The sequence below is a fragment of the Dreissena polymorpha genome, chromosome 3 (genome assembly GCF_020536995.1).
Source record: "Dreissena polymorpha isolate Duluth1 chromosome 3, UMN_Dpol_1.0, whole genome shotgun sequence".
In the NCBI taxonomy this organism is placed as follows: Eukaryota; Metazoa; Mollusca; class Bivalvia; order Myida; family Dreissenidae; genus Dreissena; species Dreissena polymorpha.
In genome coordinates, this window is record NC_068357.1 from 37,229,351 (window position 1) to 37,289,350 (window position 60,000).

Sequence of the window (60,000 nt, forward strand, 5' to 3'; positions counted from 1 at the left end):
TATATAAACTCTGACTTTCACACACTGGCCGCGAATTGACCCGAAACCTCGCGGGTTGAAATGCAATGCAAGTAAGTACTAAATATGAGAATATAGCCTTTAGTATAAACGCTTTTGCGCTGGTAATTCTCTGAAAATAAAAGGTGAACGCACAAACTGTATTTATGTCGAAAATTGATTGTAAAACTGTTCTATCTATTGAGCCTTTTCATTAGAGATAAAATTGTTTCATGCAGTAAAACAGTGTTACAAAGACGCGGATATGTTTCCAATGTTCCGGTGTTAAACTCAAATCAGCCAATGGAATAAATGAAGTGTATTCATGCGTACCTAGCCGCGGGAAATTTTATTTGAATATTATTGGACACTTACAAAGGTCAAGTCAGGGTGAAAAGCTGGCTTAATACAGCTTACGCCGAAAAATTCGCGAAAGTTGCCAGATCTAAAAATAGATGCACTTCAGAGCCTTTAACGTGAATACCTAACGTGGTGTTCTACGCGTGGTCTGTAGGTATGTTATTTATTTGATGTTGTCCTTCATATTGTTAATTGATTTGCTTAAAAAAAATAAGAGTTTAAACAATTCTAAAATAACTAATTTCCCAGAGTGTCTGAGGCACTTTATAAAACCTTGTAAGACCTTAATTATTTAACATGAAGTGTTAAAAGTGTTAGTACGGTCTTTTGTGAGTGTTTTTGTTTTTTTTCTTTTCAGAGTATTACCTATCCTAGAATTCCAACATGCCGGATTTGCAGAGAAAGATATTGCGATACCTTTTTTAGACTGTGGACACATACTGTGCTACGTTTGCAGCTGCGAATTGGAAGAAAGGGGTTCGGTATGCCCCATTTGCAGGTGTCAGTTCAAAATGTCAAAAAAAAACAAAATGTTTTACTACATAAAACTATGTTTCTTGGACTGATTTATGGCGAGGGAGTAGTTGGGTACGATTGATTAACCAATGAAAACACAGATGGGTTTTTTATACAACCGTAACCAAGCTCATACTATGTAGTTTCAATCAATATTTAACGAAAAGTATTAAGAAATACCCAAGGAGGGTGACACTCATGATGTTATGATGTTTTTTCATTATTTTGGAAATGAGGTTTTACTCACTTGAGCACAAAGTATTTCTTCTTTTGATTTCCTTGTTGTCCTGTTGGTAAATAGTTTTACAAAGACTTATTTAGCGCCATATTGGCCTTGTTTATTTGACTTGAGGGTTTTAAACATGAGATGCCAGCATATATGTTCATGTTTACTTGTGTACTGTTGAATTGTGTTTTATAATTGCTATGTTTTTACAATTCTTAAAGAGCACTTATTAAACCAGGGTATCTTAAGTGTGGATATTAATTTGTTCAAATTTGGATATTGATTTCAAATATCTTAATGTCAGATTGACATTACATGTGTAAATATTTGGATATTTTTTATATATAACAAAGTTTGTTTAAATTTTTCCAGATTTCATTTCTTACACAATGAAAGTTTATATTTTAGCAATAGTGTCAAATGAACAAATTTAAGACAATGGAAGTCATTTTTGCTAAGGCTGAAAATAATTAATATTGTAAAATTAACTATAAAATAAATTTTTAATTTACCCCAGACATTGCTTGATAGCTGGTAAAAATATTCCTGCTAATGAAAGGGAAACTGTGTCCCTTTATTTAAAACGGTATTTTTTAAGATTTTATTTTTGAGAACAATGTTAAAACTTAAGTTTTCTGATAAAAAAATGTATACTTTTAGTAACATTTAATAAAATATTAATGTATACTTTTAGTAACATTTTAATAAAAAATAGCAAATACCAATGAACATAAATGTTATACATTGTCATCTTTGAGATTATTATTAAATAAAGCTTACTCAGTTTAAAAGGCCTGTCTGTGAAGAGTTTGAAATAGTTTTGTATTACACAAATTTTCAAGTTTTTTTCGCATTTTATATCCTTCAGTTTAAGTTGTTGCCCCCTCTCCCCCCCCACCCTGATAGGTCGGAGGGGGATATGGGAATCGCGATCGTCCGTCCGTCTGTGTGTTCTTCCCGTTTTTGTCCGGATCATAACTTTGCCATTTATCACTAATCAAATTTCACTCATATTGCTACAAAGGCTCCCTACTATTAGACGATGTGTCTCGCCGTAAATTAAGATTGCTACCCCCAAGATCAATGTCACTCTTATATGTCAAATGTCCATATATGACAATATGACAGTGTTTCGTGTCCGGAGCATAACGTCGTCATTTATCAAGCGAATTTCATTTAGCTTGGCACAAAAGTCACCCATAATTAAACGATGTGTCACGCTCAACATCCAGGTCATTACCTCCAAGATCAAGGTCACACTTATAGGTCAAATGTCTATATATGACAATATGATACAATTTTTTGTGTCCAAAGCATAACTTCGTCATTTATTAAGCGCATTTCATTTAACTTGGTTCTAATGTTCCGCATCATTAGACTATGTGTCGCTCTTAACACCCAGGTCCCTACCTCCAAGATCAAGGTCACTCTTATAGGTCAAATGTCCATATATGATTATGTTATACAAAGTTTCGTGTCCGGAGCATCACTTTGTCATTTATTAAGCGCATTTCATTTAACTTGGTACTAATGTTCCCCATCATTAGAAGATGTGTCGCGTTAAACACCCAGGTACCTACCTATAATGTCAAGGTCACACTTATAGGTCAAATCTCCATATATGATACAGTTTCATGTCTCATTCGTGAATGGAGCATAACTTCATCTTTCAAGTGAATTTCATTTAACTCGGCACAAATGTTCATCATCATTGTCCAATGTGTCATGCTGAACAGCCAGGTCCCTACCCCCAAGGTCAAGGTCACACTAATACTTATAGGTTAAATCTCTATTAATGGTACAGTGTTTCATGTCCTGCCTGCGTCCGTAGCACAATTTCGTCCGCGGTGTTCTTGTTTTTTTGTTGTTTTTTCTTATTTTCTTAACTTTTTGATAACATTGATTTCACATTGATTGCTATGCTGTGATATGACAAAAAGTCTGTCTAATTTTAAATAAATAATTTCTAAAATAAACAGTGTCATTATTAATTTTATTTGCCTTTGCTTGACTTAATCATGTTAATGTGTTTTAGCTCTACTTTTCGACGCATGTTGAGTTATTGTTGTCAGACCATTGTAGTTGAGGACATCAGTCTTGTTTAAGTGTGTGACTGGTGTCCATTTTTCAACAACTATCAAAGGTTTTCACTTCTAACTTTGAACACTTGCAGCCAGTTGTGTAAACTTTGATAAAAGTTATCATTGGTTATCTTTTTCAATATCTCTGGTTTTTGGATAATTAAATTTGGATTTAAATTGTATAAAAAGATTAACGAGACCATCACATGCTTTGGATATTGTTTTTTTTTTGGGTTAAAGTTAACCAAGGTCTTAACCAATTTGGACAAATTTAAGCAGTGGACAAAGATAACCGGCGGATAAGATATCCAAGTTTTATACAATGGGCTGTTGTTAACTATCAAAAGGAGAACACAAACTTGCAAGACAGATAATCCAAAAAATATTTTGGCAGAATTATGCCCCATGTTCCACGTATATTTTTTCACTTAGATTTTCGTTTTATAATAATAATCTAGCACTGCCCTGAGAAAAGTCGAGTGTGTGGATGTCGAACGGTTCTTGTTTAAATATCATCTTGATTACCATCAAACAAATTCAACTAAAACAGCCACCTCTGACTTACCTTTGCACTTTCACATACTCGGTGTTGTTGCACCTTAACAAATAGTTAGTTGTACATAACTCTTGATGTATTTATCCATATATACTGGTGTGTTTGAGGTATGCTTCTCAAAGGTCAAGGTCACATGTAGACTATTGCATAATGAAAATTAGTTTGGATATGAAACACTCTTATTGTATGGCATAAAACTGCTATTCTCACTCCACATTGGCGGAACAAGGCAAGACGAGAAGTGCCTTATGACAACCCCTGCATTCAAGGTAACCCGAGAAAATGACACCTGACAGCCCTCTGACACGACTGCAAGACACAATGATATCAAATTTTTACAGTCGTAATGAGTCAGTTTCTCTCGTTTATCTTTAGTCTTTTCAGAACCATCTCAAGGCGCACCTTGTGTTGCTTTGTTCATACCGTATGCCCAAACAATTTATAACTATTTGACAGTATAAAGGCGATTGCCACACATGGGCAGAACAGAAGCATTCCACCGTTCATATGAAATTTGGAAGTGTTACGCAAAAAGTGCAGTGATCCAGAAATTATATTTCCAGACACTCTACCCTTCGTGTAACACTACTTCCCCCGTGACGGTATTAATTTCAAATACACCGTGTTTTTTTTTATTTCAGGGTTTTCATAACAAATAAAGCTAGCATTTTGGCCACATATTTACTTGATATGTTAAAGCGAAACTGACAAAATATGTATTGCTTTATTGATACACAATCATACATGGCAATGACAGCGCATGCAAAGCCAACAGCTTGTTTAAAACTAGTTCTTGCTCTGCTTTCAGACACAACTATATCTATTAATTGACATTTTGTCAACCAATGCACAAGTTAGCCAGCTTGTAAGGAAGTATCATTTAGTTCATTTTTGTTTCATTTCCGTGTTAAACGAGGCGTTCAATGTACGTGGTTATTGCAGCAAAAAGCTTTGTTCCTTCTTCTCTGTTTCTATGTGGGTATTGAAGATTCAAATCTCCGACAGCTGCTCTTGCAATTGTCAGGCACTCTTGTGATACACCAAGTTCTGGAGGGCGTTGAGAATACTGCCAGTCCACATCATTTAATTCCCTATTGTCAACCAGTGGTATGTTACAATATCTTGCACCATATACTTCTGGCTGAAAGAACAACACCTCAGGTTTTCCTGCAGGACATGAAATTCGGTTATTTCGACGAACATGACGAGTATTCCAAATATTGCAAACTTCATTCAGGTCTTTACTAATGACAGGAAGAAAACAGTATCTAATGCATTCTAAGTGCACACTATCAGATGTGTCCAGTAATCCGAAATCACTAATATCTTTAAAATGGTTCATCCAGACATTTCCACACATTTCTCTAAGACTTCGCCAAAACCTCTCAATTCTGACATTTCTGTTAGATGAAACATAGACGAAGCTTAGGATCCCCTGGTACTGATCTGCGTCTGTCCACCGTAATACCATTTGCACATCACGGACAAGGGAATTTTCTATACCGCGGTCACCGTGAACCCGAACTGGAATGCCATTAATTTCCCTAATGTAGTCTAAATAAAAGCTAGATATGTACATCGGCTTTTTGTTAGAATCACAACATTTCAGCCACAACACTCTTCGGGAAAATCCATCCACAGCCCCATGGATTGACAAACCGTATGGCTTCAATTTGTCCCAGCAATGTAAATGGATTGCAAAATTGGGACCATTGTTTATATGAATTCTCCGTCTTAACCTTTCCGCCTGCCTTAATGCAACACCTTATGGATCAATGAGTCCTAAAATTAGACGCACCATCTCAAATGTAGCTGCAAGTCCATGATTAATCAGGAGTCTTTGACGCATTTGCCGGTAACCAGCATTTTCACCGGAAGCTGATAACTCAAGCAATATTCCTTGAATAATTTCTTCGAGACTTTGGCCTCTAGTCAGGCGGTAACGTCTCAAGACTCGGAAAATTGATCGTTCGCTTGTTATTTTTCCATGTCGTATGGCCATAACTCCAAGAATTTCACGTATAGAATAACCTCTCTGACTATACAAAACAATAAGCTGTGATGATGACATACCCTGAAGATCGGCGTCCTGAATATCGTATGCGGGCATGATCTGGAATTACCATAAAGAAAATTAGAGATCTATTATTCAAATAAAAAATCCAAAGGTCTAACAAGTGGTTTTCCAAAGGAGGGCATTGGTACTGTACCGTTTTCGACCTTTGAACTCTAAATGTGACATTGACACTGTATAGACTGTTGCATTAATGAATACAAAAAAAATCGCACATCCATTTCTCACCCAGTAATTTCCATTTTTGTGTCTGAAAATAAATATGTAAAAACGGCTACATGTATTTTCGTCAACAAAGATGCATTTACATTTAAATAAAACAATAAAAGGAAACTTACTACTTGCTATAGTATGCACGTACACTCCAGTTCTTGGTCTGTAGGACAAAGACAATGTTCATCGATTGAAGAGCATCTATTTTTATATAACTGGCATCTTTCGCGAATTTATATTCATAATTTCATGAAGTTATCTGATTTCGAGAAAAGTTGTTTGTTTTCGCGAAATCTTCCATTATTTTCATGAAAATTTTATCTGTATGTGTTGGCAGTTTAGAGCACTAACATTCATAAATTTGTGTTAACATAATATATTTATTTCCGTGAAAATGTATCTGTTTTCGCGAAAAGAATTTCTTTTTCGCGAAATCCTCCATTATTTTCATGTTATTTTAAGTTGTTAAGTGGTGGCACAAATATGCTTCCACAGTGTATAGAAAGATGTGTGTTTTGCGCATCAAGTATCAACATCCATTTTTTTCACAATTGTAGAGGCTACATGTTTCAAAGGGTCCAAAATAAAATTACACAAACGCAAATGAGCCTCCGGGAAAATTATACTTTCTTTATAATGATTTATTATGTGTAAATTATTATCCAAGATAAGCCTGTGCAGTCCACAAAGGCTGATCAGGGACGAAACTTCTCGCTTATTTGAATTTCGTTCAAAGTAAGTCTCTTTAAGGAGAAATTTCGTTTTAGGTGGAAAGTATCATACTAATTGGCATGTGCGGACTAAACTTTCTGACCTGTGATGACGCTTCACGCACTTGCATTAATCCCAGTTTCCTTCTAAAAAGTTGTAAAATGCTGTGAATCAACTCTCGGGTGCTGCAACTTATCGGTCCATATTATATTTTGAGGCACCCTTTCCATCATTCGCAGACAAACGTTTGCTGAAGTTTGGGCACTACGGACACGTAAACAAATGTGTGCCAAGCTATCCAAAGACCTTAATTGCGTTATGCTCGCTTTGTTTTGGTAGCATTGAGCCCTCGACGTATGTACGAACAACATGTTCAGTAAGGCATGTACATTTTTTACCAGTAAGTCTTTCACATAAAGTGTCTAACAACCGATCGCATAAGCTGTATATACGTTCGGTAGTTGGAGGGTTGGCAAAACGTCGGTCACAGTACTGTCGGGTAATAGAGCCGTTGTTGGTCCACGCGCTTCTCACCATGGCAATCAAATTTCGCTTGCTAGTCCAAACGTATGCACTTTTGGTTAGTAAGTAAATATGGTTTGAGTACTCGAACAAACACTAGGTCATGACATGATACAGCAAAACATACAGTGCTAATTCATTAAATTGTTTCGTTTCAAATAACACGCTTTATACCGAGAGCGTAGGTTCCTAATAGCTTAAGATTGTTGTCACAGGCAGCAGTATCATAAATTTGCCCCCCCCCCCCCCGAGCTGGCATACTTTTTCGGCGTAAGCTGCATAAGCCAGCTTTTCACCTTAGCCTGACCTTTGTAAGTGTCCAATAAAATTCCAATAAAATTTCCCGCGGCTAGGTACGAATGAATACACTTCATTTATTCCATTGGCTGATTTGAGTATACCACCAGAACATTGGAAACATATCCGCGTCTTTGTAACACTGTTTTACTGTATGAAACAATTTTATCTCGAATGAAAAGGCTTAATAGATAGAACAGTTTTACACTCAATTCTCGACATCAATACAGTTTGTGCGTACACCTTTTATTTTCAGAGTATTACCAGCGCAAGAGCGTTTATACTTAAAAGGCTATGTTCTCATATTTAGTACTTACTTCCTTATTCCTGTCAACATGTTAACATGTAAAAGTATAAAGAGCAATGGAAGCGAGGCCTCACTTTAAAGCATTGCATTTCAACCCGCGAGGTATATCGGGTCAATTCGCGGACATTCAGAGTTTATATACAGGTCATCACCGGAGTTGGCGGCCAGTAAAATAATCGTTATATAATAAAGACGCTATCCGTGAACTAGGTTACCTGGAATTTTCTTTAGACCAGAAATATGTTAAATGAAGATATTTAGCAATATAATTATGGTATGTAAATAATAGATTCTTAATGTGTTTTCAACAATACAATGATAAATATTATTGTTGATAAATTTAACAATAATTATTCGTCCATATTGCTTAATGTACTAAAGTGATATTATGAGCATGTAACAGTTTATAGGTGTCTATCGCAACCGTTGATTATTTTTGATGTTTCTACTTCATATACACTTATATTAATTAATGCAGCATCATCATACTAAAACAATATACCAGAAAGAGAAAAATAATGCATTTGAATATCAACCGTACTTTCGTTTGACAACTGATCATGCGTTTACGAGTTGAACCTAAATTTAGTTTTAGTGCAGATTTGTTCATACGACACAAAGACACGAAATTGTTTTACGGATCATTTCAGCTTACAGGACTGGGTGGGTCACGTAAGAATATCGAATATAAAATATATTTTTTATAAACAACTGGTAGCAAGGTGAGTTGCAGATAATTAATCAGTAACCACATTTTAACTAACTATTTTGACCTGTTAATTCTTTTCAGCTCAATTCAACAGTGCAAAATGCCCATAATATCACTTTAAGCATTAGCACGATGATAATTGATACTGTTAATAATCGAATCAAATAGCAATGCCCGACAAACCACTAAAACAGGTTTGTTCGAAGAACGCGCCTATAAATACGGATACTTCTCGTGTGGCCGGTTGACTCATATGTTTAAATTTCACTTCCATTCTTCTTTTGGTTTTCTGTTTTGTATCTATAGGTTTATGACCAGCAATATGTTATAATGTAAAATAAGCCGCGAAAACTCCCCGTAACATCCCGTACTGCGTGTGATGCAGCTAAGAACTGCACAGAAAAAGACATTCGCTATCCTTGATCTCATTCATTAAACTATTTACGCCGTATATCTTTTTTAAAGATATTTCTTGTTATTATATATCTCATAATTTTCAATAACCTTGGTTAGCTATGAATCTACACCACAGCTTTCAATTTCCAAAACGTATAATGGCAGTAAGAACACCAAACCGAAATCGTTCCAGTTAAGATTTGACTTAAACTTTAGTTAAAGTGATATTATGGACATTTTACACGGTTACTGACCAATTATCTGCAACTCATCTTGCTACCAGTTGTTTATAGAAATATATTTTATATTCGATATTTTACATGACTCACCCAGTCCTGTAAGCCGAAATGATCCGTAAAACAAAGTTGTGTCTTTGTGTCGTATGAACGAACCTGCACTATTTAAACTAAATTTAGGTTCACATCGTACATGCATGATCAGTTGTTAAACGAAAGTACGGTTGATATTCAAATGCATTATTTTTTTCTTTCCAGGATATTGTTTTAGTATAATGATGCTGCATTAACAAATATAAGTGTATATGAAGTGAAAATACCAAAACTAAACAACGGTTGCGATAGACACCTATAAACTGTTAGATGCCCATAATATCACTTTAAAATCACAAATTGTGACAAGGTGAAATCCGCTGCCCAAATTACTGGCAGATTAAGAGACCCTTGTGGTATATAACATGAACAAATAATGTATTCACACGTTTACGAATGATTTACGTGAAATCGCCAACATAACCCATCTTCTACATGTTAATTAGACAATAACACATGGCAGAGCTGGACCGGACGTCCATAATCGGCCCACTACCGACAGGGCCGTACCCAGGAAATGTTGACTGGGGGGGCCCAAACGGGGAGTGCGGGAGGGGTTGCCCCTCCCGAATAGATTTTTTTTAATTAGGCACTGTTCAAGGTGAATTTTAATGCATATAGAAACATATGTTGTGTTATAAATTTATGGATATATAACAAGTAAATCAGCACCTTTCTGAAGTCTAAAGCTTTAACCATTACGGGCCGTCCATAAAGTATGTCACGCTCCAGGTGGGGGGAGGGGGAGTAAGAAAGTGACAGTTTGTGACATGGGGGAGGGGGGTCAGGCCATGTGTGATGTCACACATTTATTAAAAAAAAAAATATTTATTTATTATTTCTTAAGTAGAATTTAAAAATAATTTTGAAAAATTTGTGAAACATTTAAATTAGTTTTATGTCAAAATAAGACGAATTGCGTATCTCCTGATTCTGTTGTTCGAATGTTTAATAGGCAACTTGGCTGGGCCGGTTTATTCAAAAGGCACAACCTCCACACAGATTTCAATGACGAAATAATTGGACTGTTCCATTTTTAGTAAGTAAAGGGTTGAAAGAAAATCTAAATTAGAATTTCGTTTTTATTAGAGGTTAACGCGTGGATAAATCATCGTAACAACCCTACAGTTATAAAAGCCTGTAACGAGAAAGTTCTTTTACTGGTAAGTGAAATTTTAATACGGTTTAATAGTGAATTGAGTTTTAGATTAAATTTAAATTAAGTATTAATTTAAAAAAAATGTTCGAAAGTGTGAGTTTGTGACGTACTTTAGGGGAGGGTCGTCCAAGATTTTGTAACAGTTTGTGACATGCCGGGGTAAAAATGGTTAAAAAAAGCGTGACATGCTTTATCAACAACCTCTTGGTGTGAAATTCACACACATGTTTAAAGCTTTAGATTTCAGAAATGTATTACACTTTATAAAGAAGTAAAAGCAACCTTTGAAACTAAAAAACCTTTATTATGAAATGTAACATAAAGTATGACTGTAGAGGTTTGATTTCAAAGAGAAAATACTACTATGGTTATATGTCAGCAACTGACATATAAGATAACCTTCTAGTATTTTCTCTTTGAAATCAAACCTCCTCTATATAAAATTTCAAAGTAAATTCATTGTAAAATGTTTATCATCTACAACACAGTTTTCACAGAAATGTTTAATAAGCTATGACTCTAGAGGAGGTTTGAATTCAAAAGAGAAAACCCTATTATCGTTCAGACCTACGACCTTCTGTATCAGTTCCATCCATTTGCTGTTTCTCTTTCCTTGTCCAATCAAAAGACGTGTTACACCCACCATCAAAAGATGAAGCATTGGGCACAATGGGTAATTGACAGATCGGGGATGTGTGTACAAGGTGATAAGAAAACAATGCCTAAGGGCTTATCTCCACTGGCGAGTAAATTAGCGCTTATCCCCTTGTGTATCAGGGGCAATAAAACACATCTTCACACTTGTATTGCAGGGAAGTGTACTGTGGGCCCTTTCATGTGAGAAAATTTGCAGTAGGCCCATTATTAAAATATCATAACTCGACAGCCAGCTGGGGGGCCCGGGCCCCTGGGCCCAGTGCCTGGGTACGGGCCTGACCGACATAACGGCTCGAGGTCTATTATGTCAATCTCCAAACAGTAAATATAGTCACGATATGTACAAATCATTCCATGAAGAGCCCAATTATAAGACGATATGAACAATAGACAAAAACAGATGTACAAGACAAAGATATTTACATTCACTGCCGTAAACTGTCAACACGATATGCGCCCTTCCCGAACAAAAGTTCGACATTTGACGCGTGCAAATAATAACTCGTATAAAACCACACCTCACAGTAAAGGCTATTAAAAAGGTTACAATCAACAATTTAAAAACAAACGTCACATACAAACCAGTGTCCATCTTCAACTTCAATCATGTTTTTATAAAAGTTAGTGAACTGGACATCTTCGAAGTAATTATTTAAAAACATGGTCACCATTACCAAAATAATACAATCGTGATTTCATTTAAATACTCATATGATATAATATAAATGCAATATTATTGGGTGTCAATGAATAAACAAATGACAATAAAAATATCAGGTTTATCTTTTATCAAGCAAATAACAAGAACAAGGCAGTCAAAAGCTCTCCGTGACTCTGGCAGCAATCCTCCGCATGGTTCCATACACCTTGGAGGGAGGGCTTCCTGTAAATGTACAGAGCTCAATATTGCAGGCAGCTTACGTTTTAGTTTAAAAGTAGTTATGAGCTGTGTAGAATGCTTTATCATAAAAATGTTTCGTTTTTTTAGTTTTCATTAGCCAATAAACAAAGGTTTGCCATCTATGACCATTGAACCTCAATGGTGTTAACCAGCCTATGTCAGCATTACTGGTAGCTAAAATAGCCCATTGCTCATGTTGTCATCATGGGCAAATAAACTTATCTGTATTGATTACTTACCTAGTATGTTAGCATCCCAGCATTTACTACATACTTTCTAAATTTATGTTGGAAATACAAAAGGCTAAAATTACAGCTAAGTCCACTTATTTAACGATGCACACTTATGATAGGATAAATGTAAAACCTTACATTATTTTATACATATTGAATAACAATCTACAGGTAAAACTGACTGACATAATACTGTTATTTATTTTAGCCTTATTCTGGGAAATTGGGGCTTAATGCATGTGCAAAAAGTGTCATCCCAGATTTGCCAGTGAAGTCTGCACAGGTTTATCAGGGATGACGCTTTCGACATAGACTGGATTTTCGTTTAAGAAGTGAATTCCTTTAAACCAAAATTCCATAAAAGAAGAAAGTGTCATCCCTGATAAGCATCTTTGGACTACAATGGCTAATAAAGGATAACACTTATTAAAAGCACATGCATTAAGCTCTATTTCCAAGAGCATGGCTATTTTAAGGGCACTACATATCCCTCACCAAGAATAAGATTGCACAAGGCTGTTCTTGCTACTCGTATGTTCTGGAAAGAGCCCAGGATGTGGAGGGAACTGAAACATGCACAATCATTTTGAAAATAGTATATGAAGGCCCATATCATACATAACCTTATTGTGAAGTTATCTTGTAAACGAGAAAAAAATGAAAGCGTTACATAATAAAATAGACTAGTTAACAGTAATATAAATAGTTTTACAACTGATATGATTTAAAAGTATAAAAGTATACTGTATATTTATGTACATGTACATATTTACTCTATTCCACAAGTCACAAATATCACTGACGTAAGTTGAAAGCTGTGCATAATTTTTAATCAATCAACTTGGTAAAATACTATTTTAAAACAAGGGACAAAATTGTCACAAAACCAGGTTTTCATTGTGAAAAAAAAATCTGATAAAGGGAGAAAACTCAAACTGAACTTTTGAAATGACCAAAAAAAATTAACCCCCTTTGTATTTTTTTTTTTTTTTTGTAAATCTATTTTTAGTCGTGGCGACCTTGACATTGGAGATATTGACGTGATTCTTTCGTGGGACACACCGTCCCATGATGGTGAACAAATGTGCCAAATGATTTTAAAATCTCACAATGAATGACATAGTTATGCCCAGGACAAGCTCATTTATGGCCATTTTTGACCTTTGAACTCAAAGTGTGACCTTGACCTTGGAGATATCGACGTAATTATTTTGCGCGACACACCGTCCAATGATGGTGAACAAATGTGCCAAATGATTTTAAAATCTGACGATGAACGACATAGTTATGGCTCGGACAAGCTCATTTATGGCCATTTTTGACCTTTGAACTCAAAGTGTGACCTTGACCTTGGAGATATCGACGTAATTATTTCGCGCGACACACCGTCCAATGATGGTGAACAAATGTGCCAAATGATTTTAAAATCTGACAATGAACGACATAGTTATGGCCCGGACAAGCTTATTCCGCCAGCCCGCCCGCCAGCCCGCCCGCATTCGCCAATCTAATAACCAGTTTTTTCCTTCGGAAAACCTGGTTAATAAGCTCAATAATTTGCCCATATGAATATAATATTCACTATGTGATAGGTGGCATATTGCAAACTCATTTGTTTTCTTCATGAGTCAATGTTATTTTTCAAACACACACTGCTTATTAGGCAATCACATAAACGCTTACTTGTTGGCGGTTGTTATTACTTAATCTTAAATTTACGGTCACATTTTACCAGTCAGCCAGGACTATGCGTGTTTTGGTGACATTTTCTATAGTGAACTTTGTTTTTCCATTGTGACCAGCAACTCGTCCTATTGCCCTAGACAAGTGGTCTCCTTTCAAAGGCTTCACTGTAACAAACATGCACACTTGTAAACATCACTTCTAAAGTAAAACAAATAAGTGCACACATAGTGATATTGTTGTAAGATATACTGAAGTGCCAATTACTTGCTTGAAAGATGTCTTAAGATATTTGTGAAATAAAGAATAGTAGTTTTAATACAAAACAAGCAAATAAATTGTGTTTATGGAGGGGTGCATATCCATATATATATATATATATATATATATATATATATATATATATATATATATATATATATATATATATATATATATATATATATATACACAGTATTATCCTAAAAAAAATAATTAAGTGTGGGGTTATTGTTTTTATCATTGCAATTTTCCTCATTGATACACCCATGCAATTAAATGCTGAAATCTTGTATCTTGTCTGAGCCCTGAAAAAATATATTATGTGAAAAACAAAAAGAAAATTTGTTGAATTGATATCCCCCGGCAATTATTTTTTTCTGGATGGGTGCATATCCCGCCATATACAGTATAATCATAAAGAACTCAAAAGAATTTGGTTATTGTTGTTTGAAATGCAATCCTCTTCATTGATTACTACACATCCATTAAGTTTCATGTTCAAATCTTTAAGGGTATCTGAGATATAGCTTTGTAAAGTTACATCATACAACAAGAGGGCCATGATGGCCTTGAATTGCTCACCTGACTAACCAAATACAATCCCAACCCAGATTTCATCAAGATAAACATTCTGACCAAATTTCATAAAGATTGGATGAAAACTGTGACCTCTATTCTTTGACCTAGTGACCTAGTTTTTTTACCCGAAGTGACCCAAATACAATCCCAACCCAGATTTCATCAAGATAAACATTCCGATCAAATTTTATGAAGATTGGATGAAAACTGTGACCTCTATTGTCTACACAAGGTATTTCTATTATTTGACCAAGTGACCAAGTTTTTGACCCCAAGTGACCCAAATACAACCCCAACCCAGATTTCATCAAGATAAACATTCTGATCAAATTTTATGAAGATTGGATGAAAACTGTGACCTCTATTGTCTACACAAGGTTTTTATATTATTTGACCTAGTGACCTAGTTTTTGACCACAAGTGACCCAAATACAATCTCCCAACCCAGATTTCATCAAGATAAACATTCTGACCACTTTTCATAAAGATTTGATAAAAACTGTGACCCCTATTGTCTATACAAGGTTTTTCTATTATATGACCTAGTGACCAAGTTTTTGACCCAGTGACCTAGTTTTTTACCTATTGACCTATTTTTTTTACTCCAGATGACCCAAATACAACCCAACCCAGATTTCATCAAAATAAACATTCTGACCAAATTTCATAAAGATTTGATGAAAACTGTGACCTCTACTGTCTACACAAACAAATTGTTGACGGTTTTTCTATTATTTGACCTAGTGACCTAGTTCTTGACCTCAGATGACCCAAATACAATCCCAACCCGGATTTCATCAAGATAAACATTCTGACCAATTTTCATAAAGATTGGATGAAAACTGCGACCTCTTTTGTCTACACCAGGTATTTCTATTATTTGACCTAGTTTTTTACCTAGTGACCTAGTTTTTGACCCCAGATGACCCAAATACAATCCCAACCCAGATATCATCTAGATAAACATTCTGACCAAATTTCATAAATATTGGATGAAAACTGTGACCTCAACTGTCTTCACAAGGTTTTTCTATTATTTGACCTAGTTTCTGACCTAGTGACCTAGTTTTTGACCCCAGATGACTCAAATACAATCCCAAACCAGATTTCATCAAGATAAAAATTCTGACCAAATTATATAAAGATTGGATGAAAACTGTGACCTCTACTGTCTACACAATGTTTTTATATTATTTGACCTAGTTTTTGACCTAGTTTTTGACCCTAGATGACCCAAATACAATCCCAACTCAGATTTCATCAAAATAAACATTCTGACCAAATTTCATAAAGATTGGATGAAAACTGCGACCTCTATTGCCTACACAAGGTTTTTCTATAACTTGACCTAGTTTTTTACCTAGTGACCTAGTTTTTGACCCCAGATGACCCAAATACAAACCCAACCCAGATTTCATCAATATAAACATTCTGACCAAATTTCATAAAGATTGGATGAAAACTGTGACCTCTACTGTCTACACAAACAAATTGTTGATGGACACACGCACATACGGACGCGGGACATCACACAGTCACATAAGCTCACCATGTCACTTTGTGACAGGTGAGCTAAAAACAACAAAGGGCAATAACTCTTAATTAAGAAAGTGAAGGTTTTTGGTTCTTGTGCATGGCACTACTTCCTTTAAATTTCTCAAAACCAATACAGATTCATGTCAATATATTGTATCGTGTCTGAAATATAGCCCTGAAAAGTTTCATCATACAAATACAACATAGGGAAATGACTCTTATATAAGAAAGTGAAGGATTATGGTTCTTCAGCATAGCACTTCTCCTAACTGATATCTATTTACATATGAAGTTTCATGTTGATATCTTATAAAGTTTATGAGATAAAGCCCTTAATAGTTTTTAACAGACGGACGGAGGCTGGGGATAACAAAGGGCAATAACTCTTAGTTAAGAAAGTGTTGGGTTACGGTTCTTGTACATGGCACTCCTTCTTATTGATCTCTACACACCCATTTTATTTTGGATCTCTACACACCCATTTTATTTTGAAATCTTGTATCGTATCGGAGATGTAGCCCTGGTAAGTTACATCATACACAAAACAATAATGGGCAATAACTCTTATTTAAGAAAGCGTAGGGTTATGGTTCTTGAGCATGGCACTTTTACTCATAGATATCAATACAAAGAAGTTTCCTGATGAAATCTCCATTGATATTTGAGATCAAGTCATAATAATTAACATTATACCAAAAAACAACAATGGACACTAAGTTTTATTTAAGGACATGTAGGATTAAGAATAATGTGCATGAGAAATCCTCTTTGATATATACAATTGTATACACTCATGAAGTTTCATGTGGATATCTTATAAAGTTTCTGAGATATAGCCCTGACAAGTTGGCAAGTTGTGACAGATGGACACACAGACTGTTGGACAATGCAAATTCTATACTTACCATCTGTGACCTTGAAAGACTCCAGGTAGAGGTCATCTAGTCTGACTAAGGCAAGGGCATCCTGAAAGTCAGAGAATGATAGGAAAGAATGATCAATATCTGGTTAGACAGACTGGTAAATACTTGGTAAGACAGAATGATCAATACCTTGTTAGACAGAAATGTCAATACCTGCTAAGACAGAATGGTCAACATCTGGTAAGACAGAAAGGTAAATACCTGGTTAAACAGCATGGTCAATACATGTTAAGAAAGAATGCTCAATATATTTTTTTTAAGACGGTACAACCAATACCTGGTAGGACAAAAATGTAAATTCCTTGTAAGGAAGAATGGTTTATACCAAGTAAGACAGAATGGTAAATACATGGTAAGACAGAATGGTCAAAACCTGGTAATACTGAATGGCCAATACCTTTTAAGACAGAATGGTAAATACCTGTAAAGACAGAATGGTCAATACCTGGTAAGACAGAATGGTAAGTTCTTGGTGAGACAGAATGGTCAATGCCTGGTGAAATTAAATGGCCAATACCTGGTTAGACAGTATTGCCAATGCCTAGAAAGACAGAACAGCCAATAGCTGATCAGAAATCAAGGACACACAAAATGAAAACAACACCAACATGCAGGGACCGAAACTTAGCTCGCATACTCGCAAAATGCAAGCGAGATTTATGTATAGCAAGTTGAAAAATATAAAGCTTGCAATTTTCTGTGAGTAGAAATTTCAGATTTCTGTTGTTTTTCCATAAATCCTTTAAGTATTGAGAGATATTTACTTTCTATAATCACGACTCCTATTTTCAAGATCAAAATCTTGTTTAAATTAAACAATTAAAGTGTAACAGGAATTGCAAAAACACATTCGGCCGCCATTGTTGTTGTTGTTTTAAGTTTCAATGGAAGCTACTCTGGTACAAGCTATTGTTCGCTAGGCGCTTGCGGTTAATAACCCTCTCGTTGATCGCGACTTTCTTAAAATCTTTCCGTCTGTACAGCACGATCAAAAACGTTCATCAATCATGGACACATTTTTTAAGAGGCCAGCTTCCGAGGACGCTGAGACAGCAAAGAAACTGAAAGCTCCAAAAACGACAGAGAAAGCCACGCCAACAGCAGCTTTCAAAACAGTTAAAACATAGAAGACTGAATTTAACAGCAATCTATATTATGTTGTTGACAGCGACAACGTAGTCAGACAAATATCATGCAAGACGTGCATGCGAGAGGGCTTTCTCAACCATTAAGCAGATCAAGAGTAATTGGAGGTGCAACCTCAGTGCACAGACACTCGACATCATATGATGAGGATAAGAGTTGCAAATGTTGCTTTAAGAGACTTTGATCCAAAGCCTGCCGTCAGGAGGTGGTGGTTCAGTGGAGACTGGCAAAAGCGGCCAAATGCACTGTCAACTGGGCCAAGGAATTAAAAGATAAAATTAAAAGAAACACTGTTTTAAGAATTGAAAATGAGGTTTCATGACTGAACATTTTAAAAGATTGCATTAAGCCTTTTTTTTTTGTAAATGGCAACTGGAGTTCAAGCTTGTTTTAAACAATTTTGAGTTTCAAGTCACAATTGCTGAATATTGAATGTGTGTCCATGCCTATAATTATTGAGATAACTGTTTTGTTCCAATGATTATGCTTTTTTATGTAGCCAACATATAATGCACACTTTTAAGCAATATGGTACAAGAAATGTATTGTTTTAAATAATAAATATATAAAATCACCAATTGTGAGTAAGTTTTTCGTTTTGCAAGTAAAAAAAATCAACTTGCATAAAAATGCAAGTGCCTTAATAGGTTAAAGGGATCTTTTCACGCTTTGGTAAATTGACAAAATTGAAAAAAGTTGTTTCAGATTCGTAAGTTTTCGTTTTAGTTATGATATTTGTGAGGAAACAGTAATACTGAACATTAACTTTGCTCTAATATAGCCATTATATGCATCTTTTGACGATTTTAAAACCTAAAAATTATAAAGCGTTGCAACACGAAACGATTGAATAATTTGGAGAGTTCTGTTTTTGTCGTTAAATTTTGTGAAACTACGAAGATTGCTTATATAATGTATAAAATACGTCAAGAATGTGTACTCGGCAGAATAGCTCAGTAGGCTAAAGCGTTTTTACTTCAGGACTCTGGCAGGACTCCAGGGGTCACTGGTTCCAAACCTGCTCCGTGCAATGTTCTTTTCCTTTTTTTAATTTTTTTCTTGATTTTTTTTACTGGAGCTTTTATGATCCAACGTTTACATTTATCAATATAAAGCATTTAATGAATAAGTTAAAAAAATGCCAAAATCTGTGAAAAGGCCCCTTTAAATTCGGTTCCTGGCTACATGTAGTACAATCAGATCATAATAGCTAATGTATGCAATGTTTGAGACTAGAGATTCAAAGTTCATGTCTTCCAGGCCAATGTGCCACTATGTTGTCCTTTCAATTCAATAATACTACCTATTTCATGTTTAAGTATTGTTTATGTCATTTCGGTGAATGTCTAATACGAAAATGACTTAACTGTTAGTGTAACTATAAAGACAAGATGTGTTTTGTAGAGCATTTACGGTATACCACTGAAACATAGATGATTTTTTATGTTGCCCCTTCTCTACATTAAAGCCTCGCTATGGGGAAATGGGGCTTAATGCATGTGCGAAAAAGTATTGCCACAGATTAGCCTGTGCAGTCTGCGCAGCCTATTTTGTGACAACATTTTCTGCTTAGCGTGGATTTTTGTTTGGAAGAGAAAAAGAAAAAATTCCATTAACGCAAAAATTGTCTTCCCTGGTAAGCCTATGGTAATGTTGGAGAATACTACACAATCATATGCATTAAGCCCCATTTTCCCAGAGCAAAGCTTATATATAAATCAGCCAGCAGACAATCAAAATATCCTGACTGGAACAGTGTTTTTTTAAACAAACTCTCTTTGAGGAATACAAATTAATGCTTAAATGAATACAATGATGGACACACTGCAAAATATCCATACAGTGGCAAATAGTTTTTATCAAACTTTAAAGTCTGCTTTTTGTGTATTGATGATACAAATAATAAAATACAATGTCATGTTTTAAGGTCCTGTGACCTCGCCCTGTGACCTCCATATTAATAGGCCTCGTCCTCTCCTCTTAAGTAGCCATCGAATCATCTTGCAGGGTTTTATGTCAACAGATTATCTACATGTACATATCACTCAGACAGAAATGATCTACGGACTGAATGAACTCCTAACTGACATGTTCAAAGCTTTATACACCTAATTCCTTGAAAGGGGTTCATAATTAAAAGCAATCCTGTTCTTATAAAAGGCAGACTTACTGAGATGAAAAGATACAAATTTAAAAAATACTTTGGGAAAATGGGGTTTAATGCATGTGTGTCAAGTGTCTTCCCAGTGGGCACATGCTAATCAGGGATAACACGTTCTGTCTTGTCTTCCCAGTGGGCACATGCTAATCAGGGATAACACGTTCTGTCTTGTCTCAAGTGTCTTCCCAGTGGGCACATGCTAATCAGGGATAACACGTTCTGTCTTGTCTCAGGGCACATGCTAATCAGGGATAACACGTTCTGTCTTGTCTCAGGGCACATGCTAATCAGGGATAACACGTTCTGTCTTGTCTCAGGGCACATGCTAATCAGGGATAACACGTTCTGTCTTGTCTCAGGGCACATGCTAATCAGGGATAACACGTTCTGTCTTGTCTCAATTTTCATTTAGAAAAGACATCCTTTAGATGAAACATTGCAAAAAAGAGCAAAATTGGTGGCCTCTGCAGACTGCACAGGCTAATCTGGATCAAAACTTAAAAAGTGCAGACTGCACAGGCTAATCTGGAACAAAACTTAAAAAGTGCAGACTTCACAGGCTAATCTGGGACCAAACTTAACCCACATGGATTCATTCCTATATTCCCAAAGCAGGTCACAATTTTTTTCCTTAATTCTCCAATATGTACACTAGACTGCTCACCTCAACTTCAAACCCCAGAGTGAAAGCCCTAACGAAGTCTGCTGCCTTTTGTAACGCTCCTATATCCTTGGTGTCTTTGCAGGTCTGCCAACAAACAAACATTTACTAGGTTCATTAGATATATCATGTAAGGATAAAATGGTAAAACATCCTAGGGTTTGTTTTTTGTTTCACATATAAAAATGTCAATTCCAATAATTTCTGGCGTGAATCTTATGCTTTATCCAAATAATATATGTTGTAAAGTGAATTAATTAAATATATAAAAAATATCAAAAACATATAAAAGAAAAAAAGCAAAATATTTTTTTGTGAAACATATAAATAAAGGATTCAGTTCCTTCAACTTCAAAAGCCAGTCCTGTTGTCAGTACTGACCCAAACAATAAGCAAGTTTGTTATCAATCAAAATATTGGTGCATATTACCTTTATTTCCACATTTTTTGTCTTCAAATTAAACCTTATTTGCAAGTGTAGATGTTCTACAACTGGTGTGAATATTTTCATCCAGTTTTCTTTCAAGGGCCCGTATCTGTTTTGTGGAACTGGAACTTTCCGAAACTCTGTTTTACCACCCTGCAATGTTCGTGCATGCATATTTAACTGAGTCGTGCTCAAGAAAGAAAAGACATAATGCATGTGTGAAAGGTTGTCTGAGATAAGCCTGTGCAGTCCGCACAATTGAAGAGTCTTAAAAACAACAGTTGCTTGATAAAATAATTGTTAATAGGACAAAGGCTTAAGGATAATATTAACAAGAAATGGCGCGGCAGAGGCCGACGCGTATCCCCACACCGCATGTTTGACCCAGGGGCGCCCCAGGGTTGGTAATGGGGCCATGCATAGTTGAGATTGACTGTATTGTCATAAGAGAAGTTCATTATCAATTAGAAGTGAATCAGTGTAGAAATGAAGAAACAAGAGGGCCTGAAAGGCCCAAGGTATCCCCCGCAACATATGCTTTGTTTGAGGATGGGTGCAAATTGGACGGATGAACATAATAATAGATGGACGGACGGAGGACAATAACACAAAACTAAGACAAAGGAAGGTTCTTAAGCCTTCACAATTTATTTCATACCAAGTTTCAAAGAAATCCGCCAAAGCGCTTCCAAGATATGGCTCCAGACACAAAAATGCCTATAGTAAAAAGCATTTTTTCAAGATACAAAGGGCCATAAGTCTGTTTTTAACAGATGGTGTACAATGCCGTTTGGCGTGCATCATCCTCTTATGCATATATATACTCATACAAAGTTTAAATGAAATCCGCCAAAGCACTTCCAAGATATGGCTCCGGACACAAAAGTGCCTTTAGTAAAAAGCATTTTTTCAAGATACAAAGGGCCATAAGTCTGTTTTTAACAGATGGTGTACAATGCCATTTGGCGTGCATCATCCTCTTATGCATATATATACTCATACCAAGTTTCAATGAAATCCGCCAAAGAACTTCCAAGATATGGCTCCGGACACTAAAAAGCATTTTTTCAAGATACAAAGGGCCATAAGTCTGTTTTTAACAGATGCTAGATGGTGTACAATGCCATTTGGCGTGCATCAACCTCTTATGCATATATATACTCATACCAAGTTAAAATGAAATCCACCAAAGAACTTCCAAGATATGGCTCCGGACACAAAAGTGCCTGACGGACGGACAGCCGGACGGACGGACGGACAACGCCAAAACAATATCCCTCTGCCTCTGGCGGGGGATAATTATAGTAAAAGACAATTTTGGGTGGGTGTGGTATATTATGGGCGCGGCGCCCCAGGGTTGGTTATGGGGCCATACATAGTTAACATTGACCATATTGTCAGAAGAGATGTTTAGTATCAATTTGAAGTAAATCAGTGTAGAAATGAAGAAATTATAGTAAAAGGCAATTTTGGGTGGGCGTGGCCTATGTGGGCGGGGCGCCTCAGGGTTGATAATGGCGCCATGCATAGTTGAGATTGACTCTATTGTCATAAAAGAGGTTCAGTATCAATTTGAATTGATTTGGTGTAGAAATAAAGAAATTATAGCAAAAGGCAATTTTGGGTGGGCGTGGCCAATGTGGGCGGGGCACCCCAGGGTTGGTTTTGGCGCCATGCATAGTTGAGATTAACTGTATTGTCATAAGAGGGGCTCAGTATCAATTTGAAGTGAATCGGTGTAGAAATGAAGAAATTATAGTAAAAGGCAATTTGGGGTGGGCGTGGCCTATGTTACCAGGGCGCCCCAGGGTTGGTAATGGGGCCATGCATAGTTGAGATTGACCGTATTGTCATAAGAGAGGCTCAGTATCAATTTGAAGTAAATAGGTGCAGAAATGAAGAAGTTAATGTAAAATAACATAAAAAAATGAGTGAAAATCACTGACCTGGCCCCGCCCCGCCCCCATAACTTTTGACCCAGGGGTCCGTCACTGTCGCACATATGCTCATAGCTACCATGTATGTAAGTTTCAATGTTCGAGTGCTCATAGTGTTGGAGGAGCAGGTGGCCAGGACGGACGGACAGACGCACATCACCACAATATCCCCACCTTTTCTCCAAAAAACGTGGGGATAATAATTTTAATTTAATATGGCAACCTGAACACCACCTCATATAATTGTTTTACATGTATATAATTTCATTGGGTATAATTTCTGAGCAGAATTGGAACACAACGAATGAAATGTCTCATGAAATATTAATGAGTATGAAATTGAAACTTTCCCAGCCTAAAACCCCATACATGTAGTTGATCAAGACGTGTAACATATTTGAATGCATAATGGTTCCAACTATCCAACATTCTAGCCCATGTACACTTTGACCCTATACTCTTGAGTACCGGTATGGATGTTTCGAATTTTTGTTTTACTCCATGTTGACGCACATAATTGACTTTCATTACTTGTGAAGTATCGTAATTAAATGACTTAAATGCACTTAAATCAATATTTGCATATTGTGTTGATTTCCGCTGACAGTGAATTCCCTTTGATTCCCGCAGCCCGAGATTTAAGTCACATGATTATCCCCACGCTTTTTTAAACGTGTAGGGATATTGTGGTTATCTCCGCTGTCTGTCCTGGCCAATATCTCTTCCTACACTATTAGCACTTGAACCTTGAAACTTACACACATGGTAGCTATGAGCAAATGTGTGACAGTGCACTATTTGGAATTTTGATCTGACTCCTGGCCTTGGTCAAAAGTTATGGGGGGTTGGAGTGGGGCCCAGCCAGAGATTTTCACTCATTTTTTCATGTTATTTTACATGAACTTTTTCATTTCTACACCGATTTACTTCAAATTGATTCTGAACCAGGGGCGGATCCAGGATTTCTGGTTAGGGCGGGGGGGATATTGAAATATTTGCTGGGGGTTCAAGGGGCTTCCAGGACCCCTGGTGGATGCAGGGCAAAGCCCAACTAGGGGGTCCAGGGAGGTGAAGCCCCCCCCTACTTTTTTTTAAACTTCTCGAGGGGATTTTTCTACAAATTTGGGGGAAAATATATACTCTTTCTTGAGGGGAATGGGGCAAAATATCGGCCCCGAAATCACCATAAAAAACACCGACTGTAAAACCTGTACGAAATCGAATCAGACTACAGTTATTACTCTAAGTTTTCTGACACTTAAAAATAATTATTTTTTTTCGTGTCCGAAAATTTAGATACGAGAAATATTCAAAAATTACGAGTGTCCGAAAATTTAGAGACATACATGTTATGGTTGTTTGTCAATTATTATAATGAAATAAAACCAATTATAATTGTGCAATAATTTTATTGAGTAGTACTCTCCTTTCCCTGCTTTAAATAAAGTACAACTTCACTTATTTGCATCTCTTACTTAAAATGGTATATAAACACGTCATAAAAACAACAATACTGCTTCCTGAATACAATATCATGTCAAATGCTGTTGTGTGAAACCATTGTTTATTTCACAGGTATACATTGTAATCTACCCAATAACGCAATTGTAATGGTCAATTGCCTTCAGGGCATTTTATGCCAAGTTTTAGTTCGTTAATCTGGTTGTAAAACTTCATGATCGAAGGGTCCCAGATAGCGAAAACAGGGCAGAAATCTAGTAAACTTAACTAGCATTGTAAAATATACTGTCTGAAAATTTGGAGTCATTAATTATGGACAAAAATCCGTATGTCCGAAAATCTAGTCACAAAAAATAATTATTTAGGCGAATAAAGAGGGTGTCCAAAAACTTAGAGTGTCCAAAAACTTAGAGTAATACGGTACGCTTTGTTAAAAAGCGAAACAGCCAATTTCATTAGCGTTTTTTTCCCAAATTGGGAATTTTTTTAGCAAATTTTGGGGAAAAAGTGGTTTTTGCTATTAGGGATACAGCCGAATTTTGGCAAAAAAATCGGACAAAAAACCTGCAATTTCATGCTTAATCTCACTTATTTTGCTAATTCAGGGCCCTCGATTTGCACTTTTTACCGCCGAATATCAGCAGCTTCCCCCATGAAAAAAGTATAGTTTTTTCCCTTCTTTCAGCTTAAACCCCCCCCTCAAAAACCTACTAACCTTTGATTAAATGTTTATTTATGTAAATTACATTAAAATATAGCAATTTTAAGTATTGAATGGATGGTGAAAAGGTCTTCTAAAATTCCCCTTTTCGCCCAAAACGACACGAAATTCTCCCCTTTAAGGGCCCCAGCCCCAATCCCCTAAAGTGTAGCAAAGGCCTTGTAATTCAAGAGGCACAAGCAAATAAAAACAATAAAAATCACTGTGGATAGATAATTATTATGTTTAAGTCCATGCAAGGTTTGAGATTGAAAATTATTACATTAGTTTATTAAAGGGGCCTTTTCACAGATTTTGGCATTTTTTAACTTATTCATTAAATGCTTTATATCGATAAATGTAAACATTGGATCGTGAAAGCTCCAGTAAAAAATCAAGAATAAAATTTAAAAAAGGAAAAGAACATTGCCCGGACCAGGTTTCGAACTAGTGACCCCTGAAGTCCTGCCAGAGTCCTGAAGTAAAAACGCTTCGGCCTACTGAGCTATTCCGCCGAGTACACATGCCGGGCGTATTTTATACCTTATATAAGCAATCTTCGTAATTTCACAAAATTTAACGACAAAAACAGAACTCTCCAAATTATTCAATCGTTTCGCGTTGCAACGCTTTATAATTTTTAGGTTTTAAAATCGTCAAAAGGTGCATATAATAGCTCTATTAGACCATGGTAAATGTTCAGTATTACTGTTTCCTCACAAATATCATAACTAAAACGAAAATTTGCGAATCTGAAACAACTTTTTTCAATTTTATCAATTTACCAAAGCGTGAAAAGATCCCTTTAATGTAAGTTACGAGACAGTCAAATAACATATTTTTTTATGACATGGGGTTATGGACACAACACTTTTAATACATTTGACAATTAAAATATGAAGCTCAAGTCAAGTGGCATGACACAGTCTTGGGATATGATTATGAATCCCAGCGGAAGCCCTCACACTTATTAAGGACATATCACTTTCTGAAACCGTAAGAAGTGGGTGGGGTTATGTAAAAAAATTATTCCTTATTTTAACATTCTGTATTAGGTTTGGAACAATATGCACAATTAAAATAGAATATACTTCAGTGATAATTGAACAAGTTCTAATGAAGTCTTTAAAAAAGTAAATAATCACTTTTTTCATCTTATAAACCACTTTTTTCTTGAGGGTTTAAAGTCCTTATTTTCTTCATAAATCCACTGATACCAGCTGGAACATACACCACTGTAGAACATAGTGTTAGAGTATTATTAAATATAACACACTAGAAACACTGAAAAAAGCATCCTTTTTTGTAAGAAAAAAATGTAAACAACTTCAGTCTAAAAATAGTACGAAAAAGTATGGTTGACCAGAAGTGACAAATATAAATTAGATTGAGACTTTTTTTAATGTGTAAAACATAACTTTAACAAACACATTTATTTATCATTATGCATATATCATTAATATATGCTATAAAATTGAAGGGATTTTATTAAAATGTTTTCGATAGTTCTGTATCTTCCATATTTTTTATTATAAATTATCATTTTTGGCCCACCATACTTGTTCAAGTGTACTATTTTTTGACTCTAGTTGTTTACATTTTTTCTTACAAAAAAAGGATGCTTTTTTCAGTGCTTCTAGTGTGTTATATTTAATAATACTCTAACACTATGTTCTACAGTGGTGTATGTTCCAGCTGGTATCAGCGGATTTATGAAGAATATGAGAAAATTAGGACTTTGAACGCTCAAGAAAAAAGTGGTTTATAAGGTAAAAAAATTGTGATAATTTACTCTTTTTGAAAGTTTTCATTAGAACTGGTTCATGTTTCACTGAATAATATGTTATTTTAGTTGTGCATACAGGGCTCGAAATTAACACTCGCACACTCGCAAAATGCGAGTGAAAAATACGGATTGCGAGTTAAGTATTAAGTCACTAGTAATTTTTTGCGAGTAAAGAAATAGTGAAAAAAAAGTAATATTGCTAATGTGCTCAACGTTCTGAACGCTAAACCGTAGGTCATAGAACGTCCACATACCCGTATGCGGAAGCCCACACCTTGTATGTAGACTGGTATACTTATAGTACAGATACGCGGATTGTATTGGTACAGAGAAAGTTAAACAGTCTACTAATTCACACGTGTTCATTGAACTTGAACAGACATGGAGTCAAAGCAAAAAATAACTAGTTTCTTTTTGCCCACAGGCGTAAATAACAATATGAAAGATAAAGCAAAGTTAACCGTTGAGTAAAAAAAAAAACGAAGTTAAATTATGTTTCCAGCAAAATTTTCGAGAATGTTTTTGATTTTGCGAGTTGGTATTAAAGCTGCTCGCAATGTTTTGCAAGTAGAAAAAAAAGTTGAATTCAAACCCTGGCATATTGTTCCAAACTATATATAGAATGCTTATATAAGGAATTATTATTTTACATTACCCCACCCACTTCTGACCATTTCAGAAAGTGATATGTCCTTAATGAAATCAATTATTTTACAAACTTTTAACAAGTTCCCACTAATCGGTGGGAAGTTAGGTCTTTTCACTGCTGTAGGTTGGCTGTCAGTGGTGTCCATCTCTGCCCCTTCACTGGGGTGACTGCTTGCAGCAGGGGAGTCGGTGTCAGCAGTGTCAGTGGTCATTGCTTGCATCTTCCGCTTTCTGGACTTAGATTTCACAGAGACAAATTCGCCGTCCTTCGAATCGTTCATGATGGAATTTGGTTCCGATGAAATTTATAAATAGTTGTGAAATATTTGTGTGTGATCACAGATCAAAGAAACACCGTAAAACAGGTTCACTTATTTCACAACGTGCATTTGTTTGTTCCGGAAGTAGAAAGGAAACATCCACTTTATTGTATTGGTTTCCCTTTATTGATTGTGAATACAATTTATCTAAAAACGATTAAAATATATCATATTAATAAGTAATATTAATATACATACATATTAAATGAGATTGTTTATTAAATGAAGATTTTGTTTTTAATTTGAGATTGGCAATACCATTCATTTCATTTGAACTAACCTCAACAAATAATGGATCAAACCAAACGGAAGTTTCAGACTATGCGACTACTGAGACGCTTGTCGTATTGGTCATATTAGCATTAAAAGCTTTTACTGACTGAGACTTTCAAAACCAAAATTCCAATATGGAAGACAGCGTTGAAACCATAGCCGAAAACCAGTAAGTATCTGAATTGGTGAGGCTCTCTGGTGAAATCAAAGCGTGTTTTTTTTAAATAATTTGCTTCACCTCTGTTATATTGATTATTTTGTACACATAATGATTTGCTTAACGTTTATCCTAGACTTTTTCACCCAGATGTAAAAATGTTTCCATGGGAATTATGTCAACAATGATATTTTTCCCGAATTACAACTACAATGCGACAGTTTTGTTGTCCTATATGATAACAGGTATGTGTATAAGACGTCTTGCAACTCCATGCATGAATCCAATAACAGCGAAAAATATGCTGTCGTGGCTGATAATCCAGTCAGAAAAATTATTGATTTTATGGATAACGCGTAATAGCTTAACGGTGTTAACCGAGATGATATTTGACCTTGGAAATTGAAATTCCTATTGTCACGTCATTTATTATTCAATATTTAAAATGTTACCCATTTTAAAAAGCTGAAGTGATAATCTTTCTAAATATCTAATTTATCCCAGTGTGACCCAAATTCGACCATGTAACAGTTACATGAAGCAATATTTAGCAAATAATGAAAAAAATAATGAAATGTTTAAAAGCACAAAAAATAATTTTAAACTCGGCTGTATTACTTTGAAATGATTCCAAGACAACAATCATCCATTTAATCAATACAAATAGAACATCGTCGAATTTAGGTGTAGTCGAATTTGGGTTGCAGTAGGATATATGTCAATGCATAACTTATTAAAAAAGATATGACGAGTTAAACACAAAGTAATTATTTTTGGTCTTCCAACTGCGGCTGAGTTTCGGGTAAAAATATCGTCACCTTCATTGTAAAATAAATTATTGCTTTGTCATTTTAAATCAGAAATTTAACAAATAACGTTCATTAGAAAGCTTATAGATTGACGTTTTTTTCTGTGTTATTTTCAATTGTTTATTTGAACTTTTTGAGTTATTGCGCTTAGTTAAAACCCAAACTTACTAGCAGCTGTGGTCGAATTAAGCGGCTGCGAGACGCGATCTTCAATTTAAGATCATCAAATTATTACCATTTCATATAAAATATTGAAGAGTAACCATCGTTTGAAAGCTTAGAAATTGATTGTTTATATTAAATAATTTAATTAGAAAACAGATACAAAATTATACGGAAATCGCGATACAGATTTTTTGTGTTCTCGACCCGTCAGATATTGCATCTGTGATTTTCCATCAGTTGCTAATAATATTCACAAATCGACATTTATTTACAGGGATCATATATTTTTCGGTTTTGTCCGTCCTAGACCGACTGGGGTCATGAAAGACCGATTGAAAATCCCAAACAGTCGGTCCGATTCTGTTTGCCAGAATTCCCATGTCATGAAATCGATTACACAGTGCACATGCTAACACACGTACACCCTAATTACATTCGTATCACGATTAGGTGTGATAAAACAATCGCTGCAGTCTTTGAACCGGTCAGGACCAGTTTATTGCACCACGTCAGCCGACTAGTATCAGAGTATGACCCCAAGCAGCGAAGATTCGCGCGGCTGTGTATTAGTCATGCGTGAATAGCCCCATGTCAATATCAATCGATAATTTCACTGGCTAATACCTAGCACACCAATGGGTCCATAATGTGTACACGTCCACGATAAAATCGTGGATAGTTACTTCGGAGATGAAAACCTCGATATTATCCGTATGGAAATTGTGCATTTCATGCATGATACAGTAAACTTTCATAGAAACAAAGCAGAAAATCTGATATTCTGCAAAAAATGTGGACGGACCTTATACACTGAAAGCACGCGCTGTAACTAAACAAAACATTCCGATACATTTTCCACCAGCGTAATAATCCGGCAATAAATGAATGAAAGTCGTGGATCTGATGGACAGAACAGCCGAAAGTTATTTTTTATGGGCGGAACTTCACATAAAATAGTACCCAAGAATAATTATATACATTGTATAAATCTTTAGTAAAAATCGTTTTAGAATCGAAATTATTCGTGTACTTAATTGTTTGTTGTTGAATAACCCACGACCGGAAGTTTAGATGCGTGGTTTCAAATCACTCGTGCTTCGCTCTCGTGATTTAATCCCTACGCATCTTAACTATCGGCCGTGGGTTATTCGACAACAAACTATAACGTACACAAATTATTTCTTAACTATTTGGTTTTATTATTGTCAGTAGCCAACCTACGCACAGACATTTGTTTGGTTCAGTGCTAATTTGTGAGCTATTATGGAATCGACAACGATTTAAAACATCAGTATAGACTTACACAGATTAATAATATCGACAACGATGAAAAAAGTAAGATAAAACAGCACACGATAATGAAATAGCAAATGATAAAACCAATTGAGAAAACTCGTATGTTCCATTTTTTTAAAAATGCCGTAGGCAATTTAACTTGTACATAAATTATACCACCTTCATGAATGGCAAAATCAATGGTATATATTTTAACGTAATTTGTCATGATTTTGGATATACATTTTTGGACACTTTTTCCCCATTTAAATCCAGACCGATTGATGTTGCGGGAAAATATGATCCCTGTGTATATATATATATATATATATATATATATATATATATATATATATATATATATATATATATATATATATGTACAATTATCATATGACATATCACCTATATTTTGCTTATTTGTCATGGGTTGTAGATTATGATTGTACTTTTAGTCCAGTCGATTTGTGTGAAAATTGTTCACAAAATGATAAAAGCACGAAACTTTGCAGAAATGGAGTAAAGGTTATAACAATTAATTTCGGATATGGACCCATCTTAAAAAATCAAAATGGCGGACTTTGGCAGCCATTTTAAAATGGCGGCCATAATTTGTGCATAAAAAAATCTTCAAAAAATCATTACAATTATATTTTTTCATCCATTTCAATAAAATTTGGTATACAAATCTCAAATAATATCCCCAATCAATGAACTTCTTCAACTGGCCAAAATACGATTGGCCATCTTGAAAAGCGGCCATTTTGAAAATTACATTTTTCAAAATTGCCAAAAAAATGAATTTTTAATTTTTTTAATAGTAAGTGATATTTTTTCATTAAACGCTTACATATTACATGTACTTTAAATGTATATCCTAACACATTATCTATGTCAATTATTTTTCAACTCAATACATGCACATCCCTATTCTGGATGCCAGACTAAAATGTCCTGCAATAATTCACGCGACGCGCTAAGCAATTACTTTCGCAACCTCTGTCATTCCAGCACATGCTTGTGTTTATAACTGGGAGACTTAAAACAGAGCAATACTGGTCTATTTAAATGACGTAAGCCACGTCAATAGAGAATTACAACACTACAAGCTGATAGACTTGCAAAAACTATACCGAGCGTCTTGAACAATTGGGCGTATTTGTTGAAGGTCGTGTCAATGCAACATGTTTGAAAAATAGGATATTGGCTGCGTTACCAGATTTACAAGCCCATAAGCAAGGGAGAGATGTTCTTTTAGTCTTTAAAGAAGATGTTGGCGAGGTTCTCAAGCAGGCAACATCTTGTAATTACGATGATGAGGGTATAATCTTAGCAAACGCAGCAAAGATAGTGAGAAGACATAATGCTGAATACCAAGTATCGATTTACAGGAACATTAAATGAACGCTGCCAACAAGAATCAGTTTCACAAACTTTACTTTCATTAGTTAGAATGATCCAAGGAGGACCCAGCATTGAGACTCATGCTAGTAATGTTGTCGAATTGCAATAATTTCTCAGCTATTACAGTTCATCGAAAAGATGCAGATGCAATTTACCATTTTTCAGATAGAGAGCCTCCATTGCCAATATACTTAGGAATGGTTATCCACGCAGAAACAAGAACAAAGAATCTTGTTGGTAAACTTTTCAGTTAAGGACTCACATATCATATGACAGGTTGATGAATATATCAACAGCTATGGGAAATTCTATTTGTGACAGATTTCAAAATTATGATGTTGTGTGTTCAGCAAAACTTCGCGGCAATAATTTTACAACCGGAGCCGTTAATAATATTGACCACAATCCAAGCTCCACTACAGCTAAAGGATCATTGCATGGAACAGCGATTTCTCTATTTCAACACCCATAAGTTGATAACCTTAGCTAGGTATTGACAGAGAAGGGATCTTTATCAATGAAAACCTGAAAAGAGACAGTATAAAACCATTACCAGAAAGATACTCATTAGTACCACCTGTCATTCTCCGGAAGGAGCCAGCTGCTGTACCACTTTTGGAAGGACCATTGATGATCTATTCAGACCATTTCAGTGATGCACAAGACTTAGAGTATAGGTATATCTTATGAGTAGAGCTTATGATTTATATAAAAGCATATTGTATAAAAAAAACACTAGCGCATATAACTTCACATATTTGCTTAATAGCCATTTCGCACAGAAATACAAACATACATTTATATCTATGTAGCACTTACCATTGCTTTGATAATGCAATTCTGGATATAGCATCAAACTTAAGATTTTCTTTCTGAACATATTCATGCTTATATGTATGCTTAATTGTGCTTAATTTTGCTAATCTACAGGTGACGTAATCATGTATGCCAGGAGATCGAAAAAAGTGATGATAGAGACAAGGATACAATGACATGGTCTGCCTTCCATGCAAATTTATCTCAGAGTCATTTAGTTAAAGCCATTCCTTCAGGCATAAGTTCCGTATTACCTTTGTTTCAGGAAGAGGCAAAGTCTGCTGCAATGATTCGGCACTCAATGGCCATTATCAAAAAGTGTGTCAATTTTCTTGATCCAGGACACATACATGTTATGGCATGTGATCAGACACTTTATGTCCTTGCCAAAAACATTCAATGGATTTGGCCTGAGAGATACAAAGAGAATCTTATTGTAGTGATGTTTGGTGGCCTTCACATAGAGATTGCTGCTTTGAGAACGATTGGAGATTGGCTACAGGATAGTGGCTGGGTGAATGCGTAAAGTCAGTCTAATGTTGCATCTGCCAGTACAGCAGACTCATTCCTTAAGTCATCACATGTAACTAGAACCCGACATGCGCACCAGATAACTGCTTGCTCATTACATATCTTGATGCATAAAGCCTATACTCAATTCTTAAACAGTGTCGATGAAATAGGGGTCAATAGTCTCAGTTATGAGGAGTGGAAAGAAAGAAGAGAAATGGAAAGTCCACTTTTCAAATTCTGGTCACTTACATTGAAGTTTGAACTGATAATTCTTATCTTTGTCAGGTCTCTACGAGAAATTTTGAGCTGTATAAAGAATCTTTAACCATGTTAATTCCCTTGTTCCTCGCTTTGGACCATCCAAATTACGCTCGTTGGCTCCTTATTCATGTGAGAGATATGATAGCATTGGATAGTGTAGCACCAAGTATAGCGACAGAATTCAAGAAGGGACATTTTGTTGTACAAATAACTCACCACGCATTGTCTGCAATAGCTATCGACCATGCTCATGAGCAAAACAACAATTTAGTGAAGGGAGAAGGTGGAGTTATTGGGCTTACAGAGATTGCATCTCAACTTCAACGATGGATGGTATGTGGTCCAAAAATGGCTCGTGTGGTCAATGAGTTTGAGATTTCACAAGAACGTATCAAGCAAGAACAAACTAAAGGGCCGGACATAAAACACCAAGAGCAAGTAGAAAGTAAACAGAATTCATTTGTTAAACAAGTCCAAGCGATGGCAAATACTCTTGAGGAAATAGGTAATCCATTCTTGGAAGAATGTGAGGATATTTTAGTCCTAGGCATGCGTGACATTGCTGATCCGAAGGTTGCAAATACAATACGAAATATTGAACAGATTGGGAAGAATCAATACCAGGAATATATACGGGACAGATTGGACAATCGAACTAAACCACTTTCTGATCCCACAAAACAAAACAAATTACATCTCTGCAGTCTTCAAGAATCCAAGGTTGTCCCAAAGGATAAACAGCAAATAAGTTAACTGAAACACAAATGTACGTTATTTTTTCAGTTGTATGTCTCTTGTCAGGTTCGTGACGGTAATCTTGACGAATTCTTTCGTCATGAGAATCAAGCGTATCCACCTTTTCTTTCACAATGCGGACAGTTGAGACTCTGTTCAAAGTCAGATTTGTTAGTGCCTATAGAGAAGATCATCACATCACAAACTGAATGTCCTGAGATAGAAGCTTTGATCTTAGACGGAGCTGTAATTGTCAATATGTTGAAGCCAATATTCTGCAAGACGTTTGAAGATTATGCCAAAGACGTGTTTCTACCTTATATTGACAACCAATTGAAGACGTGTAGCAGAGTTGATGTTGTATGGGATGAATATCGCGAAGACAGTATGAAAGCTTCAACTTGTGGCAAGCATGGAAAAGGAATAAGAAGACGTGTTCAGGCAGATTCAGCCATTCCAGGAAACTGGGAATCTTTTCTTTGCATTGATGACAATAAGACGGAGTTATTTACCCATCTATCAGAACAGTAAATGACATTTAAAGCAACCGATGACAAGATAGTGGTCTCGACACTCAGAATGGAAGTTGTATGCAATTGCCCAAGCAAGGATACAAGTCAAATATCACCGTGTAACCATGAAGAGGCAGACACGCGCATTATGTTACTCGTTAAGGATGCAGTACAAACTGGTATGCGTCAAGTAATGATCAGAACCATAGATACTGATGTTGTTGTCATTGCAATATCGATTGTGCATAAACTGAACAAACTTACCTTGTGGATAGCATTTGGAGTTTGTAAAAATCTAAGACACATACCAGTTCATGAAATCGCTGCCAACTTGGGACCTTCCAAGTCCAGTGCACTTCTTTTCTTCCATACCTTTAGCGGCTGTGACCAAGTGTCATCCTTTTCTAATCGTGGAAAGAATACTGCATGGGAAACATAGTCTGTCTTTGATGAAGTAACTAAAGATTTCGAAACATTGAGGTTGGAAGCGCAACAAAGATGGAATGTGGGAACCTTTCTGGACAACCTTACAGCAAGCTTGTGCTGAACTCATCAGATGTGGATGCAAAAGTGAAAATGGCTGCCGAGGACATTGCAAGTGTGTTAAAGCAGTTTTGAGCTGCACAGCCGTATGTAAATGTGGAGGGCAATGTGAAAGGGAATGAATACATTTACTTGTACTTTGGACTTGACAATACATGTTTATTTGATCATGCACATGTGATCTGTGTTGTTTACGGATAGTGAACTCTTAATTAACCTAAATTTGTTTAAAAAACTATTCAAATTATACCAATCACTTTCTATTGTTATTATGTTTGCAGTGTATGTTTCAAATGGATCGTAAAAATGTTCAAGACAGTTAAATAAAATATTTTTCATTGATTTTGACCAATGTGGCTAAAATTTCATTTTTCAAGATGGCTGCATTTTAATTTGATCATATTTATTTTTAATTTGGCTTTTTGATAACATTGATAAGGTCATTAGCATGGTAAATACAAGATTTCAGGTCAGTTGGTACACTAAAAAAATTTTGATGAACTTTTAAATGTATTTTTTTTTAATTTGACGGCCGCCATTTTAAAATGGCCGCCATACCCCTTTATGAAAATTTTTGAGAGTGGGTCCATATCTGATATTGTTTAGTATGCTCTTAGGTAGTATTCTGCAAAGGTTCATGCTTTTATCACAACTTGAACAATTCTGGTGAAAATCTGCACAAATCGACTGGACTATTTTAACATTTTGATTTGTTTATACATGTACAGGTGTATTGACTTCTACAAATTGTTATTAAACCAGTAATGTTCAGTCTCCTTTTACTTCCTTGTAAATTTTAAGCAATTAAATATTAAATCAAATAAATATTTTGTTATAAATATTTGTTTTTATTTAAAATCTCATTTAACAGCAGATATTCCAGATCTGACATGCAAACGAGCTTAATATTTATTGCCAGAGCAAGGAAAATCTTAGGGAGGTTACCTTGTTCCATTTTCTCATTCTTGTGTGTTGTTTTAACAGGCCTTTTAACTGTGGAAGCATAGTTAAATGGCACAAGGCAATTATTCAAGGCATCATCTATGAACTATTTAAAGAAGTCTTATGGCTCCCTACTGTCCATTTTAATCCTCAACTTTAGCACCACCTGTATTGACCAGCCTTTCTCCAAAGCTAACTGATTTTAATGGACACTTGTTTTGCAAATTGAGAGATTTTATCGCCAGATTTCTAAAACTTTCGCAACAATTGTGAATGGTAGCAGGAGCCCTGACTGTTTAAATTGTTGGATAAAATAATGTTATTATTTTTAAATGTCCAAAACTTAGAGTGATTTCAGTACAGAATTTATTCCTTTAATAACATATAAGTGAATTATGAGATTTGTTGTATAAGATATTACTGTATTTGTACAGTTTTATTTTTACCATTTCCAGTATTTGAGTCAAAATGTCAAGCAAGAAGAAGCGAGATCTTGTGAATGTCAGTAGCATTCGTTCCACACCCACAAGTGCAGCAAGCCAGAGTCGCAATGCAAGCAGTGCCTCTAGTCAGAAACATGGCAGAAAGAGTAACCAGTCTGCGAATGAGAGTCTTCATTCTAGCACTGACGAAATCCTGAGTCTGGAGGGAGGTGACAATGTACTGGAACTGGTGCGGGTATGAAGGCATTGAAATGGTCACCTTTTACATGCTATAAGATGCTAACCATTAAATTTTAAGTATTAGACATGAGTTATTTTCAGTGGAGTATGATTTCATGCGGCAAAACTAATTGAACCCAATCTGGAATACACAAACAAAGTTTAGAATTGGCAAATACCTGTGTGTTTGCAAACAATAAGTGTTTTATTTATTCCTAAAATAGGTAAAGTTATGTCACAGTCCAAGAATACCTGGCTTTTTGGGTGTGTGATGTAATGTCATGTACACATAATCGTTGCATGCATTTAGGACTTACTATACTGTAAAATGAAACATGAGCGTGAAGATCTTGTTAATATAGGCTAATAGATGGTAGATACCTTAAAAACTCAAAAAATGTTGATACTTACAAATAATATTTATTATGTCCAAAAATTAAGATACAAAACAAAAAAAAACAAAAGTTTATAGGGAAAAAGAATCATTTTTACAAAATTAGAGACCATCTAAAATATTGCATTGAGGATCGGATACTGGTATGAAATGTGTCTGGCGTCAATTGTTTCAACTAATAATAGCATGTGCTTGTAAAATACCACGCTGTATAGAATTCATAATATACTTTTATACATGTCACTTTAAGCTGTTGAAAACAATTGTCAATTATTGGAAACATCATTATTTACCCAATAACACAAATGTGATGGTCAATTGCCTTAAGGCATTGGTCTGCCAGGTTTTATAATTTTAATCTGGTTGTAAAAATGAATGATGAAAGTAACACCAGATCAGCTCAACATAACGGAATTCTTGTACATTAGAATTGTAAACTGAACTGTCAGAAAATGTAGAGTCATCAATTATGGCCAAAAATCCGTATGTACGAAAAAGTAAAGTAATGAAGAATAAATATTTAAAAAAACTGGGGTGTCCAAAAAAAGTCTGACTGTAAGTCTGACTACTGTAAAGTAAAAAGTATGACACTCTGTGTGCACTCCAAGTTTTTGTTTCAGGGCTACGATTTACGAGCTCATCTTCAGCAGCTCATGATGTTCACAGGAGATGATGATGAGGAAGTGGATGAGGATCATGTGGATGAGAGTGATGACTACAGCCTGGAGAGCCTGAGTGATGCTGATGATCGCGATGCAGAGCTACAGCAGTTGGCACTGCAAGGGCCGGACACTGCCCACCCTCACACCCCTCTGCCAACCAGCAGCAACAATGCACCACCACTTGTTCCCATTGATGGTAAGTTAGTTCAGGCTTTTTCTGGCAATATTGGGAAAAAATGGAATTTTCGGATTCAGAGTTTTTTTGCGCAAACAATCCATTCATTTTAGAAAAACAATTTTAATATAACTCTTTATAATAATTCTAATTATAAGAACAAAATCATATACATTATATTTATCTTCTGTGTTAGATGTAATTGAAATACATTGATATTATTTAAATCATCGAACACTGTTGACAGAGAGAAAATTATGCCAAACACAGATCTGTAAAACAGCATTTAAGAACTAACATTTTGAAAGGCTGTGTATATTGTGAATGACAAATTGTAGTAGATTATGATACAACTACAGTATTGGTTTCATACCACTGTGACTTTAGAAATAGTTTATTTATGTAACATTTATGTAAACATGTTCTTGGAAGCTGCTGGATACATCTCTGTTACCAGCACTACAAGAAGTAAAAATATTTTTTTATGAAGATGTATAGTTTGTTTGCAATATTTTGATATTATGATGCTTTGATTGCATGAACCCTCTAAAAATTAGTGTTTACTTGTCATGCGAAAACACAGATTGTGAACCCATGTTGAAACATGATCAGTGTATGAAGAGCATTCACGAAAAATCTGGGCTTATTGCATGTCATACCAGATTAGCCTGTGCCGTCCACACAGGCTAATAAGGGATGATAGTTTCTACTTTTATGATTTTTTGTGTTTAAAGAAACAAAAATCAAGTTGAGACAGACTGCTCAAGCTGATATAGGACTCCATTTTACACACAATGAATTAGGCCCAGTTTTACACACAATGAATTAGGCCCAGTTTTACATACAATGAATTAGGCCCAGTTTTACGCACAATGAATTAGGCCCAGTTTTACACACAATGAATTAGGCCCAGTTTTACACACAATGAATTAGGCCCAGTTTTACACACAATGAATTAGGCCCAGTTTTACACAATGAATTAGGCCCAGTTTTACACACAATGAATTAGGCCCAGTTTTACACACAATGAATTAGGCCCAGTTTTGCCAGAAAGTGTGGCATCATATGTTTGCCAGTGTCTATTGAGTCTGTGATTTGTAAAACAGAAGAGGAGGACCCGATAGAGTTGGGAAGTGACGAGGAGAACGAGATTATGCGTGAGATACGCAACGAGATCACAAACAACGTGCGGCAGGAAATGAAGTCAGAGCTTGAGCTGTATCAACACAAGATGAACAAGCTCGAGAACTCAGGTCAACTTGCTGTGTTTTATTGTTGATGGCTTCATTCATGTAAAATTTGTTGCAAAGAAATTCAAAGAAGTAACAGTAAGCTAAATTCTTCATGTTTTTCATACAGTTAAAGTTTTAAACACAATTTATAGAAACATCCCATGTACACACATGTTGAATGATTTAAAAATAACTATTTGGTGACTGTTTGCAAATAATGTATCTAGTAATGATAACAATGATTACATACATGTTCAGCTATATTGACCTAATCTCCGTGACCTCTTCACATTTGTTCATGCAGATGGCACTCCTGGGAAGGGTTCTGCAGGTGAGGGATCAGGGGTCGGAAATGTGACCTCTGACCTTGATGCACTTGACCCTGCCCTGAAGGCCGCCATTATCAAAATGAGGAAACTAGATAAGATCCTTGCCAAGCGGGTGAAAAAGGAACGGGAAGTGAAACGCGACAGGATTTTGTTAGAACGCAGGTAAGACTGGGTGGGGTTTAATCTAAGGGATTTTATCAATTCAACAGAAGGCAGGTAAGACTGGGTGGGGTTTAAGCTAGGGGATATCAATTCAACAGAATGCAGGTAAGACTGGGTGGGGTTTAATCTAGGGGATTCTATCAATTCAATAGAATGCAGGTAAGACTGGGTGGGGTTTAATCTAGGGGATTCTATCAATTCAACAGAACGCAGGTAAGACTGGGTGGGGTTTAATCTAGGGGATTCTATCAATTCAACAGAATGCAGGTAAGACTGGGTGGGGTTTAATCTAGGGGATTCTATCAATTCAACAGAACGCAGGTAAGACTGGGTGGGGTTTAATCTAGGGGATTCTATCAATTCAACAGAATGCAGGTAAGACTGGGTGGGGTTTAATCTAGGGGATTCTATCAATTCAATAGAATACAGGTAAGACTGGCTTAGTTTAAATCAAGGTATTCTATCATTCCAGCTGCAAATAATTCTTTACTATGTGGAGGCCCGTATCTCCTTTTTGCATGGTTTTCTAGTCTTAGTTAGCTCTAGTCGTCAAGTCTTTCACATGTATCAAAGTCGGTATTTCAAGATGTTGATCATTTCAGAAAATGGAAGTGCATAGATTTGCCTTTTAATTATGCTTTATATAATGTAAAGTTAAATTCATAAAACAGTTGTATGACATCTTACAATATTTATTGTTTACATGCTTGTCAATTATGAAATTAAATTGCTTGCAATACATTGTTCAATAGCGTGTTTTGAGGTTTATTGTTCCAATGTTTTAATATTTTAAGGATTCGCCGGGAGATTGAAGAACTCCACAAAACAAAAAAGGACGAGTACAAAGAGGTCATGAACAATGAACAGAAGTTCCTGGCCCTTGAGCTTCCACAGAGACACAATGAGGGTATGTTCATACCTTATAACTAGACACAACGAGGTTTTTTTCATACCTCATAACTAGAAACAAGGAGGGTATGTTCATACCTCATAAATAGACACAATGAGGGTATGTTCACACCTCATAGCTAGACACAACGAGGGTCTGTTCATGCCTCATTACTAGACATAAGGAGGGTATGTTCATACCTCATACTTAGACCCAATGAGGGTATGTTCATACCTCATTACTAGACATGAGGGTATGTTTATACCTCATAACTAGACACAACTAGGGTATGTTTAAACGTCATAACTAGACACAACGAGAGTAAGTTCACACCTTATAACTAGACACATCAAGGGTATGTTCATACCTCATAGCACTGGAAATTTCATGAGAGATAGGATATTTGCATATATATGTTATTGCTTTCTGACTGGAAATGGGACGTGTTCTGTGAAAAAGGGGTTAAATGCATGTGCGTAAAGTGTCGTCCTAGATTAGCCGTCAGCGCAGGCTTATCAGGTAGGACACTTTCCGCTTGTCTGATATTTTTTGTTTAAAGAAAGTCTCTTTAGCAAAAATCCATTCAAGGCAGAAAGTGTCATCTTTGAATAGCCTTTGCCGACTGCACAGGCTAATCTGGGACGAAACTTTACGCATGCATTAAACCCCCTATTCACAGAGCACGGCACAAATATATTTAGGTTATGATGCTAACAAGTCGCTTTACTTCTTTATGAAAGATTTTCAAGACCCTAAATAAAGTGTTTCTTGGATTGAACCATTTGTTTTTAGAATAATTTCTTAATAATTTCAAATGTTGTTTTCTTTAGAGTGCAAAAGGAGGTGAAGTCTGTCTTATTCTTACTAATATTCTTTATAAAAGTTTTCAAGACCTTAAATACAGTGTTTCTTTGAAAAACTATTTGCTTCTAGAATAATTTCTGAAAAATTTCAAGTAGCAATTGATAAATGTAGTGTATGATCAAAATAAATTTAAGAATAGAAAGTAGGTAAAGTCTGGCTTTTATTTTTACTTATATTCAGATGTATTTGACCTTGAAAGATGTCAAAGTGAGAGGTCATTTGAAGGTCAAGGTGAATATATGTGTTGTAGCACGGCTCACTCTGTGTTACATGTGTTGAAGAATTCAGGTTTCAGTTTTGGATGCATCACAGCTGCGAGCTGTGGCAAAGTTGGTGCAATATACCACATAGCATGCACATTTTTCAGATTAACTGATGATTTTACAATTAATGAAAGTACCTTCCATCCTGGTGTTAAATGTTATTATTTTGAACTCCCGTAAGCTTCATTTGAGTGGTTTTGCACAAATTGTTTGAGTGTAAATTAATAAACAGAAGAACTACATGTACATGCATGTGTTTAATCTAGGGTTGTTGTAATTGTGTATTTTGTGTTTGGGAAGATTCTTATAATTTTAATGATGTATGTTACAATATGTAAAGAAAGGAAAACCTGTCTGCATTGAAAGCAACGCAAACAGGAAAAAACAAAAAATAACTCTCTGTGCTCTCCAAAGCCTTTATATCATGCTTGTTTCTCCATGAAATGCAAACATCAAATTAAGCACATACTTATTTAAATCTAGTTTAATTTAAATTGAAAGCCCAATTTAAGATCTTTCTAAATAGCTTGTAACAGTCCCTGTCTGAAATATCACAAGTTAAGATCTCTCATGAGCTGTTTAACAGTCACTGTCTGAAATATCACAAGTTAAGATCTCTCTTATGAGCTGTTTAACAGTCACTGTCTGAAATATCACAAGTTAAGATCTCACTTATGAGCTGTTTAACAGTCCCTGTCTGAAATATCACAAGTTAAGATCTCTCTTATGAGCTGTTTAACAGTCATTGTCTGAAATATCTTATTAAGTTAAGATCTCTCTTCTGAGCTTTTTAACCGTCATTGTCTGAAATATCACAAGTTAAGACCTCTATTATGAACTTTGTAACCATCATTGTCTAAAATATCACAAGTTTAGACCTCCCTTATGAGCTTTTTAACCGTCATTGTCTGAAATATTACAAGTTAAGACCTCTTACATGCTTTTTAACCGTCATTGTCAGAAAGATCACAAGTTAAGATCTCTCTTCTGAGCTGTTTAACATTCCCTGTCTGAAATATCACAAGTAAAGATCTCTCATTTGAGCTGTTTAACATTCTCTGTCTGACATATCACAAGTTAAGATCTTTCTTATGAGCTGTTTAACATTCCCTGTCTGCTGCAGGAGTGCGAGTACCAGATGAGTTCACAGGGGAGGAAGTGTTTGCCACACAACTAAACGAGGATGACTACCCATGCCTAGGGGGCAGAGCACCTAGACAGAATAGAGGTTGGTGAGGTAGTATGGTTGCTAGGGGGTTGGGGCAGCTAGACAGAATAGAGGTTGGTGAGGGAGTATGGCTGTTGGGGGGATTGGGGGCAGCTAGACAGAATAGAGGATGGTGAGGGAGTATGGCTGTTGGGGGGGGGGGGGGTTGGGGGCAGCTAGACAGAATAGCGGATGGTGAGGTAGTATGGTTGCTAGGGGGTTGGGGGCAGCTAGACAGAATAGAGGTTGGTGAGGGAGTATGGCTGTTGGGGGGGGGGGGGGGGGGGCAGCTAGACAGGATAGAGGATGGTGAGGTAGTATGGTTGCTAGGGGGTGGTGGGGGTTTGGGTCAGCTAGACAGTATAGAGGATGGTGAGGTAGTATGGTTGCTTAGGGGTTGGGGGCAGCTAGGCAGAATAGAGGTTGGTGAGGGAGTATGGCTGTTGGGGGGGTTGGGGGCAGCTAGACAGAATAGAGGTTGGTGAGGGAGTATGGCTGTTTGTGGGGGGGGGGGGGGCTAGTGGCAGCTAGACAGAAAAGAGGATGGGGAGGTAGAATGGTTGCTAGGGATGGGGGCAGCTAGACAGAATAGAGGATGATGAGGTAGTATGGTTGCTAGGGGGTTGGGGGCAGCTAGACAGAATAGGGGTTGGTGAGGGAGTATGGCTGTTGGGGGGGGGGGGGTGAGGGCAGCTAGACAAAAAAGAGGTTGGTGTGGGAGTATGGCTGTTGAGTGGTTGGGGGCAGCTAGACAGAATAGAGGTTGGTGAGGTAGTATGGTTGCTAGAGGGTTGGGGGCAGCTAGACAGAATAGAGGTTGGAGAGGTATTATGGCTGTTGGGGGGGCTGGGGGCAGCTAGACAGAATAGAGGATGGTGAGGTAGTATGGTTGCTAGGGGGTTAGGGGCAGCTAGACAGAATAGAGGATGGTGAGGTAGTTTGGTTTATGGGGGGTTGGGGCAGCTAGACAAAATAAGGATGGTGAGGTAGTATGGTTGCTAGGGGGTTGGGGTCAGCTAGACAGAACAGAGGATGGTGAGGTAGTATGGTTGCGAGGGGGTTGGGGGCAGCTAGACAGAATAGAGGTTGGTGAGGGAGTATGGCTGTTGGGGGTGGGGAGTTGGGGGAGCTAGACAGAATAGAGGTTGGTGAGAGAATATGGCTGTTGGGGGGTGTGGGGGCAGCTAGACAGAATAGAGGATGGCGAGGAAGTATGGTTGCTAGGGGGTTGGGGGCAGCTAGACAGAATAGAGGATGGTGAGGTAGTATGGTTGCTAGGGGGTTGGGGGCAGCTAGACAGAATAGAGGTTGGTGAGGGAGTATGGCTGTTGGGGGGGGGGGCAGCTAGACAGAATAGAGGTTTGTGAGAGAGTATGGCTGTTGGGGGGGGGCAGCTAGACAGAATAGAGGATGGTGAGGTAGTTTGGTTGCCTTGGGGCTTGGGGCAGCTAGACAGAATAGAGGATGGTGAGGTAGTATGGTTGCTAGGGGGTTGGGGCAGCTAGAATAGAGCTCCAGATAAGGATTTGTGAAATTAGTAACGGTACTGCCACTGACAGAAAGAAAAGGAGTAACGCTGAAAATCAATAAGTACCTGTACTACCATATCCAAAAATACAGGTAATACTGTACTACCCATGTTCTTGTATATTGAAGGGTGTGTAAATGACTTTACAGAAACATATGCAGCAATTATAATCAATATATTTAGCTCCTTAAACAGTTACTTTATTAGGTTTTCCATTCTGAATTATGATACAAATAAAACTACACATTAAAACGCGTGACTAAATACTATTTCTTCATTTTTCTTGACAAGAAAACACAAGCCAACTAGTAAGCTAAGTAAATGAACACTAATGTCACTGTCTCATTTCAAAAGAATCATTGCTTTATCAGTTAACTGTCAAAGTTGCAAAGTAGCCACCGTTGCAATCAAATCATTTAATATCTGGGCAACAATGTCTTTTTCTGGGTTTACAGATTGAATATCAGGATAGTTAGACAACCGTATGTAGCCATATATGACAACAAAGTGTTTTTTTGAAAGCAAAAGTTAGCCGGCCTTCCCTTGCGCGCAGACATTGTTTTTGACAAGTTTACAAGTTACTGGAAATCACACGACAGAAAAGACAATAATATCGGAATCCAGTCTACAACTTTTCTGTAATTTATATTAACGAAAAGCGCCATTAGGTTAGAGACCAACAAATCACGCTGAGCTGACGCGGACATATCAGTACGGCCAGATTTTTTTCATAAATGCGTAAAAGGGAAATTAAAGTCGTAATTGTACGTCCAGTTTATAAAAATAAATGCGTAAACCTTCATGAAAAAGCCGTATTCACGGCTGTACGACCCTTATCTGGAGCTCTGGCTAGACAGAATAGAGGATGGTAAGTTAGTATGGTTGCTGGGGTTGGGGGCAGCTAGACAGAATAGAGAATGGTGAGATAGTATGGTTGCTAGGGGGTTGGGGGTAGCTAGACAGAATAGAGGATGGTGAGGTAGTATGGTTGCTGGGGGTTGGGGACAGCTAGACAGAATAGAGGATGGTGAGGTAGTATGGTTGCTGGGGGTTGGGGGCAGCTAGACAGAATAGAGGATGGTGAGATAGTAAGGTTGCTGGGGGTTGGGGGCAGCTAGACAGAATAGAGGTTGATGAGGTAGTATGGTTGCTAGGGGGCTGGGGGGAGCTAGACAGAATAGAGGATGGTGAGGTAGTATGGTTGCTAGGGGCTTGGGGGCAGCTAGAGAGAATAGAGGATGGTGAAGTAGTATGGTTGCTAGAGGGTTGGGGGCAGCTAGACAGAATAGAGGATGGTGAGGTAGTATGGTTGCTAGGGGGCTGGGACAGCTAGACAGAATAGAGGTTGGTGAGGTAGTATGGTTGCTAGGGGGTTGGGGGCAGCTAGACAGAATAGAGGTTGGTGAGGGGTATGGCTGTTGGGGGGGGGGGGGGAAGCTAGACATAATAGAGGTTGGTGAGGGAGTATGGCTATTGGGGGTGGGATAGCAGCTAGACAGAATAGAGGTGGCTGGAAAAAACATGAAATTGCACGCTGACAAACATAAATTATATTGCAGTACATGAAATTAACAGGCTTATTGCTAATTCAATTCTTACAGTTTTGAGCTGCTAGGCTATGATTGATGAGCCATGATTGCACAGACTTTGTTTTATGGTCTCAATATCAATCTTAATAGCAGTTCAGTGCAGAAATAAAAGTTCAACCAAACTTTAGACTGACATATTATCTTCGTTAACTGTAAGGGTGCGTCTCATGTGTCCCCCTATAGGTGCAGGCAGGTCACAGAAGCGTGGTGGGGAGGGCTCTGGGAGTGAGGACGGTTCTGGGTCCCGGGCAGGGGCCAGCTCTGTCACCACTGATAGCACAGAAAGACAAAGGGGCCGGAAGGGCAAGGACTTTATCAAGAGGAACAAAGAGGTCTGGAGGAATCACATTGAATTTTGAATTGCAATCATGTTATATTCATGAACAATTAGTTTATAGACCCTTACAGTAAGTTATCTGTTTTATGAAGAATATTAAAGGAAATAACCTAAAAACTAACCAATTAGTCTCTATGTCAGTTGCAAATGCATGGTACAAAGATTACTTCAGGAATGTTGTGTGATGTACTCGTTTAAGTCACAATAAGTTGATTGCTTTATAGTTGTAAATTCCCTATCATCTTTCATTCCCAGTTGGCAGCTGATGCCAACAACCTGATTGCTATGACAGAAGAAGAGAAGCGGAGACTGGATGATCTACTGGCAGACATGGACACCTTGCCTGATATAGCAGACAACATGCATCTGGTAAGTGGGTTTGTGATAGGATTGCAGAAATTCAATATGAACTGCGCTCTGTTTAAACGGTGCTTAATGCATATGAGTAAAGTGTTGTACCTGATTAGCCTGTGCAGTCTGCACACCTTCACTCAAATAAGAACTTTTATCATTTTTATGTCCCCACCACTATAGTGGGGGACATAATGTTTTTGCTTTGTCTGTTGGTTTGTTGCTTTGTTTGTTTGCACCAACATTAACATTTGCCATAACGTTTGCAATATTGAAGATAGCAACTTAATATTTGGCATGCATGTGTAGCTCATGGAGTTGCACATTTTGAGTGGTGAAAGGTCAAGGTCAATGTCATCCTTCAAGGTCAAAGGTCAAATATATGGGTCAAAATTGCTCATTTAATGTACACTTTTGCAATATTGAAGATAGCAACTTGATATTTGGCATGAACATTTTGAGTGGTGAAAGGTCAAGGACATCCTTCAAGGTCAAAGGTCAAATATATGATGACATAGTGTTTCGCAAACACATCACTACTTGCATAATGTTAATGCATGTGTGAAAGTATTGTCTCAGATAAGCCTGTGCAGTCAACTCATGCTTTTTAATGCAAGACTTTTTCAATCCAGACTGAAATTTGGTTTACAAGACTGACTTCACTTACATGACAAATTCCATAAAAGTGGTGCAAATTTGCTGATAAGCCTGAGTGGACTGCAAGGGCTAGTCTTCACTGACACATTTTGCACATGCATTAAGCCCAGTTTTCTCGGAGCATGACTCATACAGTTCTGCTTTAGCTCCGTTCTCACGTAGCATAGATCATCTATTTCCTATTTCAACAATCCTTATTCAGGATGAGAACAACCCATTCCAAATCGCAGTTAAGCCTGGCGACGGGTTCATACCAGATGAGGACGAGTTGCGGTCCCTGACCTCGATAGATTCACGCCTCAAGGAGCTCTTACCGCCAGAGGATTATGCTTCGATTGCGTCCTCCTCTCTCAGTCACGTGCCAAAGGTAGAGTCTTACCTCGTGCGGCGCTTTAGACGGAAATGAACTTTGTCATGTGCATGGTTAGCTGCTGGATTTGAATGCATGTTTGGTAGGGTGTTACCTCGTTTGGTGCTTTAGACGGAAATGAACTTTGTCATGTGCATGGTTAGCTGATACATTTTAATGGATGTTTTTTTATCTTTTTTAATGGATGTATCACAGGGATGTTGTGTTGCTGCATGTTTCACTTTATGCTGTTTTAAATCTCACCAGAGCATGAAGTTTTCAAAGTGAGTTATTATGGTATGTCCTATGTCCGGCTTCCAGTTTTGTGTGTCAATGTCAACTTTTAGCTAGTTACCATTCTATAGGCCACGTTGTTCATCAAATCTTAATAAGACTTGTTCATAATGTTTATCTGGACTAATTCAGTCAAAGTGAAAATCTTAATCATGTGTGTCCATAAACTAGGTCGTAAGGTCCAGCCTTAAAAAATCATTGTTACAACTCTAGCAAACACATTTCTTACTCAATCTTGATGAAACTTGGACAAACATTTTATCATGACAATATTTTGCCATAGTTTAAATCCGTCTCTAATTTTTCCGTAGACAAGGTCACCATGTCATACCTTAGAAAAGTACATTACCACTCTAGAAGCCACATTTATGACTCAATCTTGATGAAATATGGTCATAATGTTTATCCCAACATTGTCAATACAATGTTTGAGTATGGGTCAAGGCGGGGGGGAGGGGACAATGTGTTTAACTAAGATAGAATAGTTTCAGTGTCATACAGATGGAAACCGCCATTTATTTTAGTCTATCTGCTATTGGTGTTTGTATGATTTTAACCAAAGCAGATGTGATTACAAATGTCATAGCAGAATGTTTATAATTTATCATCATTTGATGATTTTGTTTTTCTGTAAATAGCTAATTTATCTCAGTGCTTTGATCAATAATTGCTTACTGTATTCCTTAAAATAAACAATTTCTAGACAAAGCTTGATCACATATATGTATACAATAATGAATTCAAGAAATGTTGTAAACATTGTTTTATGAGAATGGTTTTATGTTGTTAAAACGATATCAAATTGCACGACTGGTAATTAAATCAAAAGAATAATGTGTAATAGTTTGTTGTCTATCATCCGTGTTCACAACTCACATGTCTGTCTGTTGTTTTCACTGCCAGAACTCATTATTCACACGCACTGGGGTGAAACATGAGGTAGACTGGAAAAGCCGCGGAGAGAGGGCGCTTTTCCAGAATGCAGAACAGCGAGAAATGAACGAACGACTGCAGGCTATAGAAATGGAGCTCGCAAAATTAAAAAACCCTGATGAATTAGAGGTATTCAGTTCAAACAAGCTGTTAATATCGTAACTGTGCTGTCACAAGTTTAATTATATCATTGATAAGTCTTTAAAAGCATCATGGTTTGAAATGTGATCAGTTTATGCAACAATTGTGGAAGACCAACTTGTGTTGATGCCACTGAATGTGTATTTAACTTAAACTTGCAAGCCGATGCTATATTTTGTGTTCCTTGAGTGTTGAAGTCTTATCTCTTGAATAGTTTTAGCTAAGTTATTTACTTGAAACTTAATATTTCTTTCAATGTACCTACCCACCTTTATTTCCTGTATAAACACTGATATTGTATAAGTGTAGTGATACGATTAACCCAGGTGAATTTTTACTTGTTTCTGGTAGGGTTACTTATTTTGGATAGTGGATATGATGTTCACATTTCGACTGGGAGTTCACGATTTGATCCTAACTGCATTCTTTATATCTCTATTAAAGACATCAAGTATTGGTTCTCCGGATGAAACAGACTCGAGTGGGCTTCAATAGCCCTTAGGCTTTAAATGCAAGCAAGCTAAAATAAATAGCTTTAAACTAGGGATGCAAGAGGGAAAATATAACCGGTTAACTGGTCGTTTCGGTAGGTTAACCGGTTATATTTTCGAGAGAAGGTTAACCTGGAAAAAATATTTGATTATGTTTTTTTCATGGAATAAATCGTACGATTTTACTTTTGTGTGAGACATACTGCCAACTTGCGCTGGCTACTAGTTAAAACAACATGCCACACCATCGACAGTAATAAATAACGTGTCAACAATCAAAGTAATAAAAACAATAAATCAATATCTTTGTGATAACAAATAGGGGGTACGTTTTGATAACTGACACTAATGTTTTGTTTAACTCGCGAAAATTTAACAAGCAAATTGCGGGGAGTTGGAGCAAGTAGCGAATACGTAATTGGCAAGTTTATTGAACTCGCGATAAAAAAAACAGTTGAAACATTGGATGGTGTTTTGTTCACCAATATCCAACACTGATAGCTCGCGAAAATTTTGTGTTAATAAGTAATAATTTTATCAAGAATTGCATACATAGTTAATTTTTTGTCGAGTTAACGTCGTTTTTGTTTATCAGAAATTATGATTATTATTATAATTTACGTCCAACGATAAGTGTTATTTATCAAAGCAAATTATTAAGTAATTAAATAATGAACATCAATTAAAAATATTTAAACAAAATAAAGCCTGAAAATTGTGTATTTGTGTAATTGATTAAAATTCGCGCGCTATGGTATGTTAACAAACATACATAACTATCAATATTTGAGATCATAATACTTAGCTACTTTATTATTAAATAAATGTACTGATTAATTGAAAGGACAAAGCACATTTCTATATTGAGAAAATTTGAGTTTCAAAAATTGAAACAGAATGAACAAAGGAACACACCATTTTTATGAGCGATACGACGCGAATGTAATATAAGCGGCCCAACCAAAAACAGTTAATAACGCGAGAAAATGAACATTGTGTAGTTATTTAATTTGTTACTCCTTTGCATTTACGCAGAAAAATTAAATCAAATATAAAGCATACATTTACAAAATTGTTAAAATAAATTGTATAATACATTTTATTACAAAACTGGCATGTTATCAACGCAAGTGATTGAAAATTACTTTTGTATCTACCGAGCGGTACGAGCGGTATGACATTTTTGACATACTCTTTAATCATTTTAACTACGCATAAAGCGTTACGGTTAACCGGTTAATAACTGGTTATGGATAAAGGTTAACCGGTTAATGATTTTTTTAACCTCTTGCATCCTTACTTTAAACTAAAGAAATAAACTGGAAACTTATAGTTATTTTAGTTACTGTTAACAAATATAGGAACATTGTAAATACACAACTCTTAATGAATTAAGATATTATAATGACATAATGCACAAGTGCACACCACATAATATTATTTTGGATACTTGATGCAAAGCCCACTTCACTTTATATGCAATCTTGACATAACATGCAATTTTTGTATGTCAGTCTCAGCATGTTTGTATTTAAAGCCAGATTAGACCTGGAAGACCAGAGTGATTGCCCCCTTTTCTTGAGGGAAAAACAAATTTAAAGACCTTTCTATAACCTAAAAACCTTATTGTTCATCCAAACTTTATCAAACCAGCACAGCATGGATGTGAGTGCTTTCTAGCCATCATTTGATGATAACCCACTTCTTTTTGTTGATTTACAATTGTTTGTATGCTCTAATGTTAGTGATGGATATATATGAGCTGTAAGAAAACGGGGCTTTATGCATGTGCCCTAAGTATTGTCCCAGATAAGCCTGTACAGTCCACACCAGGTAATCAGGGACGATGATTTCTACCTGGACTTGATTTTTGTTTAGAAGAGACTTTTTAATGGAGAAATCGCATACTAGCGGAAAGTGTTGTCTTTGATTAGCTTGTGCTGCCTGCACAGGCTTATCTGGGTCCGCAACTACTCACATGCATTAAGAAGCCCTGTTTTCCCCACAGTTTTGCTCATATACATGTTGTAGCTGGAGACTCCCAGGTTGAATCCAGACCAGCTCCATGACCTGATTGACCAGTGTGTGACCTCCCTGTCCATGTCCAGAATGACCTTCACCTCCGAGTCCAGGTCGTCATTCACTGACACTGAGTCGCTGATCAGTCACAACTTGGACGGGTCAGAGTCCACGGTGGACAACACTCCAAGGTCGGGGATCCTTCCAGGCAACTCGTGCCATAATTTTTATGCTCCCATTAAAAGGCCATATAGCAATCGTAGTGTCCGTCTGTCTGTACATCAGGCATTCCATGTCTTGAGATGTTTGTTTTTTTAACTCTCAGATATTTACCTTATTTTTGGTGTGTGAGTTAACCTACAAGACTTTATGTTTTGGTCCATTGATTTTTGACAAAGTTACGGGGCTTGGACTTGGGAATTTTATTTTAAATAAACATGGTTTGGAAAAAAATATTCTGAAACGCTTTCAGATACTGATGTTTTTTTGGTGTGTTAGTCTACCTACATGACTTGCAGATCGAGTTTGAATTTCTTTCAGGTTCATAGATTTTTTTACAAAGTTCACATGCGGACTGTCCACCTAGGTCTCCGTTATGTATGTAGTTGGAAATTGATGGCATCTGTGTACAATAGACACATATTGTGTGGTTTTTACATTTAATATTTTAGTTTCCTATAATGCAGTGGAATTTGGAAAGGCTACCTATTGTGTAAATTTATTAAGTTTTGTTAAACTCCTATATGTTAGTTTTCGATAGCTTAGCCTTTTTAAACCTTAGTTGTAAGTGATATGAAATAAATGGTTCAATTAGAATCATTTTATTGTTTTGTATTGTGATGTTGTATGTGCTGGGATCATCCTTGCTAACAATTAGTCACTTGCCTTAAATAAAAGATTTTTGGAATTGAACAAAAGCTTTCTTTCCTGGGTGAAAGAAGTATTTCAATTCAATACCTCTTGAATTTTACTTTTCCAATATTAACATATTGTGATCTCACAGAAGTAATTCTTCCATTCGATTTCAAAGAAGATCACGTGTGTTGTTCGTGTTTGCAGGTCCCCCCGGTCTGCCAGGCAGGATTTGCTGGACAACCCTCCTCACCTGGCTCCGGAGGTACTGCAGAAACTGTTGTGTGAGGCGTACCACCCCCTCTCAAAACAGCTGTCCACCCTCAAAGAGGAGGAGGAAGGTATGTAACACCCCCTTTTTATACAGCTGTCCACCCTCAACGAGGAGGAGGAATGTATGTACCAATCCCCTTTCTATGCAGCTGTCAACCCTCAAAAGGAGGAGGGAAGTATGTATTCCCTCTCTCCAAACAACTGTCCGCCCTTAAAGAGAAGGAGGGAGGTATGTACAACAACCTCTTTATACAGCTCTCCACCTTCAAATAGAAGGAGAAAGGTATGTACCAACCCCCTCTCTATACAGCTGTCCTACCTCAAAGAGGAGGAGGGAAGTATGTACAACCCCCTCTCTATACAGCTGTCGACCCTCAAAAAGGTGGAGGAAGGTATGTACTGCCCCCTGTCCAAACAGTTGTCAACCCTCAAGAGGAGGAAGAAGGTATGTACCACCCCCTCTCCAAACAGCTGTCAACCCTCAGTGAGAAGGAAGAAGGTATGTACCACCCTCTCCAAACAACTGTTAACCCTCAAAGAGGAGCAGGAGGTTTTTTTCCACCATCTGTCCAAGTAGCTGTCAAGAGAAAGAAGGTATGTACAGTCATTCTCCAAATAGCTGTCCACCCTTGAGGAGGAGGAGGATGGTATAAACAACCCCCTCTCCAAACAGCGGTCCACCCTCTAAAGAGAAGGAGAAAGGTATGAACCATCCCCTCTCCAAACAGCTGTCTACCCTAAAAAAGGATGAGGAAGGTATGTTCCACCCCCTGTCTAAACAGCTGTCAACCCTGAATAAGAGGATGAAGGTATGTACCACCCCCTCTGTCCAAATAGCTGTCCTCCCTCAAAGAGGAGGCGGAAGGTATGAAACAGCCACTTCAAACAGCTGTCAACCTTCAAAAGGGAAGAGGAAGGTATGTTCCATTCCCTGCCCAAACAGCTGTCAACCCTAAAAGAGGAGGAGGAAGGTATATACCACCCCCTGTCCAAACAGCTATCAACCCTCAAGATGAGGAGGAAGGTATATACCACCCCCTCTCCAAACAGCTGTCAACCCTAAAGGTGGAGGAGGAAGGTACATACCACCCACTGTCCAAACAGCTGTCAACCCTCAACATGCATAAGAAGGTATGTACCACCCCTTTCACAAAACAGCATTCCACCCTCAAGAAGATGAGGAAGGTATGTACCACCCCCTGTCAAAACAGCTGTCAACCTTCTAGAGGAAGAGGAAAGTATGTACCACCCCCTGTCCAAACAGCTGTCCACCCTCAAGATGAGGAATAAGGTATCTACCACCCCTCTCCAAACAGTTGTCCACCCTCAACGAGGAGGAGGAAGGTATGCACCTACCTCTCCAAACAGCTGTCAACTCTCAAAGAGAAGGAAGGTACGTACCACCCTCTGTCCAAACAGCTGATAACCATCAAGAGGAGGAAGATATGCACCTTCCCCTCTCCAAACAGCGCTCCACCCTCCAGAGGTGGATTAAGGTATGTACCACCCCCTGTCCAAACAGCTGTCAACCCTCAAGAGGTGTAAGAAGGTATGTACCAACGGCTGTCAAAGCAGCTGTCAGCCCTAAAGAGGAGGAGGAAGGTTTTTCCACCCCCTGTCAAAACAGCTGTCAACCCTCAAAGAGGAGGAGTAAGATAAGTACCACCCCCTCTCTTCAAACAGCTGTCTATCCTCAAGAGGAGGAGGCAGGTATGAACTAAACTCTCTCCAAACAGCTGTCAACCCTCAAGAGGATGAGGAGAAAGGTATGTATCATCCTCTCCAAATAGCTGTCCACCCGCAAAGAGGAGGGGGAAGGTATGTACCAACCCCTGTTAAAACAAATGACAACCATCTGAGAGGAGGAGGAAGGTATGTACCACCCTCTCTCCAATTAGCTGACCACCTTCAAGAGGAGGAGGAAGGTATGTTTCACTCCCTGTCTCCAAACAGCTGTCAACCCTCAAAGAGGAGGAGGAAGGTATGTACCACCCTCTCTCCAAATAGCTGACCACCCTCATGAGGGGGAGGAAGGTTTGTGCCACCCCTGTTTCCAAACAGCTGTCAACCCTCAAAGAGGAGGAGGAAGGTATGTACAACCCCCTGTCAAAACAGCCCTCAAAGAGGCAAATAAAGGTATATACCATTCCCTCTCTAAACAGCTGTCCACTCTCACAAAGGTTTTTTTTGTCCCCTACCAGTTTCACCGGAGGGGGCCTTATGGTTTGCGCTCTGTGCATATTTTTTCATGAAACATGGATAGATGGCAATATGGACATTATGCACGTCATTTCATTTTGTTCTTACGTCAAAAATTCTGGTTGCTATGCCAACAAATATATATATATTAAAAAATCTGACAGTGGTGGAGCCGGTAGGGGACATATATTGCTTGGCAATAGTCTTGTTTAAATTAAACATTTTATTCCAGCCCATATGGTTGAACGATGCCTTATGGTAAAGCATGTTTGCGAAGTGTGCTGAGAATATTTTTATTTGGATGAAATGGTACTCGTACTGTGTCGGTTACTTGAACACTTCAAATTTAAATGTTTCATAATAATATTTATATTTTAATAAAGATATGGTATTTCTCTACTGATAAAAGTGCGTTATTGCATAGAAATAGGAATAACTTTTTAAAAGAGTGACCCTAAGGACATATAGTAAGGCAGGTGCAGCTATAGTTTTATAGTGAGGGAAAAACTTCATAAACCTGGTAACTTATTTTTGTTCATGGAGAATGTAGCTTTTTTTCAGTTAGCAGTAAGCAGTAATTAAGAAAAAAACAGATCTCATTTTTAACCATTAACTGACTGTTTTGTATATGTGTTACAGGCAAGGATGAGACGCCGATCCCATCTGAGGTGTGGAGACTGATCTCCATGGAGACGGGGCACGGTGGGCCAGCAGGGGACAGTATGGACACACTTTCATTGGTCAGCCTCTCACAGTCACTGATCGCGGGTGGGGGCACCAACGACACTGACCGCATGTTCGAGCCCTCCAACAACAACACTGACCAGATTTTGGGAATTGCTGACCAAGACATGGACCGGATGTTAACAGCTGCTGACCTGAATGAAAACTGTGAAACAGCTATGCCTGAGAAATTGTTCTCAAAGTCCAGAAACTATGCAAGTGTTGAGAATGGGTTGAAATCTGTGTCTAGAACGTCTTCAGCTTCTAGTTTAACCAGTGTGTCAGATATTGGCCGTGAAAGTGTGGAAGTAAGGGAAAAGGAGATGCTGAAATTGCCAGAGATTGACCCAACTGGAATGCTGGTCACCCAGGGGCTGAATAATAACAAGAAACAAGTGAATGGACACAAAACAGCTGTGAGCTTTGTGAGGAATAGCCTGTCAGACAGCAAGATGGAAAATGGGGGCGGGACAGACTCACGGCTTGAACTTATCTCACTGGACGGGGAAATGATGAGTCCCCACCCGCCGGTAGAAGAGAGGCACAAGGGAAGTGGGGGAAAATCACGGTCTGCCAGTCGATCTAGCGTCACCTGAGGGGAATACAATCTAAATGTTAATGCTGAATTGTTGGTAGACCAAGCAGATAATTTGACAGTTTTCATAATGTCATTAATTACTACATTTGTCGAAGTGTGTTAATCAATCTTATAATTCCAGTAAAGATATTGTTGTGTTTCTGTTTTGTTTTGTTAATATTGAACACAGTCTGCAAAAATGCCTAAACTTTGTTTCCTTTGGAAAATACCAGTTGAACCTTTTCAAATGGACTTTGGGTGCTTTTTTCAAACTAAATGTAAGTCATACTTTATATCAGCCTACAAGTCGTGGCTTCTTCAATATTATTTTGAATTGAACGTCAATCTGTGATATAAAACTGGACCAGACTGGCTTCTGATCGCGTGCTTGTTAACTTGACTGGTTACAGTGCATGCTTGAATGTACCATTTCATCTGTATAGTATAGTACGTTGATTTCGTATATAGAATAGTTAAGCACATTATTTATGAACTTTGTGTATTTGAGTTATTTGTATTATTAAATTATTATTGTTTAAAATAAACATGAAAACTTACGTGTGAGTTTAGCTCAAAACATGAGCTGTTGGTTTGACTGTTTAGGTAGTAAAAAAATAAATAAGTATTTATGTAAAATGTTATGTTGCATTCTGGTATCAACAATATTTATGATATAATTTTTTAGTGTGTGACTTAAAAATGTTTGGAAAAGATGTTTGCTATAAAATAAAACAAGAGCTGCGTTTGTGAAAGGCCCATAAGTAAGCCACATATCATTGACCAAAACGAAACTCACACTTCATTTGTAAGTTATGTTGGTATGCTGAAATACCAAAAATAAGCTCAATATCTGAGGCTCTGTGTAAAAAAAAACTACAGAAAAAGGTTATAAATTAATACAGATATTTTCTAAGTTCAAGGCCCATAACTTCCCCAAAAACAAAATGACCTGAACAAATTTCACACTTCATCTGAAGGTAATGTAGGTAGACTCGCATACCAAATATCAGCTCAATATCTGAAAGTGTTGAGTAAAAAACAACCGGAAAACAGTTACTAAAGAGAAAATGTGTAAGTCCAAGGCACATAACTTTGCCAAAAAATGAACGGACCTAAACAAATTTCACACTTCAAATGTAGGTCATGTGGGTATACTCACATACCAAAATCAGGGCATTATCTGAAAGACTTGCGTAAAAAAAACTCCGGAAAACAGTTATTATAACAAACACTTCTAAATCCAAGGCCCATAACTTCGCCAAACAATCAACGGACCAGAACGAATTTCATACGTCATCTTTAAGTAGACTCACAAAGAATCATACTATACTATACTTTATCTGAAAGCAGTGTGTAAGAACCTCCGTAAAACGGTCATTATACAGAAAAGTCCCATAACTGCGCCAAAAATCAATGGACTTGAAAGAATTTCACACTTTGTCTGCAGCTTGTTTAGGTTGACTCACATACCAAAAGTCAGCTCAATATCTAAAAGGGTTGCGTAAAAAACATCCAGAAAACTGTTAAAGAGAAAAAATTAAGTCCAATGCCCATAACTTCGCAAAAAATCACCACAAAATCTGAATTTAATTTTGTCTGAAAATGAATGAATGAGTGAATGATAATTAACCTCGTCAAAAAAAAAGTATAAGTAAATCATAATAAATAAATTATATGGTTAATATAATTTTACTTTTGCTTGTAGCCGAGCATGGAGTGATTTTTTGTATTGGTTAAACATTTAAATATCCTAATTGTAAGAGTAAAAAATGACATTTTAAAAATAGAAAGCCAAAGATTATACTTAATGCGGACATATTTTAGGGACATTTTAGGAAAAAATTTAAGTCTTCATATTAATGATGAAATAGTTAACACATTTTTATGATGCTCAAGCAAATTGTGCACCTCTTTAAAATTCAATTTATAGGAAGATGAAATCTAAAGACAGATCTACAATTTCACGTGTGATGTTAAACAACAAATAGGTTCACTTACACTTTCTCAGAGTGATCATATAAAACATTTTTGACTTGCGGTGGAACAGCAAGTGAAAATGTTTGGTTTATATTACTTCTTATGAAATTATTACATGTATCTGAGATTTAATTGAAATCAACAAATATCCTCTTTTGATTTATTTTATGTATCCAATGTTTTTTTTAAAGAAAAAATTCAATTTAATGAATTAAAATAGGATATACCACAGATTTTTTCTTCTCAACAATGAGGATGCATCTCGCTAGTGGCTAGTGTTTTTTGTGATTGCCTCCTTGTTTCCAGAAATGAACAGTTTTATTGTATGTATGATTGAGGCATAGTTTATTTCGGCAGAGTTTAACAGGTTCATTTCTAGCATTTATTCAAGATGAATAAACAAGATGAGACTTGTAAAGTAACATATTTGAGTGATTGGAAAGATGTTTCACAAACAAGGCTTAGCCTTATGCATGACTGTACTTAGACAACGGCCATATTCAAACACTTGATATGCTTTCTAATTGATTTTAACTATGTTTTATAAATAACATGTATATTGCAAACAGTACAAACCAATATTGGTCCTTTGACCTCGAAGGTTAAACATCCCATTTGAGCTAAGGACACAGATGTGCGTGTGGTTTTACAACCCCTCAAGAGATCACTATTTGTGGTGAGTTTATTATGCCCCCCTTCGAAGAAGAGGGGTATGTTTTGCACGTCGGTCCACCAGATGGTTTTCGGATGGTAACTCAAGAACGCTTAGGCCTAGGATCATGAAACTTCATAGGTACATTGATCATGACTCACAGATGACCCCTATTGATTTTCAGGTCACTAGGTCAAAGGTCACAGTGACTTACAATAGAAAAATGGTTTTCAGATGATAACTCAAGAACGCTTACGCCTAGGATCATGTAACTTCATAGGTACATTGATCATGACTGGCAGATGACCCTTATTGATTTTCAGGTCACTAGGTCAAAGGTC

At 36.9% G+C, this 60,000-nt stretch overlaps 2 protein-coding genes across 3 annotated transcripts; one reads left to right on the plus strand and one right to left on the minus strand.

Annotated features, from left to right (window-relative positions):
* Nucleotides 1-11,883: 11,883 nt before the first annotated feature.
* On the minus strand, nucleotides 11,884-28,577 carry LOC127873724 (RNA-binding protein PNO1-like). Its single transcript, XM_052417687.1, has 7 exons — nucleotides 28,225-28,577; nucleotides 21,625-21,774; nucleotides 21,198-21,281; nucleotides 17,209-17,269; nucleotides 13,977-14,094; nucleotides 12,740-12,810; nucleotides 11,884-11,993 (listed from the first exon to the last, which is right to left on the minus strand). The coding sequence occupies exons 1-7, from the start codon at nucleotides 28,432-28,434 to the stop codon at nucleotides 11,926-11,928; spliced, it is 762 nt and encodes a 253-aa protein (XP_052273647.1). The 5' UTR covers nucleotides 28,435-28,577; the 3' UTR covers nucleotides 11,884-11,925.
* A 246-nt stretch (nucleotides 28,578-28,823) lies between these two features.
* LOC127873703 (uncharacterized) lies at nucleotides 28,824-57,587 on the plus strand. Of its 2 annotated transcripts, none has more exons than XM_052417653.1 (14): nucleotides 28,824-28,931; nucleotides 37,334-37,556; nucleotides 38,555-38,792; nucleotides 39,878-40,024; nucleotides 40,308-40,494; nucleotides 41,289-41,401; nucleotides 43,634-43,738; nucleotides 47,018-47,166; nucleotides 47,427-47,540; nucleotides 48,382-48,546; nucleotides 49,726-49,884; nucleotides 52,419-52,597; nucleotides 53,466-53,599; nucleotides 56,370-57,587. In XM_052417653.1, exons 2-14 carry the CDS (start codon nucleotides 37,347-37,349, stop codon nucleotides 57,047-57,049), a joined length of 2,580 nt encoding a protein of 859 aa, XP_052273613.1. In that variant the 5' UTR covers nucleotides 28,824-28,931; nucleotides 37,334-37,346; the 3' UTR covers nucleotides 57,050-57,587. The 2 variants fall into 2 exon arrangements, with proteins under 2 accessions (XP_052273613.1, XP_052273612.1); XM_052417652.1 differs by having other exon boundaries at nucleotides 28,824-28,915.
* Nucleotides 57,588-60,000: the final 2,413 nt, after the last annotated feature.

Coding starts and splice junctions, on each gene's coding strand:
- LOC127873724 (XM_052417687.1), bottom strand. CDS start 28,434: ATGAACGATTCGAAGGACGGCGAATTTGTCTCTGTGAAATCTAAGTCC. Junction 21,775..28,224: donor TTAGTGGGAACTTGTTAAAA/GTTTGTAAAATA, acceptor CGAACATTGCAG/GGTGGTAAAACAGAGTTTCG. Junction 14,095..17,208: donor GTCTTTCAAGGTCACAGATG/GTAAGTATAGAA, acceptor TGTTTGTTACAG/TGAAGCCTTTGAAAGGAGAC.
- LOC127873703 (XM_052417653.1), top strand. CDS start 37,347: ATGTCAAGCAAGAAGAAGCGAGATCTTGTGAATGTCAGTAGCATTCGT. Junction 41,402..43,633: donor TCCACAGAGACACAATGAGG/GTATGTTCATAC, acceptor TGTCTGCTGCAG/GAGTGCGAGTACCAGATGAG. Junction 43,739..47,017: donor AGCACCTAGACAGAATAGAG/GTTGGTGAGGTA, acceptor GTCCCCCTATAG/GTGCAGGCAGGTCACAGAAG.